The 72,089-nt window shown below is 38.2% G+C and overlaps 2 protein-coding genes across 3 annotated transcripts; both read left to right on the forward strand.

The window, feature by feature from the left end:
- The first annotated feature begins 8,788 nt into the window (after nt 1-8,788).
- On the forward strand, nt 8,789-41,370 carry trpa1b (transient receptor potential cation channel, subfamily A, member 1b). The gene is made up of 27 exons (XM_065295031.1): nt 8,789-8,907; nt 9,130-9,292; nt 10,460-10,635; nt 10,961-11,068; nt 11,177-11,285; nt 13,756-13,901; nt 17,315-17,451; nt 19,119-19,167; nt 19,356-19,455; nt 19,670-19,770; nt 19,917-20,086; nt 22,149-22,313; nt 23,679-23,793; nt 23,912-24,078; nt 24,179-24,272; nt 24,350-24,409; nt 24,492-24,590; nt 32,837-32,907; nt 33,025-33,178; nt 34,622-34,711; nt 35,049-35,218; nt 36,280-36,409; nt 36,506-36,688; nt 36,783-36,851; nt 37,355-37,450; nt 37,567-37,685; nt 40,522-41,370. Exons 1-27 carry the CDS (start codon nt 8,812-8,814, stop codon nt 40,715-40,717), a joined length of 3,333 nt encoding a protein of 1,110 aa, XP_065151103.1. The 5' UTR covers nt 8,789-8,811; the 3' UTR covers nt 40,718-41,370.
- A 9,043-nt stretch (nt 41,371-50,413) lies between these two features.
- Nucleotides 50,414-52,148, forward strand: msc (musculin (activated B-cell factor-1)). 2 transcript variants are annotated; one of them, XM_065295034.2, is made up of 3 exons: nt 50,414-50,525; nt 50,606-51,020; nt 51,535-52,148. In XM_065295034.2, exons 2-3 carry the CDS (start codon nt 50,631-50,633, stop codon nt 51,616-51,618), a joined length of 474 nt encoding a protein of 157 aa, XP_065151106.1. In that variant the 5' UTR covers nt 50,414-50,525; nt 50,606-50,630; the 3' UTR covers nt 51,619-52,148. The 2 variants fall into 2 exon arrangements, with proteins under 2 accessions (XP_065151106.1, XP_065151104.1); XM_065295032.2 differs by having other exon boundaries at nt 50,420-51,020.
- The last annotated feature ends 19,941 nt before the right edge of the window (nt 52,149-72,089 follow it).

The raw sequence follows: 72,089 nt of genomic DNA on the forward strand, positions 1-72,089 counted from the left end.
GTCGATTTGCATTATATAATATCAGAAAGATATGCCCATTTCTTGCCGAGCATGTTGCACAACTCCTGATCCAGGCCCTGCATGGTATATCAAACCATTCAACTGGTTCAGAATGCAGCAGCTCGGCTCATCTTCCAGGAGCCCAAAAGGGGTCATGTAATGCCGCTCTTCTTCTCTCTCCACTTGAAGCGTGTGTCAGGTATAAGTCACTACTGCTCACATACAGAACTTGCATTGGTATACTTTCACTATTTCCTGCATTCCTACACCCCATCCAGAACGTTACGTTTAGCAAATGAGCCTCGCCTTGTCATACTTTCACAAATGGGCACTATATTGTGTTCCTGCTCATTTTCCGGTAACACTTTTATTAGACTGACATGACACCTTCATAATCATGACAAGACTTGTGTCATGAACATGAAGGAGATTTTATTCACATTTATGACAACTGTCATTAAGTGTCATTTTTTTACAATTATGTCATTTTTAATGCAAAGATGACATTGTTTGAGATGTCTTTGGTATGACAACTTGACATTAGCCAATACAACATAACTTCTGTCATAAACATGACATAGCAGAATAATTATCAAACTTAAGAAACTACCTAGCTTTATGGGTAAGCATTACATTAAACTGTCATTTAAATGACATTAAGTGTTATACTCTGTCAAATTGTTTTATTAAAGCATCATGAATATTTTTTTTCTTGACCTCAACTACAGTGGGACAAATTGAAATTATTCACTAAAAGCAGTCACTTAGTCATTAAAATATCAATAAGTGTTAATACTATGTCAAATTATTTGAAATACCTTAACAAAATGCAATAGACACATCAACTTTATTTATATACCCAATGCATAAAAATCTGACAAATAAAAAAATGTTCTTCCTCGCACAGAGAGTTTTGAAATTTTCTGACATAGAAGAAAAAATGAACAAAACATTTAGTCAATTTAATGTAATTAACTGTTTTTGTGCGATATGTTTTTTTTCACAAAGTGTTTTTCAGTGATATGGACCCAACGCTGCATGACTCAACCCATTACCATACTGTTTTCATTTAATTTTAGGTGAATCGGTCTCCAAATGCACTAAAATACAATTTTATCCATTTTAATTATTATTATTATTATTGAATGATTGATTTTATTTCTCTAACACCTGCAGGAAACATAAAAAACACTATGAAGAATATTCATGACGCTGTTATAAACTATTTGACAGACTATTAATACTAAATGACATTTTAATGACAAATTCAATTTGTATCACTCGTAAAAAGTGGTCAGTTGTGTTGTCTTGGTAATGTCAAGTAATGTCATAACAAAGACATCTCAAACAATGACTTTGCATAAAAAATAAATATCTGAACAAATTAGTTGTCATAAACGAGCATTAAATCTCCTTCATGTTAACAGCACGTGTCATGTCATTGTTATGAAGGTGTCGTGTCAGTCTTATGAACACCCCTTCAAGTAAAGTGCTACCCAATTTCCTTTACTACTCCTGGTGGAATGATCCACCTTATGCAATCCGGTCAGCCACATCTCTTGCAACATTCAAAAAACAACTAAATACTCATCTCTTTCAATAATACTTGACAAATTGATATTGACTGCAGACACACCTCTTCTCCCTACTGAAAAATCCAACTAAGAACAGCATAAGCTGGTGAGCTGGTTTTAGCTGGTCTCCCAGCTTGGTTTTAGCTGGTATTGCTGGTGTAGCAAGCTGATCTAGCTGTGTTTTGGTCACTTTTTATGCTGGACTCATGCTTGGAAGACCAGCGGACCAACCAGCTTGACCAGCTTTTCCAGGCTGGGAAAACCAGCTTAGACCAGCTACCTCCACATTAAACCAGCTACCAGCTTATGCTGGTCTTTGCTGGATTTTTCAGAAGGGCTGTCTTAAAAAAACTTTAGTAAGCTTTTTCTCTCTCAACAGAATAGTAAAAACTTGTAACTCAGTATAAGCACTTCTTATATAATTTTCTCTGCTTTATTGTTTCCTAAGTCGCTTTGAATAAAAGCGTCTTCTAAATGCCTAAGGGGCTGTACACACAGAGACGCGTATCACTGTATACGTATACATTTTTTATCCTATTGGCGTTTCGTCCACACGGATCCGGCGTGAAACCGCTATTTTTTGAAACCGGGTCCTAAAGTGGATAAATCTGAAATCGACACCCTTGCGGTTTTGTGTGTACAGCCAATCCGTATATTTTGTGAAGCGAAAACGTTATCGCATCACGTGTCGGTAGCGTCACATGTAACAGCAACAACAATAATGGCGGACTACATGATTGTGTTCGTGCTACAGAAGCTACTAAGCCTACTAGCTTTATTACAGCAAAATCTATTGCTTCTATGCAATTCTGGTGAGCAACAAGCGATAATGGACAACACCATACGCCACATGCTCTTTGATCCACCGTGGAAGACAACCAGGAGAAAGACTCAGTTCTTGCTCTTGAAGTTGTTGCGTTCGCCATCTCTTCTTCTTCTTGGTTCGTATACAGCGCGCAAGGTTATGCGCATGCTTAAAGTCTTCTTCTCCGTGTATAGTGTATCTGTGGGAGAATTACAGCGCCCCATACTGGTCTGGCATATATACTACACCGCTTTCAGTCTGTTTCAGTGGTTTCGTGTGTGCGCAGATATTTCATGAGACGACGCCATCTTTACGGATAATTTTTTTAGAACGAGGAAAAAAAAGATCGGATAGGGAATGCACCGGCTTCGTGTGGACAAAGCCTAAATGTAAAATGTAAATGTTAGTCACTCTCACAGTTGTGGCAAAATGGGCCTAATAAATCATTTTTGCAGTTACTAAGGTATTCTGTAGATGTGGAGGAGTTTGTCCATGACAATCTCTGCATTAGAGGAAAGATTACATCTCATTTTTCTTTGAATTGCATTACATCACTTCTCTTGCTCCAGTGCTGTAGAAGGCACTCAAGAATATGCATGTCAGTAAAGACAACTGTGTACATTTCTAACAGCACCAGAAAAAGTTTTGTTATGTACTGCGGATAACATTGACCATTTTGGGGTTGAACGAAGTTAACCCACTTCTTTAAAATACATTGTTGTATTTATTGACCTGCAGCATAATGCCATTTTTTGGAAGAGGACAGCCTCATTTTTGGTTGAAAAATAGTCATAGTGTAAAAAATAGTCAGACTTACAATAATTAGGAAACAATAAAGCGGAGAAAATTATACAAGAAATGCTTATACCGAGTTTTCACTATTCTGAAAAAATACCTGTCTCTACAATATTAAGTATAAACACACTATTGATCATAATAAATCAAACCGCGTACTACGTCAAAGTACTGACATATTTTTGTGCAATTATATTTTGTACAGCTGTTAAGATACAATTATAAATAAAAATGGCATTTTAAATATTTTAATGAAGTTTTATTTATTATCTAATGTAATTGTGTGTGTGTGATTTTGTTGTTGTTTTTAACTGAAGGGGTTGATGGCACTACAATACAAATCTGCTTAGGGCACCCATTTGGTCAGCAACGTCCTTTTTATGGTGTCTTTTATGATTTTATTTGCTCAGTGGCGTGAATACAGGTGCAATTAAAATCTCTGAGGATATTACTGAAATATGACCATGAGAAGGCAAACATTTAGTAATGATTTCACACGTGCAAACATGTGTTTCCACACAACTGAAAAGCAGATCCAGTACACATCAGTGTAGATAACAGCCTCATGTAAACACATACAGTCTGCACACCGTAACATATAGGAGGGTGTTTTGTTCAACTATAGAGACTTTACATTTATATAACTAATAAATATCTTTTCAAATGGCTTTTATGTATATTTAAGTAATTTGCAATATTTGTAATCTTAAAATATGAAATCCACTACAATAAAAAAAATATATATACATACATACATACATACATATATATGCATATACATAATTATTGTGTGAAAATATTTAAAACGTATTTTCACCATCATCAGTTTCTGTCCTAAATCAAATCTGATGACACATTGGAATTTGTTGATGTAAAAAATGACAGAAATCTCCAAATCATTTGACAGTCTGGACAAAAACATCTACTATAAAAGCATAATGTATTTGCGTTGTTTGACATTGTTAGTATAAATAAACAAAGAGTGCAAAACATGTGCTTTAAAGAATTTTTTTTTACAGGACCAGAAACGTGAGTATTATTGACTCTGTTAGGTTCATTTGAATCCATCAAAGAATGACAAACATTTGAATGGACATGAAGTGGAACGGAAATCAGCACAATCTGTTTGTTCTCATCTGACATTGCAAAAAGCACAAACACGATGAGTATGCCTTTTTGTTTAGCTTACTCTTTTAACTCTTATAAGTAGGAACAGCTTGCTAAAACTTTTTAAAAAAATTTATCTCCACTTGAGGGTATTTTTTGAAGCAATGAAAGTTTTAGATAAAGTTTTTAGATAAACTGCCAAGAGACACATCCTTATGATCATTAGTGGCTTTCCGCCCAACGCTGAGGCTTGTGACCAAGTTTTTGATGCATTATGCAAAACCTTCATGAAGTTACAGTAGCCTACTGTACATAAAATGTAGGTGTAGAGAATATAAGAAGTAAACATGTTACATTCACAATAAGAACATATTCCATATCCCCACTGATAGGGCATAATCTCTAGTTAATGATGTATTTCATCAAATAATCCTTTAATTACAGACCATGTTTTCCCAAATGAATATAATCCACATGATCAAAGTCCTGGGGAGTCCAGCTGAGTCCAGTATAATTTGATCTTGTAGCAAAGCACAACGTTGTGACAAAATATCAAGGGACGCGTAAACTTCATCAGATCATGGGTTACTAGGTTAGTTGTTGGGGACAAAGTCGGGACAATATCTGAGGGAAAGCCTTTAAAAATATAATTAATATTGAGGGAAACTCTTTTGACTTGAGTTTGACAATGCCAAACGTATATGGTGAGGACAATTGATGTTGTAAAAGGCAAGGCATGACAAGGCAAGTTTATTTAATAGCATATTTCATAAACAGAGATAATTAAAGTGCTTTACATACTGTAGCTATAAATAATTTCAAAGAAAGGAAAAATCAACAAGAAAGAATAAAGGTACATACAAATAACAGTAAAATAATTATTGATATATTTAAAATAACAATAAAAAACAAATATATAAGCAATGTATGGGTTTAAAAGGGTTAATGAAATGTTTACTAATAAAGTTACCTGATTGCCCTATTTACACTATGAGAATGTGTACATATTTTACAAATTGCCTAATTTGCATTAATTCATACAAAACATTCGTATTTTTTTACGATTTGCCTTGACCCCTTGGGCTGAGGTAAGGGGTTAGGGCCGGGGCTAGTGGTTAGGTTTTGTTGTTGTTCTTTTCATGAGAATCGTACTTTTTGCACAATTAACTTTGTATGAATTCATACACTGTAAAAAAGCTTTGCTGCCTTAAATTTTTTGTTAAATCAACTCAGATTTACAAGTCATGTCAACAAAGATGAGTTGTCACAACTTATAAAATAAAAATTTAAGTTGACTTTTCTCAACTATATGTTATAACAACTCACCTGTAGTTATAACAACTCATCTCTAGTCAAGATAAATAATAGTAAGTTGAAATGACTTGTAAATCCAAGTTGATTCAACAAAAAATTTTAAGGCAGCAAAGTGTTTTTTACAGTGTACGAATTAGCCAACATGTAAAATATGTATGAATTCTCGTGAGATCAGACTGGTTGCCTTAAAATTTTGAGTTAATTTAAACCTAAAAATAGTTTAGTTTACAAACCACAAATTTTAAACTCAAACTTTTTTAGTCTACTAATATTTTAAAGTTGAATGAACTCAACATTTTAATGCAACCAACTTACTTTTTAAAGTAAGCAACAAATCTTAATTAACCAAATCTATTTTTTAAAGTAGCAACAAAAATAAACGTATTTTACAGAATTATCAATTACACATTGTTTTAGGCTATCAGTAGCATATTTTACCAAACTCTCACTTTTGAAATCCTTGAAACTTTCATTATTCATTATTTAGATGATGAAAAACAAATATTTATATATAGACTAACATTTAGAGAAACACAGATCAATGTAAAAGTGCCATTTTCTTTTTTTCCAATTCTGGGAAGCAATACATTTAAAACCACAGGCAATTTCCAAGAGAGTACTCCACATTAACTCCCACCATAAGCATTTTGAGAACAAAAATCTCTAGTCAAATTAGCATGGCCTTAAATGATTACATCAGAGGAAATTACCTCTGTGTAAGAGCCACTGTAACTGGATCCCCAACCAACACAGTATATAACTCGCTTCATATTGAGAGAGAGAGCAAGACCACACTGCACAGCTGCTCCACAGACACATCATCTAGGTAAGAGGTGCTTTCTGCTCTTTATGGCTTTAATACACCTGATTATTTCAATCTGTAGTTATTGTACAAGGCATGAAAGTAGATTATGTTTATTTAAAATTACAATATGCAACATTATGTATGCAATTGAAAGTGTAAGCTTTTGTATGCTTTCACTACTGTATTGTGAATAAATTACTGTACAGCTGCATAATTTCGATTGGAAGTACATCTCAGTTAAATTTATGTCAGCTAGTTATGTAATTTGGTGTCTTAAAATGTATGGTTTTAGTTCTGTATCCTATAAATTTTTAAAAGGATTATTCGACTGTTGAAGTAAGTACTATACATGGCTTAATGAAATTCACTTAGACGCTAATTAGATTAAAGATAACCGGTACATTGAGATGAACTACAATCTTTCTTTGCTACAGTACGAGTTATTAATAGTAAGAATACAATCTAAAAATGATAGCATAACAACAAAAACAAAAGAAAACCGATTTGCATTTCTACACACCTGTGTGTTGGGCCATATTCCAAGAGCAAACAGCTGCATGTACAGCAGCCCGTGTGTGTGTATCTAATTTAACACTACTGTTTGCGCTCTGCTTGGCAACCATCTTTAGTGCTTTACTTGAAAATGAAAAGACTTCCTGTTTTCCTGTGTCTGTGTCAATTACACATGCTGAAACCTATCAATTAACCACTTTTATCTGACAGAGGATATGATGCATTTACTTTGAAAATGAGATTTTATTTAACAAATTAAACGTACAATATTTCCAGGAATAGTCTCATATAAATAATGCAAACTGCACTGTCTTGTTTATTTCAAAAGCACAGCTCTTATCAGAGCATGGATGTTAGTCAGATCTTGTTGATGAAAGCTTTAGTAACTTGAAACCTCAGTTTAATGGATGAAATAGTTTGATAGTTCAGACACTTTGTCCGGTGTATTACACCGCAAAATTACTGTCAGGAGTGACTAAATATCTCTGATCTGTTTATACTAAATGTTGTGAATAGGCAAAGTTGTCAAATGTCACCCACAATATATACAGTACAGTAGCTGATAAACCAAAGGGTGTCTTTAAACTTTATTGGAAATTATTTATTCAATATTTATTACATGACACATGTCTTGGCTTAAAATGTTTTTTTTTTTTCGATGAAAGTTTGCATTATTTACAAAAAAGCTAATAAAATATAGCAAATCAATGTTTTGTGTGCATATCTGTATATTTACACATGTAGTAAGTAGGCGTGTAATAAGCGGGATAAATTACATCCAGCCGGTTGTTATCTCAAATAAAACTCTTCGGGATGATACAGTACAAGTGCTGATCTTCTCTTAGGATTTATTCTGTCATAACAAACAGCTCAGGCTGTATATTATCCCTTACTTATGCTAGTATTATGCTGGACAAAAATGTGGATATTCAAACTAATGCAAAATCTGGGAAAAATTATTCAAATTTTCTAAGTGATTCAGCCCACAATTAAAATAACTTTTTGTAAATGGAAATATTCACTGAAATGGCCTAAACATTTCAGGCAATGTGCACAAAAAGTTACAAAAAGTTTGTCACTGGGACGGTACCTTTTCAAAAAGTACACTAAAAGGTGCATATTGGTACCATAAAGGTACATACTAGTACCTCAAAGGTACATATCTGTACCAAAATGGTACATATTAGAGCCGTTTTATAATGTACCGACCCAGTGGCAACGTCTGTACCTTTATTTCTGAGAGTGTGCCACAATAATTTTTTTTACATTTTTTAAATATAATTTTCTTTTTAGACATAAAAGCATACAGTAAAGTCTGCAAAGACTAAGGGCCAGATTTACTAATAGCTTAAAAAATCTTAAATAATTTTTAGGAGCCAATCATGAGCGACACGCATTCATTGGGAATTAAAGGATTGATGACAAAGTGCTTTGTTGCATTACATTACACTGCCCTGCTTTTTTAAATGTCAGCATGAGACACTCAGAAGCAAAATCTAAGTGCAAAAAGACATTTATGCTCAACATCACGTGCTCTTTTCTTTCCTGTAGCTCTCGTAAATATTTGCAAATGAGAGGCGTAAATGTCGGAGACATGGAAAACAGGCAAAAGCAATGAAGTCTGTTATAAATGTTTCAAGGATCTGCCAGCTGTGCTGGCATTTTTAATGTATTCAGTACTTATTTAGTTGAACAGTTTTGTTTAACTTTGAATGCATTTTGCAGACATTTATCTTGCTTTGGTTTATTTTCAGATTAACCATGAACAGCACACAAACAGCAGCTCCTACTAGAAAGCACAACGAATGTGACCAAGCATACAGTACATCCGATCTGATCTGATCGTAATTGTATTGAATTCAATTATCTTTACAGAATATCCTCATCTAGCTCACCAAATGCAGTTAGGAAAAGAACTTGTGAGGCAAAACAGCATCTACAAGTGTGTGATCAGTGACGATGACACGATTCTGGATTCTGCAGATGTGTTTGAGGTGCGTGCGTGATTTTGTTTGGTTAATTCTGTGTTGTTTCTCCTCTGTGATGTTAGAGGATGTGGGGAAGATGAAGCGCAAACATTTAAAGAGATTATACAATTAGCATGTGCACGTGGTTTACTGTTCTTTCCAGTACAATGACCAGAAAATTATGAGGGTCAGGTTATACATGTGCTTTCCTTCCTACTCTTATGCTTTCATAATCTGTTCTTCTCCCAGTTGGCTTTTAAAGGGAATGCTTCAGCCATTGACCGCCTGAGTCGGAAAACTCCGGAAAACTTGAGTAGCAGGGACGAGGATGGAGCTAGCCCATTGCACTATGCTTCAGCCGGCGGAAACCTGGAGATAATTCGGCTCATTGTTTCTATTGTGGGTCCTGAGGGTGAGGTTTACTGTTTCGAGATTTAGTGCATGCCTGTGTGAACTGTATCGAATGATGTCTGAACCATTATAACAACTTTTTTCAAGTCTGTTTATTAATTGCAGTCTATAAGAATAGATCTGTGGCCAATTGCATTAACAGCCGTTAAGTTAAACACTGTTTTAAGTACTAACCTGACCAACAACCAGTTAGTTGGGGCTAATAGGTTTTATTTTTCAAATCTACCACATAATAAAGTTAAGATTTGAAGAAAAAAATGAAGACTAGCTTGCAGTCTAAGCAGCTTACATTATGTAACCAGACACTGTTTTCGTGCCATTTTTCTTAGGATGCTTACTTACTTCGTTTGCAATTCAGACCACATTGGCTTAATGTCTCATTATGTTTTAATGATCAGAAAACAATCTCATAATCTCCTCAGGGATTGGACTCTTATGTCCCCAGGCTGCTTATTATGAACGCAGTACTTCTAATTATGGCAGCGCTATTTACACTAAGTGCAAACAGCATTAGATACTATTTACATTAAGTGCCACTATTTACGCTTTTGCCACATGCATTAAAAACTTACGCCTGAAGTCAGTTATAGGATGTTACATGTCATCCTGAGCTTTAAATCCATGGTGGAAGAAAGTAGTCTTGCACAAAAGAGGCTTTGAAAGAGACTCCACTAGTGTGATTTTTTTGTTCACACATTTGTGCCGTCAAACTGTTGTATAAACGCAATATCGCTCTAGCTGTCATGCGATCGTATATAACACAATAATGCTTTAATACGATATTACAATTAATCAGTTTGCCTCACCCTGATTTTATGCGCATTTTGAAGAAATGAGTGATGGAAATGCTTGAGGTGGTTTTTGACTTATGCGAAAAAAGTAAAAGCGAATAATGGGAGATGGAAATGCATTTGCTGAATAAATACTGATGTAGTGAACATTAAACCCAAGTGATTGATCTTCTAGCTGTATCAGCTGATGTTGTCTTTACCATTTATGGGACTTGACGTCGTCGAGCTGATGCTTTTTGGAACGACGGTGTCCCCAAAGCGTCAGCTCTCTGACGCAGCATCTCGTTCCCCTCTCATGGAACAGAGGTTACATACGTAACCTGAGACGTTCTTCATCTGAATGAAGGAAACCAAAAAAATATTTTTTTGCCTTGTAGAGCTGAATGCACAGGATGGACAGGGCAGAACTGCTTTGCACTGGGCTGTGGAGCAGAATCAGGAGCAAAGCTGCGCGTTACTGCTGGACCTGGGTGCCAACCCCAACATCCTTAGCAATGCCCTCATGGCTCCTCTGCACCTGGCTATCACAAAAAAGCTCGATCATCTGGTAGAGGTCAGTTGGATGCACTCTTTATACTCTTTTTATAAGAATAAAACTCACCTTTTTGACGTTCCCAACCATGTTCTGGTTAGGAGCTTCAACAGTTTGCATAGGTCATGTTTAGTGTTTGAATTAGGTATAGGGTTTGATCTATATATAGTTTGATATTCTAGCCCAACTTGGCTAAATCATGTTGTGACTGTATTAATTGTATAATAGCATCGTTTCTTGGATGAAATATGCTTGCGAGGGAGAGAGGCCGAAGCATTAAATTGATTGTGAAAGCTTATACTCATACTACGAAGATATTGATGATTTCTGTTGGTTTCTGGCACAGCTCCTTTTGACCTGTGACAAGACAGATGCCAATTTGGAAGGGGATCTAGGTAACACACCCGCGATGCTGGCATGCTCCAGCAATAACTGCCAAGCCCTCCAAGCTCTAGTAAGTACAGATGAGTTTCAGGACAATACAAATCAAGCACTGGCATGCAAACCAAACATGCAAAACAATACTGTATGGACTAAAAGGGGTTGTATTTTTTCCTTGCAGTTTAAACATGGTGCACAAATGTGTCGTCAGAACAAACTGGGTCACTACGTCATCCATACAGTTGCTTTCGCAGGTGCCAAAGAGGCTATGGAACTGGCTTTGAAAATTGGTACGTTTTCGACATTGCAAATCTACTCTTTCCTGTAGGCATGCTTTTGCAATTTATGGGTGGTCTTCCACATGTTCCAGACATAAATATTTGTGAAGACGTTTGGCTTGGAGACAAATAACACAATTTTGGTTTATGTTACAGTCATACATTTGGCAGATCGATGGATTTTAAATGCAAAGTAGTTAAATAGTCAAAACTGATTAAAGATAATGTCAAACATCACTGACAACCTTAAGCATTTAATTTCATTGTGCTTTCAGTGTAACTGAGGAGTGACAGATCATGTCTGCCTCATTCATCTGTGTAACATTATGCTCATTTTTGGTGCAGATCTGTTAAATTATTTAAAAATACATTACCTTTTTGTATGTACCCTTTTTGCATCCCAATCTATTTGAGTTCAAGGTCCCCTATTGTCTAAAACAATATTTAAGGGTACCCATTCACAATTTTAACCCGATAAAATATTCGAGAGCTACCATTAACAAACACTAAAGAAATATCAAAATTTTTTAAGTGTTTTGTATAATTATTTTGACTTTTTTGAGATGTCAAATAACCATATATACTGATATCTGCACTAAATGGCAGTGCTGTGGTTGGATAGTGCAGATTAAGGGGCGGTATTATCCCCTTCTGACATCACAAGAGGAACCAGATTTCAATGACCTATTTTTGCTAATTCTTGCAGAGAGTGGTTTACCAAAACTAAGTTACTGGGTTGATCTTTTTCACATTTTTTAGGTTGATAAAATCTCTGGGGACCCAATTATAGCACTAAAACATGGAAAAAATCAGATTTTCATGACAAGACCCTTTTAAGTTATCTAAAGAGGCCCTTATAATTTGTTGAGGTTCCATTGGTCCCTGGCACCCTTGTGTAATGACATTTAGACATTTAGTCTCATTGTTCTCTTAAAGGATAATTCCGGTATTTAACACTTTGAGTCTCATTTCTGGTTTGTTTTGGATGAACTACAGTGATGGACAAACTATTCAATATTTTGACAATGGGTCGTGTCTTGACTTTTTGACTCGTTTAGAAGCGTCTCTTGACTGCTTCAGAATGGAAGTCAATGACCATGCACAAACATGTCATTAAAACAACACTTAACGTTCATTTTCAAAACTGTGCTACTCCCCGAGTGGTTTGTGGTGTTCGTTGATGATTAAAAACAAATATATTTGCGCAATGTATGATTTCAATCCGTGTTATTTGCTATAGTGGAACTTTTTTCAGATACCTCACAACCGCGTATATACTTCCGCTCTATAGCTGTGTCCCAATTCAGGGGCTGCGACCTTGTAAGGACGTATTTTAAGACCGATTGCGTCACAGCAGCGCGACTTCAGGCTGGTAAGGCCGTCCCAATTCGAAGGATGCTTAGAATGAAGCCTCAAAATGCGTCCTCATTTCTCCGCGATGTTAAGGATAGAACGAATGGATCCTTAACAGCCGAGGATATCCCAAGATTCATTGCGCGCCTGCAACGGCGGCTGGATATTCTAAAATAAACAATTAAAACCTTCATTAAATAAAAGTGTGTATTTATCAAAAAAAGTTTGTCACTGTTTTAGTATTATAAGTTATGTTTTGTGTTAATATTATTATTTTTATGATGCATATATTTCTAAGGTTGATTAATTAAATTTAATATACTGTTGAATAGTTTAATCTACATCAACGTATCATATTTTATAAACTAAATTAATATTTTTCTGATTTCATATTTATTTTAATAAGTCAGAAACGTTTCCGCTATGTCCTGCTAACAGGCGCAGCAGGTGACGCCAATTATGGGTCATCCCAAGGTTAGACCGTCTCATTTCAGTTCTCTTCGCGGATTTCTGAGGCTGCCACCTTGAAAGACCGAGTGCTCATATTTAAGGTCGCATGCTTATAAGGTCGCAGCCCCTGAATTGGGACACAGCTTATATTTGAGTCTGAAGCGTTAGCACACTCCCGACCACTTGATGGCGACAAACACTTTGCCATACAAGGAATTTTACTAAATGCCAAATGAAACATGTCAGAAACTGTATTTCGCTACACAACTTGTTTTTAATCATCAACGAACACCACGAACCACTCAGTGAGTAGCACAGTTTTGAAAATGAACGTTAAGTGTTGTTTTAATGACATGTTTGTGCATGGTCATTGACTTCCATTCTGAAGCAGTCAAGAGACGCTTCTAAACGAGTCAAAAAGTCAAGACACGACCCATTGTCAAAATATTGAATAGTTTGTCCATCACTGTAGTTCATCCAAAACAAACCAGAAATGAGACTCAAAGTGTTAAATACAGGAATTATCCTTTAATAAACATAACATTTTATGTATACTCTTGTATTCATGTGCATGAAAAGAATTAGGCTACACTCAACTTGATGTTTAAACCATTTGTCATTTACAAAAATAAACAATGAAAAATGTATTTATTACCCTCACTTTTTAATTCAACTCCAGGAGAAGAGATGGGAATTTCCACCCTAGTGCACATTAACTATTTGGACAAAACCAAAAGCAGCCCCCTTCATCTGGCTGTGCGTGGTGGGAACATAGAGGTAATCAAACTTTGCATCGCGAAAGGAGCCAGAGTGGATCAGCAACAGGTAAATTCTCTTTTGGTAGGTATAGAAATATGCTTTGAATATGAAGACTTTACATCCATTTATAAAAGTGATTGCCAAACTCAGAAGACTCAAGCACAGCGTTTCACCTCTAAACAGAAAATAACCTTTTAGAAAAAGCATTGGGCATTTAATAACTCTTTCACCGCCAGCGTTTTTAAAAAAAGTTGCCAGCCAGCGCCAGCGTTTTTCATGATTTTCACCAAAGTTTAATGCCTTCCAGAAAATGTTCTTCTTTAAATATATAAACATACAATATACCAAATGAAAGAACAGACCCTCTGTTTCAAACAAAAAAAAAACGTTTCTTCCTACCTCCAGTGGTTCTTTTGTAATCAGCTTTTGAATATGGGTAGGTTTCTGCAAAAACACCACATTTTGAGCAAAAAGCTGAGATAATTCCATTTTTGTGACGGACTTTTCATAGAGATCCCATTCAGAGCGATCTTTAAAACAGACACGGACATGCAGCTGCTTGCCATAGGGCAATACTTCCGGTTTTAAAAAGTTGCGGAAGGGCGCCACCTGGTGGATAATAGCGGTATTGCGGAAAGACGGAAAATCCCGTCATTGGCGGGGAAGCGTTTTCTCTTAATTGACGAGATATCTCGTCAATGGCGGGGAAAGAGGTAACAGCTAACAACCTGAACTGAATGACAACCTCTGAGAACTATTACAAAATTAATCATGACCATATCTAATTTACTCAATGAGGGTGACATTCATCCAAATGGACATTTATGCAAAACACAAATCCCAAAAATGCCATCTGCAGACTGCTGAATAATCTGGATTCAGTCAGATTTGTTAAATAGATTTTTTGTGCCTGTCGCTGGGTGTGGAAATGTTTACTTTATTTAATCTAAGCAATGCACAGTGCATTATAAAGTATGCTGTTACCTTATAATAGAGTAGTAAATGTCTTCAGGACACTTAACATAATATGACACAGGTCAAGTACAGGTCGAGTTATTTAACACTTCTGGTTCATTTGGAGCTCAAAGGTGTCATGACTGGATACAAGAGTGAGGACGCAATTGCAGAGTTTGTATAAATAAATAACATTTAATAAATAAACCAGAAACAAAACACGAGAATTAAAACATGGCAGGTAAGTAACACACAGGAACAGCTACACGTAAACTGGAACAGACATGGTAGAAACGACAATGATCCGGCGATGAGTGTGACACAAACACACAGGTATAAATACACAAAGACTACTGACACAAAGGTGGAATGAATGAGGTGATAATTAACAAATGTCCAGGTGATGACAATATGGAACAGACATAAAACATGACACGGATCACAGTGACAAAAGGGTTTTCTGGTTTCTGGTGACCCCATCCACTCCCATAGTAACCAGAGAACAAACCCCAAACAACATAAAATATACGTTTTAGCCCTGAAGAACAAAGAAAGACATTGTGGGTGAGTAAATGATGACAATGTTTTAATATTTGGATGAACTGTCAGTTTTACCACGCAATAGTTTGCTTTAACATATTATTCGCAGTCTGAATATTGTACCATTTGATACAATTAAATATACACTGTGAGACCTTAGTTTCAATTTTATATAAAGTAAATTAAAGTAGAGCAGCCATACATTTAGCTATATACACTCACCTAAAGGATTATTAGGAACACCTGTTCAATTTCTCATTAATGCAATTATCTAATCAACCAATTACATGGCAGTTGCTTCAATGCATTTAGGGGTGTGGTCCTGGGTTGCGTCTGAAACCGCATACTATATAGTAGGTACTGAATAAGATGAAGTACCTACTTACTTGCTGTTAAAACAGTAGGTACTGTATAGTATGAATCCTTGTAGTATGAATGAGATTCGAACGTACTACATCCGCCATGTTGCTACATCACGTGTCATACGTCGTCATCACGTCATGTCATTCCAGCGCGAAAACAGCCGCATGATCTTCTTCTTCGTTGGATAACTCCTCTGCCAGGGCATCATGGGATAGTGAAGTGTCCATTGCATGGTTGTTGGTGCCAGACGGGCCCGGTCTGAGTATTTCATAGACTGCTCAGTTACTGGGATTTTCACGCACAACCATTTCTAGGGTTTACAAAGAATGGTGTGAAAAGGGAAAAACATTCAGTATGCAGCAGTCCTGTGGGTGAAAATGCCTTGTTGATGCTAGAGGTCAGAGGAGAATGGGCCGACTGATTCAAGCTGATAGAAGAGCAACTCTGACTGAAATAACCACTCGTAACAACCGAGGTATGCAGCAAAGCATTTGTGAATCCACAACACGCACAACCTTGAGGCGGATGGCCTACAACAGCAGAAGACCCCACCGGGTACCACTCATCTCCACTACAAATAGTAAAGAGACTACAATTTGCACGAGCTCAGCAAAATTGGACAGTTAAAGACTGGAAAAATGTTGCCTGGTCTGATGAGTCTCGATTTCTGTTGAGACATTCAGATGGTAGAGTCAGAATTTGGCGTAAACAGAATGAGAACATGGATCCATCATGCCTTGTTACCACTGTGCAGGCTGCTGGTGATGGTGTAATGGTGTGGGGGATGTTTTCTTGGCACACTTTAGGCCCTGTAGTGCCAATTGGGCATCGTTTAAATGCCATGGCCTACCTGAGCATTGTTTCTGACCATGTCCATCCCTTTATAACCACCATGTACCCATGCTCTGATGGCTACTTCCAGCAGGATAATGCACCATGTCACAAAGCTCAAATCATTTCAAATTGGTTTCTTGAACATGACAATGAGTTCACTGTACTAAAATGGCCCCAACAGTCACCAGATCTCAACCCAATAGAGCATCTTTGGGATGTGGTGGATCGGGAGCTTCGTGCCTTGGATGTGCATCCCACAAATCTCCATCAACTGCAAGATGCTATCCTATCAATATGGGCCAACATTTCTAAAGAATGCTATCAGCACCTTGTTGAATCAATGCCACGTAGAATTAAGGCAGATCTGAAGGCGAAAGGGGGTCAAACATAGTATTAGTATGGTGTTCCTTATAATCCTTTAGGTGAGTGTATCACTACTTATAAACACCTGATATCCTGATTGACTTCTGATCCTGCTGTAACCCCAATACCACAAAGAGACAAGCACTCGCAGTCAGACTCCCCTATCAGCAGCAGGGTTAATGCATTCAGTAATAGCTTCAGATAGTTAAATTGATACAAATCGCAGCCACTTACATCTATAAATAAGCTTGGCTCTGTGTCTATTGCCACATGCAGCAAATCAGGATTTCCTTTCATTAATGGCTTTTGTTACTAGAGAGATTGCGCCCCTTTTGCATTACCTTACCCTGTCTCTTCTGCTTATATCAGGCTAATAGCTGGTTTCAATCTCAATGTCTCTGTGTGTGTTTGTTATCATTTCTCAGTGTGACAAATCCACCGCCCTCCACTTCGCCTGCACTCAGGGTGCCATCGAGGCCGTCAAAGTCATGCTTTCGTCCTATAACAGAGTGGAAGACATCATCAACATCAGAGACGGAGCCAACCAGACGCCCTTACATAGGTCAGTGTGACGCCTGCTGCTTCCGAGTAGATTTTTAAAATGACCACAACAGACAATGAGGTTTCCTGACAATAAAATATTTACTGGAAGAGTCATTTGTAAGAGCTCTCTGTGTAGAGGAGCATAAGAAGATCATATAGAAACATACTTGTGGTGTTAAAGTGTCCTGCTTAGTCCCTTAAGGATGTCATGAGGCTTACTTTGCAATTTGTGTCAACTTTACCATAGTATTTCATCACATGGGTCTTCAGCAGAGGGTCTGTGGTGGTATTACCGGGGGTCATCCAAATATTGTTTGAATATTGCTTTTTTTTGGAAACATTACACAAATTTACTCACCCCAATGTCATCCAAGATGTTTATGTCTTTCTTTGTTCAGTCTAGAAGAAATAATTTTTTGAGGAAAACATTCCAGGATTTTTCTCCATAAAGTGGACTTTAGTGGACCTCAACAGTTAACAGTTTAAAAATAGCAGTTTCAATGCAACTAAGGGCTCTCGATCCCAACCGAGGAATAAGACTCTTATCTAGGGAAACGATCATCATTCCACTAAAGGGGTCGACTTAAAGGGACACAAGGCAGCATTTTTATGTTAATAAATCATCTTCGTAAGTCGGTATATGGTTAAATGACTCATTACATGACGAATGAAGACTCTCTCGCCCACCCCTACCGTCAGTAGGAAGAATACCCCACTTGCAAGTTCGCTGTATCCGACCCGGTGTCCTTCAGTCTCGTATAGTCTTAGATATAGAACGCATTTACTCCCAGACACTAGGGGGAGCTAGTAGAGAAATAATACTCAGACTTGCCTTGTGTGCCTTTAAGGTCCACTATATGGAGAAAATACTCTAATACTAATACTAATACTCTAATGCTTATACTCTGTCATATAGTTTTATAACAATGTCATGAATATTTTTCTTGACCTCAAGTACAGTGGTACAAATATAATTTGTAATGAAGATGTCATTAAATGTTTATAGTTTTATAACAACGTAATGAATATTCTTCAGTTCTTAATGGTTTTTTGTTTCCTCCAGGTGTTTAAAATCCAATTATTAAATAATAATAATAAAAATTGCTTTTTAATTATATTATAAAAATTATATTTTTTGCATTTGGAGACCGAATCACCTAAAATAAAAATAGAAACTGTACAATAATGGGTTAAATTAAAAATGTCATGCAGTATGCAAAAAATATATTATTTTAAATGTCTTTGTCACATAACCGTCATTACAAAGTATGTGTTATAAATAATAATAAATATAACTTTAATTTGATAAATGAAGAGTTTCGTTGCAAAACGAGATAAATCAATTTTTTTTACATTTTTGTCAAAACATGTTTATAACTATGTTATCATGTTATTATTTTGTTTTATGGTGTTACTTGGCTGTATTTTTAAGTTATGAAGGTTTAAATCAAAATAAACCAACTGTAGTTGAATTGATATTAATTGGAATGCACAACCAAAAATTGTGATTTCTGAACAATTAAAAAAAATGTAAAAATTTGCAACGAAACTCTTGAAATATACTGGGGGTCCCTGCTTCTCGTTTCTATCCATTAAGGGGCCCTTGGCCCGTAAAACGGTTAAAGACCTCTGTTTTATTAGCATTGTAACTGATCAACAATGTCTTTGGCTTTATTTTGTCTTCAGGGCAACGTTGTTTGATCATGTCGAATTGGCCGAATATCTGGTTTCAAAGGTAAAGGCGTTTTAAAGGGTGTCTCTGTTTTAAAAAAAAAATACTGTGAATGGGTAAACCATCCAAAATCGAGCCTTGTTACTATTGTATGTCCATTTTGTTGATAACAAAAATATTATACCATCATTTTATCATCGAATCCTTTGATACAGCGACTAATTCACTGTCATTTGTTTGATTTGGAAAAGGGAGCAGAAATTAACTGCACTGACTGCAAGGGAATGTCGCCTCTGCTGCAGGCAGCCAGCTGCGGTGCTTGGAAAACAGTGGCATTTTTACTGTCAAAAGGTATCGCACTATATCATTATGATTTCAAAAGACGACATAAGACCTCTATTAGAGAACTGATGTCTTTGTTCAAAATCAAAGCCTTCTAATAATTAATTACATTTCTTGAATTTGCCATTTGACTCTTATCACAGCTAAAAAAAATAACATCTCGAACCAATTTAAGCTGGTTTAACCAAAGCATATTTAACCATTCTTTCTTGTATTTGTAAAGGTGCAGATTTCAAAATCAAAGATAAAGCAGGCCGCAACTTTCTGCACTTCGCCACTCTTCAACCCAAAGGGCTGAAAAATCTGCCTGATACTGTCTTACAGGTGTGAACATATAAAAATCAAGTTCTTGTTAGTCTTCCAGTGAAGTCCAAGTGACCCTGTGTTTTGCCAGATTATATAATGTTACATACAGTTTTAAACTTGTTTATGTACTGTATATAGTTTTAAGAGCCCATTGCCTTCTCTAGAGTAATGCTGTAAGAGAAATGCTGCCGGATGAAGATGTCGAGGGCTGCACTCCTCTGCACTACGCCTGCAAACTTGGCATCCACGACTCAGTCAAAAACATGCTGTGTCTTAATATTTCTTTGGGCCAAAAGTCACGGGAAAAGAAATCGGCCCTTCACTTTGCAGCAGAGTAAGAACTTTTGTTGCATAGTCAATGTTCAATATCAACATGCATTCTGTGCGTATATTCTCATGACTCATTATGTAAGCAATATTATTTTTGTAGTAGTTTGAGAGCAATTACATTTGGCAGATTCGTTTATCCTAGCAACCCAGACAGCAGACAACTCCTGGCCGGATCTGCACCGGATCCACACCAAAGCTGCTGACTTCAGCACGGATCCAGTGCGGATCCGGCCCGCAGTCGTTTGTAGTGAATTCCGGCTATGCATTTATTAACTGTTTCCCCGCTATTGGCATGTCTCTGAACAGGTTCACGCCCACTTTTGGGGGAAAACAAACTAGACCCATAGACATCCATACAAAATAGCGGAACAAAGCAACGCTCGTACACAAACTACAGGTGTAAATAACTTAAGAAATCATTATTTGTCCACCATGCCTGTCATAGAGCGCGAAAGATACATCAACAGATTTAATTTGGTCAATATAAAAACATGTCCCTTTCATTCTCCCAGCATCAAATTTGTGTAACAACGCAACCCAGGGATTGCCGGAAATATCGCTAAGCCAGTTAATTGTATGGTTGGACGGAAAAGTGCACTAAGTACTCTAAATATAAAGATATAATATATAAATACGAAATAACTTTCAAATACGAAGTAAATTCATTTATTGGCTTCCCTGTTGACTCATGAGGTACAAGTAAATGTCCGGGTAAGACACCTCTGGCCACTGGACAGCGTTGTTCCACAAATTTGATGCTGGGAGAATGAATGGTAATTTTTTTTAAATTGACCAAATTAAATCTGTTGATGTATCTTTTGCGCTCTATGGCAGGCAGGGTGGACAGATACTTGACATGATTAATCTGAGTCATTTCTTAAATTGCCTGTTGGCTGTGTGTAACACAGTCTCACCCCATGTCGTCAATATTTGACGACACTTGACCATTCGTCATATGTTGACGCGAAGGGTATACCTTTCGCGTCATTTTTTGACGAACTTGGGACTTCAATACTATTACGTCCGTTGCATTCTCTTTCCTATTTTCTTACAATTTTCGCATCGGTTTAGGGTTAGATTACGCAAAATTAAACAGTGTACGCGAAATTAAACAGTTGTCACCTGGCGTTGGGGTTAGAGTTAGGTTTGGGTAGGAATGTCATTATGTAAATCTAACCCTAAACCGACGCGGAAATGGTAAGAAAATAGGAAAGAGAATGCAACGGACATAATAGTATTGAAGTCCCCAGTTCGTCAAAAAATGACGCGAAAGGTATACCCTTCGCGTCAACATATGACGAATGGTCAAGTGTCGTCAAATATTGACGACATGGGGTGAGACTGGGTTGCTGTGTACGAACGTTGCTTTGTTTCGCTATCTTGTATGGAAGTCTATGGGAAGTCTTGTTTGTTTTCCCCCAAAAAGCGGCGGTGAAGAAATTGACACTCAAGTTCCCGGATGTGCCAGTAGTCTGTATTAAGAGAAAACATTTGCATAAAAAAGTGTTCCTGACGATTTTTATGTTAATCTGCAATACTGCGATTATCCACTAGATGGCACTTACCCAATTTATAAAAAACTGAGGCCAAAACGTTATTAACTAATTTTAAACTCTGTGTATGTTTTGATAATCATTCTGAATCTGATCTCTTACAAAATTCCTTCACAAAATGCTATTATTTTAGTTTTTTTGCTAACAAAATCGTATTTTAAAGAAAATACTCATATTTAAGAGTTTATAAGCAGATAAAAAATATAGAAAGGATGAAATGTTTGTAAATTTTTGGTTAGAAAGCAGAAGGTCTGTTTTTTCATTTGATATATTTGTATTTGTATTGTTTATATATTTTTAAAAGAAAAATTTCCTAGAAGGCATTTTGTGAAACTTTTGTGAAAATTACAAAAAAATGCTGGCAGGCAACTTTTCAAAAAATGGCTGGTGTGAAATCAGTTAAGCTATAAGACAGCCTGCATTTAAATAAAAATGAAAAAAAAAACTTTTGTTTTCCAAACCTTCAAAATCAATCATTAAAAATTTTTCCCATTTTCCCATTTTTTTTTTCAGATATGGGCGTATAAACACATGTCAAAGGCTGCTGGAGACCCTCACAGACTCCAAAATGCTGAATGAAGCAGATGACAAGGGTCTGACCCCCCTCCATCTTGCTTCAAAGGGAGGACACGCTCAGGTTGTGGATCTGCTGCTCAGGAGGGGAGCTCTCTTCCAAAGGTCAGACGGGAAAAGCGATCGGGTGATTCTCCCAAAAGTAGACTTATTAGGTGTCATGAAGCATTTTGAGTAAATGCAAAGCAAGAGTATCAAAATAAGAAGCATACATTTACAAACATTTCTTCACGTAATACAAGCCAATTTTGTTGGTTTTTCCACATTTAAGGGGAACATTTTCATTACCGCAACGTGCATGTCCATGACTGGATTTGGGTTCTTTGACATGGAAATATTTATTATTAAAAAATTAAAAAAATGTAAAGCTTTAAGTGCATGTTATACTATAAACATTTAAAGTAAAGAAACATGTAATAATAAGACAATAATAAGGAATATAAATGTGTCCAAGACCAATTTTCTCATCCTCCGCAACATTTTGTCATAGTACCTAGCATAGACTGTAAAAAAAGATGGATGACGCCTGTTCGCTCTCTTCCATTGGTGAAAAGTGAAGCCGCCAGTGTCCCGATATGGCGCTGACATCTTGGGTCTTGAGTCTGCGCAGTAGCGTTTTCGGGACCAGTCATGCGCAGTAGTGAGCAGGAAGTGAAGCCGCGAAATCAAGACCCCGCCCTCGCTCTCGCAGAATGCGCATATCACACGATATCACAGCTGTCAATCATGACGTGACACCACCGTTTTTATATCATTAATTAACTAACTAAACACAAACTTATTTTAAAAACAAACATTTGAATGCACATCAGCGTGATGATAACTACAGTAAATGACAGAAACCAGCTTCGGAAAAAAGATAATTGAAGTGTAATTAAATTTTTTATTTGGTCTCAAGTCCCATTGAATAACATGGGGAGGCGGGGTTTATGACCTATACTGGGACCAGTCACTGGGGGGCGATCGAGACGTTTTGGCTTCACTTTGCAGGGCTTGTGCGGCACGCTTGGTACCTAGATAACTTTTTAGTTCTCGTTACTGAAACATGAGTTTGTAAATGCATATATTTTAATGTAATATCATGTTGCAGTAATGATAATTTTTGATAATGATTATCTAAAAAATTCAAATAATTCTATAGAAAATATTTTTTTAATTCTCTAAAAATAATGTTTATAGTAAGTTCAGACCTTAATCTTATATGTGAAAAAAAAATGGTTTCAAGGGCTTTTTAAAAAAATCTGATGCTGGACACCTTCTTGTGAGAATCAGGGTTACCTTTTACAAAACAGGATTTGTTTGAAAATGCAAAAAAAATGCACACTTTACTTTAAGATAACAGTTTCGTTGTATGGTTTGCTTCACAGTATTATGTTGCAATCTCAAAACCTATGATGATGTAAACTAACAGGGAATGTACAATATGTTCATATGTGGTGTGTTCATTGTGACGTATGTTTTAATCTCTAGCGATTATAAAGGCTGGTCTTGTTTACATCACGCCGCAGCTGAGGGATACACACAGACAATGAAAATTCTTCTAGCAGCCAACCTTAAACTGGTGGATATGACGAATGAAGAAGGGGTAGGTTATAAAAATCCTAAATCGCTGTGGGCTAAAGAACAGAAGATGTATGAGGCAAACAATCGGTGGGAAGAAAATAACAAAATTCCCCCAAAAACCTTAACATATCCTTTAACAGGACACAGCCTTGCACGTTGCTGCCAAAGCAGGTCATGTAGGGGCAGTCAAGATGTTATTGGACAGAGGAGCTGAAATCACCCTCAACAACGCAGACAGCTCTTTCTTGCATGAGGCTGTACGCAATGAGAGAAAAGATGTAGTGAATGCCACCATTGAACATGAGAGGTAAGGAAACATCATTCCTGTTGCATGCTTTGAGCTTTTGGTCCCCCTACTACTTTAAAATTACTTTAACTGGTTTTTCTATAACTATATTTCATTTCAGGTGTTCTGAGGCTATGCTGACATTTAATACAGGAACACAAGTATCCCGCTGTGTTGTAATAGACATTGTGGAGTTTCTCCCAGAGTCTTTCAAGGTCTGTCTATTTAACACATTAAAATCTGTCGACTACTGATAAGATCCTGTGAACTGAAGCCCCTTTCCTCTGTACAGCATCTTCTGGATCTGTGCACGAAGGAATCAGACCATGATGCCAACAGTCCAGACTACCATGTAAGCCATTCACTAAAGTTAAACTTTAATAATACCGTAGAAGCTATATTAAAGTCTAACCTTCTTTGAATGCTATTGGCAGATGACGTATGATTTCCGGTGGCTTCAGGCACCCTTACAGTGGAAGAAGGTTGCTGAAACAGATAAAACTATGAAATTCCTTCCACTTGAAGCTCTGAATGTAAGCTCCTGCAATCCTCCTAAAGCTGCTGAAAATGCATGATCACTTCTCTTTGGCCTTCTGGTTGTCTTTCATAGGAGATTTATTTAAAAGCACTGACATGTAGGTTAAGCATAATATTTATGTGCGCTTTGTAATGGATGCCAGTGGCAACTCAGGTTAAAATGATGGGTGTCAGTAGTTTATCACTGTCAAAGGATGCTTGTACATTGGCTTTTAAAAACAGCGGTGCTGATAAATAGTCAACAGCCTATTTCCATACAGCTTACTGCTTATACCAGCATTCTGATGAGTGTGAAGTATGGCTTTTTATAAGAGTTGTGCCAACTTTTCACTTTAAATTCCACAAACTTTATTAACATTCTTAGTAAAGCCTGTATGGTAATGTAATTAAGTGGGCTATTGACACAAAATTTCCACCAGATGTAGCCATCAATCCAAAAATTGAATTCATACAAAGAAATTAGTTAATTATTTAAGTATACAAGTTGAGTCATAATAAATAAAGTGAAATGACACAGAGCATAAGTATTGAACACATACTTTGTAGAAAAGCCTTTGTTGGTGATTGATGCTTCTAGACGCCTCTTGTATGGAGAGACCAGTCGTCTGCATTGCTCAGGAGTCATTCTGGCCCATTCTTCCACACAAATGATCTTTAAATCTTGAAGGTTCCTTGGGCCTCTTTTATGAACTTTGATCTTCAGTTCTTTCCATAGATTTTCTATGGGATTCAAGTCAGGTGATTGACTGGGCCACTGATTTTCTTTCTTTGAAACCACTTCATTGTTTCCTTGGCCTTGTGTTTGGGATCATTGTCTTGCTGAAATATCCACCCTCTATTCATTTTCAGCTTTCTGGTAGATGGCAGTAGATTTTTATCCAGAATGTCCCAGTACATTTCTCCATTCATCCTGCCTTCAATAATATGAAGTCTGCCAGTACCCCTTGCTGAAAAGCACCCCCAAACCATGATGCTTCCACCCCCAAATTTAACTGTTGATATGGTGTTCTTGGGGGGTGCTAGTTCTTCTCCAAACATGGTGTGTGGAATGACTGCCAAAAAGTTCAATTTTGCTTTCATCTGACCATACTATAGTCTGCGAATAATCCACAGGCTTCTCCAAATGCACTTCGCAAACTTTAACCGAGCCTCAACATGCTTTTGGTTTAACAATGGAGTCTTGCTTGGTGAGCGTGCATGGATGCCAGGGCGGTTCAGTGCATGGCTTATAGTTTTCTTTGAAACAACAGTACCTGCTGATGCAAGGTCTTCCTGAAGTTCTTCCCAAGTGGTTCTTGGCTCTTGGAAAACTCTCCTGATTATTCTTTGGACTCCTCAAACAGGGATCTTATGTGGAGCACCTGATTGTGGCTGGTTTATGGTGTAGTGATGCTCTTTCCATTTCCGGATAATGGCTCCCACAGTGCTCACAGGAACATTCAGCAATCTGGAAATGCGCCTATAACCATTCCCATCAAAATGCTTTTCAACGATAGGATTACGAAGATCTTGAGAGAGTTCGTCTCGGTTACTATCGTAACCTCGGTTCCCTGAGAAACGGGAACGAGACATTGCGTCAGTAGCTGACGCTATGGGAGAGGTCCTCCTCTCTTCCGATTCTGAAGCTTTTTTATAGAACAACGCCAGTGTACTGGCTAATGCCTGTCATGACGACGTATAGAGGCGTGGCTTTCGCCGCTATATAACGACCGTCTCTAAGGCATATCGACAGATCATTTCGACTGAACAACAGAAGAGCTGATCTGAGCAGTGACACGGCAGCTTACGCAATGTCTCGTTCCCGTTTCTCAGGGAACCGAGGTTACGATAGTAACCGAGACGTTCCCTTTCGAGAACGGTCTCTCGACATTGCGTCAGTAGCTGACGCTATGGGAGACTGTATAGAACCGCGCCGTGAGAACAGCAAAGAGCAGCCCCAGTGGAGTTTACTCAAACCCATGCACCACAGCGCTTAGCAGTAGCACATAACACAGTCCTAGCCCAGTCGGCGTAAGCCCAGTCGGCGTGAAAAAGACTGGATGCCTCTAGGGACCCAATCAGAAACTCGCCCTGACCCAGGGCAGAGTACATACAGACACAGCCAGCATAAAGATCTTATCGCTGCACTACCCAGGGCAGCAGATAAGCACAATGCAACAAAAGACCAAACGGTCAGGCTTAGCACAACGCAAGCTATAGCAAGCATACCTGCATTCGGCATCTGCTGGCGTAGCATAAGATGCACATCAGGATAGCTAGTGCGAAAGAAACGAAGATGAAGTGAATACAGCTCCATACCTCGACATCAGCAGTAACACAGTAGTACTGGCAACATGCGGTACACACTGTGAATACACATTAACCACGCGACTGCTGACACACACCACAACCTGAGACCGGAGGCGACGTGTCGCCCTCCCTCAGCACCCAATCAAGCAGCTGACTGCAAGATGGGGCGAGAGTAACTCACCGAGAGAGCTCGGAAAGCCCCAGCAAATGCATCCACATCCAAAGCAATATCCTCTATTTACAAAGAGTCTGCTCCAAACACTGCCGCTGTGGCACAAAGAGCTGCTCAGACTGCCGTGTCGGGGTCGAGCACTCAGATGAACATATAAAGCCTAGCCGGGCATAGCTCATTTAGAGCCATAATAGAAGGCAGATTTTAACCGGCTGCGCTCTAACAGCGCTGCGGTTGGATTGAGGCACCTAATCCCTAACTGGTAAACATAAGGGGAGCGAGGTGACCGCTTCACTCACTTAATTCTAATACCCGATGGTGCCCAGCCACTGCGTGCCCAGAGGCATTGTGCAAAACGCCACAGGAGCAGTGGCAAAACCCTCGAGGTAGATAGCCTGTATCGCGGCCAACTACCCGCTGTTGTAAAGGTAGAACACTCGACACGGAACACCGTACCGGGTCATATGCATTCACTTCACACCCTTATGTGTACAGCATAAGAGGGGTGCTGAGTAGAAAGGGCTCGCGACTCTCGTATGCGTCTCAAAGCACAACACGACCGAGTCTAAACCATCACATAACACCCCCACAAACAGAGTGTACAGCGTGCTGGAGTGCCCTTACAGAACCGCAGCTGATTCGGTCAGCCCGGGGACCTGAATAACTGATCCTCTCACCAGTTCCGCGCTTACCGGCAGCAGAACCCAACTGGGGCACACAACTGCTGGCGCTTGGCCAAGCATAATGTGTTCCCTACGGGAGTGCAACTGGAAGAAGCACAAAGAGGTATTCTCTCCTTGTTGTGCACAGATCCAGTAAGCCCGAACCAAACTCAAATCAGCTTACACCCTCAGCCACATCCGTGCCGCATCTGTGGCGGGCGGGACATGAGATACCAAATGGGGAGCAGATAGGCGAGCGGCTCCCAACACCTGACCACTTAACAGTGTCAAAGGGGGGTCAGGGCAACATGAGGCATACTAGGGGCGTCTGCCGCCAGCACAATAGTGCCCCGGGTGGAACAGCTCAGAGCAAACACACAACTAGTGCGCGCTCCTGAGAGAGACGGGTTCGCATCGAGCCCGAGTCCGAACCACAACCAAGCACACAACATATAGCTGGCGTGCAGACTGTCCTCCTATGCCCACACACACAGAGAAAACCACTCAAGAAAAAGAGTGCTCCTGCAGCCGGTCGGCAATATCTAGGAGTATGAAGCACAGCTGCCCACTCTTAAATGAGAAAGCGCCGCAGCCAGTGAACATGTGCGTCCAAACAATACCATCATGAAGCACCACCATAAGTGCACTAAACCGTGTACTTAGGGCTTCGATCCCAACGGAACCATCGCCCTAGGCCGAGATAGTAGCAGCTATACAAGCCGCTCTAACCCACTAGTCAGGCACGTACTCCGATGCACAGTCACAATTGCTGGACCAGGTACCGGCGCACTGCACCGAAATTGTGACGTGACCACGCCAACTTGGGTGGTCTGACGTCAAATTAACACAGAATCCCGAAAAAAGTAAAAGGATTCAGCCAAAGCCATACGGCTAGGAAAAAAGGGGGTAAACACTGCCGAATGATCGGAGTGTTGGGCCCCATAAGAACATGTCTAGCAATGGCTCGCCGCACGCATGCGGGTGCCCATTACATGCTGTCCGCTATATAAGAACCCACCGCTAAACACACGCATGTGGGGTGGGTCAGGGATGCTACGAACCCATGGCAGACTGAGCGAGGCATGTATGTGCCTGTAGCTACGGCTGAACCACAGAGGTTTATATGTCGGGCACGACCAGTCAAACCTGCCACGGCACACCACTTGGGAAGGCTGGATGCAGGATACAAACGTGGAAAGATTAGATTCCACGCATATAGGGACACTTAGCAACAGCTTGCCGCGCACACGCAGGGTGCCAGTTGCACACTGTGTTTGGGAAACTATGCTGCTGTGTAACGCAGGAGTGTGGGCAGAACGTCACCGTAGTGCAGGGACGTTATGAACTCCTGAACTGCACTGCACAGTGCGCAACGCGGACGTGCATGAACAATGTAGCGGAGCGATCCGCTATTGGGCACAGGATATGTGCTGTAGATACACAGAACTGTAGAAAGAGCCAGGGTCTGCAGCCGCTCGCTGTTGGACACAGCTGGATACAGAACTCAGCGGAAAGAGAGACATATTCTCATATACTGAAACACAAAGTAATGGCCAGTTACATACTGTGGAAAACCAAGTGGGTCTGCAGCAGCTCGGCGCTTGGACTGAGCTGTGCGCAAAACCCGAGCAGAAAGGAGTGACATCTCCTTATGCACTGAATACGTAGTAACGGCTCGCCGCGCGTGCGCCGGGTGCCAGTTACATACTGCGTGCTGTGAACTTGGATTACTTAACTGAAAAGCACAGAGCGTAGCACCGCTGTGTATTAACAGAGAAGTGAGCGAACACTGTTGCACACAGGCTTACGTGTATTGACACACATAGCCCGTGCATAAATGAGTGTAATCTTCTTATGCACTGAAACACATTTAAAGGGCTCGCCGCGCGTGCGCCGGGAGCCCGTTTCATATTGTGTGCTGTGAACTTGAATTACTTAACTGAAATGCACAGAGCGTAGCACCGCTGTGTATTAACAGAGAAGTGAGTGAACACTGTTGCGCACAGGCTTACGTGTATTGATATACAGAGCCCATGCACAAATGAGTGTAATCTCCTTATGCACTGAAACACATATAAACGGCTCGCCGCGCATGCGCCGGGAGCCCGTTACATATTGTGTGCTGTGAACTAGCCGTGAGGAATGCAGGGCAGAACGTCACCGGCTGTACAGTGACGCTGTGAACTCCCAAATTGTACTGCACAGTGCACAACGTGGACGTGCATGACAAAGTAGCGGAGTAATCTTCCGTAGGGCGTATGCATACGTGTTTAGGTACAGTGTAAAACCATAACCACAAATAATCATGGCTATGACACCATTGTTTCAAACACCCATGGGTAGTATAGTAATTATGGCTTGGTGATATTAATCAATACACCATAAGACCATGAATACACTTTACTACAATTTCATAGGGGTAGGGTCTGCAGCCGTACGCTGCTTGACGGGACAGACCCAGCACTCGGAAAAAGGAGAGACATCTCCTTTAACACAGAAACACTTGCAACAGTTGGCACGCGCACGCAGGGTGCCAGTAACGCATGTTTTTGCGGGGTGACCGCTGTATATCACAGGCGCGTGAGGTAAAATATCGCCGAATTACGGGGACATTGTGTACTTCACCTACTTCATGCATTCTGCACCGACGTGCAATACATGGCAGCAACCCGCTGCTGCACAGCTGGGGCATAACGCTTTAAAAATATGCATCCGTATCAGCTCGTACTAACTAGACAGAGCGAGGAGAGAGAATATCTCTCTCCTCGATGCAAGACTACATAACAGTTACCCCCTTCGTTATGTAGCCCGTGTGACGGGCATATTTGCGAGTAGGGTTTAATGTTATGTATTAAACATCGGAAAGGATCGCTACGCTGGGCGAGGGATCCCACTCGATATAATTTGCCTTTTTTCTCTCCGTAGCGCGTGTGTAACGGGCACAACGAGAGCGAGGCCGGGCGCTATGCGCTGTGTTTGTCCGCAGGGGGTTATAAGTCGTATATATTATACATATTGGTTCCCCACGTACACATAGTGAACTGAATAAATGCTGCTTGAATCTACGACGGTCCGCTGTGTTTCAGCGGCCATCAGACGCAACACATCAGAGCCCAACAGCCAACACGAATTCCCGTCGTCACCCGGAACAGCCAGGGGGACGCGAAGAATTCCAGAGCATTGCTGCTGCATGAACCACACACGCTGAGGGCAATGTTCACTCTCTATTCACGCTGTTTCGTAGCTGATAGCCAAGTTGCAAGCAGACCCCTCACCGTATTACGTCACGCTCGACGGCATACGTAGCCTGAGCGCGCGCAAGGAAAGCATGTGCTTCGCAAGGCAAACCGCTATAAACAGGCTCATTTTTGTCCGAAACCCGTGAGAATCGGCCAAAGTGCGCTTTATTGTACAAGCAAGACACCAAAAAATGATGCTTACTCTAGTAAATAACAGTGAATAGCAGCGCTTGTACAGGCAAAACGACTTGTGAAAGGGTTTTGCAATGTACAAGGGGGCGCGCGCGCCGTGCTCGTCCACGACAGGCCCCGCTGAAATGAGGTCTGTCATGTCCGAGCAGCGACCGTAGCGCGCAGGGAAGCGGCCAAAGCACGCTGTGTTAACATAATACCGAGAAACCCCGGGATTTAGTTTATTGTGAATGTATTGTGCACACTGTGGCATATTCCGCACTGCATATGTGGGGAAGGGATGCTTATGCACGTCGCCGCCCCGCTTCCATAGCCTCGGCTCGGGGGAAGCTTATAGGGCGGGGTGTCTCGCACTGCTCGGTCTGCCCTTCACTGTCTGCAGCTCGTGTGTGACGAGCACATTCAAGAGCGGACTGAGAGCTGTGTGCTGAGACGGGTCGTCGACGCACCAGAGGTTTGGGGGCACTTGGTGTTCTCTCCAGGTTGGCTGCGACCCACCAGCGGCATGCTGGCGGCGGTGGTCCGCGGCCGAGAACACAGTCACGTGCGAAAACCTCCGGCGATTCTCTTCGCTTACCTGTTTTCTCGAGGAGCGAAGCAATATTTCCGCGTAAATGTCAGCCGGAACGCGTATAAGGGACGCGCCTACGTCCGTTACGGGTGCGATATTCAACGGCGACGCTTCAGTATCACGAAGTGAAGAGAAATGATCTGTCGATATGCCTTAGAGACGGTCGTTATATAGCGGCGAAAGCCACGCCTCTATACGTCGTCATGACAGGCATTAGCCAGTACACTGGCGTTGTTCTATAAAAAAGCTTCAGAATCGGAAGAGAGGAGGACCTCTCCCATAGCGTCAGCTACTGACGCAATGTCGAGAGACCGTTCTCGAAAGGGAACTTTGCGTTTACCCATCATAAAGTCTTTCCTGTGTGCCTCCTGGGTAATGAGTAGCCTTTATAGGCCATCAATTAGGACTAAAGCAGCTGATATCAATTATTACTGATGGGGAAAGGCTTTCTCTCTCAATACTGACAGATTTCAGGTGATCTCCTGGCTTTCAATGCCATTTTGCACCTTGTTCTCTTCATGTGTTCAATACTTATTCCCTGTGTCATTTCACTTTATTTATTATGACTCAACTTGTATACTTAAATGTTCTGATTTCTTTGTATAAATTCAATATTTGGCTTGATAACTACATCTGGTGGAAATTTTGTGGCAATAGCCCACTTAGAAATCACCTTACTGATAAAATACTTATTTTCCCCACTGTATGTGTTCGGTGTGTCATGTAAACTTATGCGCGTCATGCGTCATGTCAAAATACGAGCCTGCTGCAGACTATTCAAAGGAGTTCATGATGAAAGAGACACTCGCTTTGCCACACAGCGACCATACACAAACTAAGTTGCTTGTCAGATTTCCCTGCAAGCAGCCGTATTTCTTAAAAAAAAGGTGTTTTTTTAAAAAATAAGCCCAAAGTTGTGTATTATTAGCAAATTTGGCAACTATGATGTGTACTGAATCTAGGCATTGCGCCAGCACTCCCATGTGACGACTTGCCCCGGTCTCCTTATTAAATACATTGCATTCTTAAATATATTCTTAAACACTTTTACAAAGTCTTGATTAATTGCTTTCTAAAATGGTGTGAAAATGATTCATCACGATTCTTGTCCCCGTAGGCCATGGTGCAGTACAACCGACTGGAGCTTCTGACTCACCCCGTGAGCCAAAAATACCTGGAGATGAAGTGGTACGTTAAAGAAGCCACTGCATATTACTCTGTGCATCTATTGAAACTGTAGAGTCGGTGGAGATCACTTTAAACAGTTAAACTGGCTGAAATTGTGTTATGTATTTATTTTGACAGGAAGGCGTATGGAAGCAAGGTTCATTTGCTCAACCTGGCTATATACCTATTTGGCTTGTTGCCCCTCACGTACCTCATTCTTAATCTGAGACCGAGCCAGAAGGTTTCAACCAATGCCACCACTATCACCATGGTGCATGTATCTTTCAGCAAGGTAGATAATGTCTATTTAAATAATGTGAGGACGAGATGTGTTCAAAGGGCACAAGAATTTAAGGGAACACAATTTAAAGAGCTCAGATGCAAAAGATGCTAAACGCCACTTCCTTAAAAAATGAGATAAATATATAAAACAAATGCTCTCGGGACGTATTATACATTCATCAAATACTTTCGCTTTAAATCTGCTTAATATTGGCCTTAAATTGCACTATGAAAAATCATATTACCCTTTATTAAGACACTGTAAATATTTGTTGGTATGCATTTGGTGTTGGACAGTTTACCCAGCAGCTGTCTTCTAAAGGTGATACTACACTTAAATAGTGCCAAAATGCATGTCAGATGTTACTTTAAGCACACTGATGCTGTCATATAGACGGTTTCAGCAGTAACAACATAAACAAGCGGCTGTCGCGGTCCGCACGTAACTTCCGGTAAACTCCGCTAATGATAAATAACCACAAAGTACTTAAAATGTAGTTTATTTATATAACAAGCAAAAAAAAAAAAAAAAACATAGATTACCTAGGAATCCAAAACATTTGTTATTTTCAACGAGACATTTGTTCAAGAGATCAGTATAGCAACTTGTCATACCATAAAAAAAACGAAACCGGAAGTAACGTTCGGATCCAGACGTGTATCACGTGCGTCCGATGAAACCGTCTATATGCCAATATCCGTCTCAGGTTGTATTTGTCACTATGTTGTGCCGGCCGGGTCACACTGACCCATAGTTCTTGTTTCAATGTTGGCCTGATCTGTATTGCATTGACAGGTTAATTATACACGCTATCATTCAAAATGGCCTTCATGATCGTCCTCATGCATTCACCTGGTTATAACCTTGCACTTACGCCATTATTTAATTTAGTGAGTGTCATTATAAACTGAGTAACGTTCGTTAGATTCCCGTTCATCCATTACTTCAAGGTTATAAAGTCCATAAACTGAAGAACAGTATGACTAATCATGTATGAATATTACTATTTATCTTTCCAACAGTGACATGGCGTCGGTGCCGACATTAATGTTATTAGATTTTGCGTTTGAGGAATGAACAAACCATTTATCAGTTTAATAAAAAAGAAAATATATGAAGAGCTCAGATGCAAAACTCTTGAAGTGCATATGACATGTTTTTTTTTGTAAATGAGCATTTTTTATTAGATTCTTCATGGATTTTGGCAACGAATCGGTATTTCTGAATGGCCTGAGGCTTTGTTTTAAAACTTTGTCTTACACGCACCCACCTCTATGGGAATTACTGTCATTAACTAATACTAAAATTCAGTTAGAAGTATACAGTGGGTTGCTACTTTGTTACTTACTTTTGAATACTGTATGTGATACTATATGTCAGTGTATATTAACTCTCCCTCTCTCTCTCTCTCTCTGTCTCTCTCTCTCTCTCTCTCTCCCTTTCTTCCTCCAGCAAAAATATTTAACCTCAGTATGTATAATCATGGTGCTTGTCATGAACCTGTATGCCATTTGCAAAGAGCTGGTGCAGTTGGCTCAGCAGGTAAAATTCATGTCATCACTACCCATGATGCATCACAAAAAACATTCAGGGACTCTCGGTGGAGTGCAATCAAAGCTCACCAATCATAAATGACATAATGCACATTTCATCTACCTGCAATGGATTAAAGATGCACTGATCTTTGCCTCTAAGGATTTATTTATGCTATACATGCAGCTCCGTATGCCTTACAGCCCAGTAATTTACTTATCAAAACATCACTCAGTTTTTGCATGCATTGTTCTGTGCTTTTGCCGCTGGGTAGGGTATTCAAATTGCGCTATGTTTGGAATCTGAAGGTGACTTGATTTAACCCCTTCTGTCTTTCACATTGAAGCGAATAAATTACTTCACGGACTATTCTAACCCTGCTGACTGGACTTCCGCCATAAGCTCTTTGGTCTTTGTTATTCCCATGTGCTTCACTGTACAAAATCCATGGCAATGGGAAGCTGGAGCCGTGGCTATTCTGACCTCATGGGTCAGCTTTCTACTCTACTTCCAAAGGTACATTTTGTAGCCTTTTGGCTTTCAGTTATCTCCTGTTAGTGAATACATATTAAGAGTCTTTCTTTTGAGGGGGAATTAACATAACAGTTGTTCCACTTTTGAGCGTAATTTTGCATTTATGTAAAAACAAGCAGACTCCTAGCATTTTTAAGAACTCTTTCTGGGGTTTGTATTGCAGTGCTGTATGGTCCCAGTAAAGTTTGTCAGATCATGGTATAGTGGTGTGTTAGAACCAACGCTATCTCATTTTACGAGGTGGCTAATTCGTATTAATTTGTACGACCACATTCATATGTTTTTGTGTACAGTTTGCTTTCTCCCCTTTGACATCGGGGTTAGGGGCAAATGTTAAGAGCTGGAAAATGAGCATATTTTAAAAAACGTGGAGTGTCCCTTTAAGATATGTACGAATTCTGCATGTTGCATGATGGTGAATTGGACTGTATTGCAGATTTTCCTGCATAATTATTGTAGAAATTCCTTGAAATTACAATTAATTTAAACTTTCTTGACTAGTAAGGAGTTGCTAAAAAATTATAAAAATAAAGTTGAAATAACTTATTTAGCTAATTCGACTTAATTTTTTATAATTTATAGCAAGAAAAATATCTAAAAATTCATAAATCGAAACCTGCGTGCACACCACCAGCGACTAGCAATGGCGGATTGTCGTGATCCCATTCATTTTAATGGAAGCTTGTCGATTTCTGGTGACACAAACGACAGCGACTGTCGGTGACAGGAAGTGGGCATGTCCAGCTACACGACGTTAAGTTAAGAACAGTTTAACTTTATTCAAAAGACGAGCGATTTCGGGAGCAACAACCAATGAGAAAGAAGCAGTGGAATTCGCATCATTCGTTTTTCGTCATTTATTGAGAGGACAGTTACTTGTTGGTTTATAGTTGTTACTAGAACAACCGGAATTAATAACTACCTCATTGAAAGAGATCAGCAACAACAGTGACAAGTCGCCGGTGGTGTGCACGCAACTGACTGATTCTGAACACAGAAGACGTATCCAACTTAATTCACTGTTTGATCTCTTTCCACCCCAGGTTTGAGCGAATAGGAATTTATGTGGTCATGTTTGGCGGGATCATTAGGACCCTGGTGTGCACCTTGGTTCTCTTTATGTTCCTCCTGCTGGCATTCGGCTTGTCCTTCTACGCTTTGATGCTTCACCGCGTACGTCCAAAAGATCATATCAACTCAGCACGACAGACGCATCAAGCCCTGGCAAATCATTACGGTTCGATAATGATGTTTCTTTTCTTTCAACAGGATGAGTTTAGCTCCTTCAGCCTGTCTCTTGCCCAGACGTTTGTAATGACAGTGGGAGAACTGAACTACCAGAGCACATTTCTGGATGCTTATAAAAACGAGAATATGGCGTTTCCTGGGACCACCTATTTAGTCTTTGTGCTTTTTGTTCTTCTGATGCCGATTCTCCTCATGAACCTAATGGTAGGACTGGAACACCGAAAGGCAGCCATTATTGTTAATGATAGCCGCAGTTTGTTGGGAAGTATTAAGCTTTTTTGTCTCAATCATACTGCAGATTGGTTTGGCGGTGGGAGACATTGCGGAGGTACAGAGAAATGCAGAATTAAAAAGGATAGCCATGCAGGTGAGCAGATTGCTTTGCTTTGATCGCCTCTAATTGATGTATGTTTTCAGTGATATTTCGCTGAATTCTTTTCCAATAATCTATGAAGATGAAAGACCTAATGTTAGTTTCCAAATTTTGCGGGCGCACTGCTAAAGAAACATAAAGTTAACTTGCTTAATCAGAGTTTACTGTTAAGGGAGTGTCTTGCGTGTATTTGCGTCTCTTTTATCATAAACAGTTTTGACGCGTGTGCAGCAGGCACTTATTTTGACAAAACACGTGATGCACACAGGATCTCTCAAAGTGCAGAACACATATTTTGGAAAAAGAAACCACACACACGACACTCCGAACACTTATTTTGAATTAATAAGTGGATGAGCGGTCACGAGCCGCCACTGACACAAAACAATGTGTAAAAAATGAAAACATTAGAGTTTAGAATTCACACAATGAGAACGACATAAAATATTGTGCTGTATTCTGTAAAGGACAACACTAATTCAAGATACTCAATACAGATTGAACTTCACACAACCCTAGAAGAGAAGCTGCCATACTGGTTCCTAAAGCGAGTGGACAAACCCACCATCACTATCTATCCCAATCAATGCAAGGTTTGTCTGTAAAAAATATAAAAATTATCTGCCTATTTGTAATACTTGCACATCATTCTGTACATGAATATACACATGAAATTTAAATAAATATTAATTGACGACCAATTGTACAGAAAGTCTTGATGCAGGCCTTGGTCGATGGCGAAATCCAAAACACAGTTCGCACCCGTTTGAACCTTCACTCAGGTCAGAGAGGACCTCTGGAGAGAGAGCTGCACAAACAGAAGAACAGGTGAAACCTCCACTGATGTTTTGGTTTTACTCAGCTAGATTTCAAAATTGAGCTTTGGGGAAACTTGTGTAGTTTACTGTATAGGCTACTTAGTAAAACAGTAACAATAAATAAGTAGCCTACAGATACTCTTAAAGGGATAGTTCGGCCAAAAATGATATTAAACCCATGATTTACTCACCCCCAGGCCGTTCGAGATGCATATGTCCATCATTTTTTCAGATGAACACATTTTCCGTTATTTTAGAAAAAACTCAAATGTGAAGTTATGGGGTCCACGTCCTTCAAGTCCAAAAATTTGCGTCCATCCTTCACAAAATAAATCCAAACGGCTCCACGATGATAAACAAAGGTCTTCTGAGGGTAATCTGCGCTGTTTCGTTGTAGAAATATCCACATTTAAAACTTTATAAACGAAAATAACTTGCTTCCGGTAATGCCGCTTGATGAGCTTACGCAGCTTACAGAGGTTACTCTGCTGCTGCTCTGTGCCCCCGCCCTCCGAATTTGTCATACGTCACTAAGAAAAGTGCGTACACTGCGCTAATACTCTCTCCTGAATATAGAGGAGTCTAGGATGGCGGCGCGACCGGAAGCTAGTTATTTTCGTTTATAAAGTTTTAAATAGATATTTCTACAACAACACCATGCGGATTACCCTCAGAAGGCCTTTGTTTATCATCCTGGAGCTGTTTGGATTCTTTGGGGAAGGATAAATGCACTTTTTTTGTACTTGAAGGACGTGGACCCCGTAACTTTACTGTTTAGCAGCTGAAAGATATAAGACATTTTCTAAAATAACTAAAAATGTGTTAGTCTGAAAAACAATGGACACATGCATCTCGGACGGCTTCGGGGTGAGTAAATCTTGGGTTTAATATCATTTTTGGCTGAACTATCCCTTTAAAAATAAAGGTGCTTCATGATGCCATAGAAGAAGCTTTTTTGTCTAAACTGTTCTTTTAAGCACATTTAACATATGAAGCACCTTTCTCTTTCACAAAAGATTATTTAAGGTGAAAAAATCCTTTAGATTTGTATCAAAGTAAGAAATGTATGAAAGAAATGATTCTTTGAAGAACTAAAGACTAAAAAAGCTTTGAAGTATCTTTATGAGTGTAGGTGAGAATGAGGATGGTGTACTTTATTTAGACTTGTGGTTGAGCGGCCTCTAGTGTTCATTGACAATAATACACTATTAACAGTAATATTATACTGTAACTATACATATACAGCCCTGGAAAAAATGAGACCACTCCAAAACTATTTTCAGTTTTTCCAAATTGACTATTTATAGGGTATATGTTTATGTAAAATGCTTATTTTTGTTTCAACTAATGAATATTTCTCTTACATTCCAAATAAAAAATATTGTTTATATTTGCAGAAAAGGAAACATGCTGGTCAAAATAACAAAAACAATGCAACGTTTTCAGACCTTAAATACTGCAAAGAAAAAAATTCTTATTCACTTTTAAACAACACAATACTAATGTTTTATGTATAAAGTTAAAAAAATTATTTGTTGTTATAACCCTGATTTTAGGGTTTTTTAACACAGCATGATTTTATGGCAAGTCGTGTTATATTCACAAAAAATTTGATTAATTAATTTTTGTCTATGGCACGAAAGTCAGCTTTTTTCGTGCCTTGAGCACAAATGTCTTTTTTGTGTCACTCAGCACGAATTTCTATAAATAGTTTTTCATATATGTGGCACGACTTTCTTTATCGTGTCATTTCATGTATTGTTTTATAATTTTTTTCTAAGTTTAAATCATTGGCGCTTGGAGTTGGGGTTAGATTTGGGGTTTGGGTTAGGATGTACTTTTAATATATAGTTTTTTTTACATTTTTCTTCTGCTTTTAAAACTATTCTCACGTGGAGTTAGGGTTAGAGTTGGGATTTGGGTTAGGATGTCTTAAAATGTGATCCCAACCCAAGCGATAATTGTAAAAAAAAGGGAAAAACAATCTGAAAACAATACATAAAATGACATGAAAAAAAGTCGTGCCACGGACACGAGAAACTAATTATAGAAATTTGTGCGAGTGACACGAAAAAGACATTCGTGCTCAAGGCACAAAAAAGCTGAAATTCGTGCCATGGACACACAGAAAATGTTCACTTTTTCTACTGTAGGAATACCATTAAAATACAGAAAATTTTACCTTTTTCTATTGTAGGCATACCATTAAAATACAGAAAATGTTCACTTTTTCTACTGTAGGCATACTATTAAAATACAAAAAAAGTTTACTTTTCTGCATACCATTAAAATACAAAATTTTTTCACTTTTTCTACTGTAGGCATACCATTAAAACACAGAAAATATTTTGTTTTTTTTTACAGTATAAATGGCATTAAAACACAGTTTTTTCTATGCTTATTACTACAGATACAGAAAGTGTTTGTTTTTTTTACTGTGAAAACACTGTGTATTAAATAAAAAAAGCAATTATTTATTTACGGTAAAAAGTCTGTGTAATGAGCTGCCAGTACTTTTTCCGGTTTTTTACGGAATTTTTTTTTTTACAGTGCATGAATAAATTAATCACATTTCTCGTCACTATAACACGACTTTACGTGAGAGCAGTCTGTTTTAAAACCACATCTTACATGTGTTCCGGCATGCTCTTAGTATTTTACATTGCTGTTAGGTTACTTTGTCACTCCTGAGGAGTGAATTTTTCTGCAGTGGTCTCAATTTTTTTTCAGAGCTGTAGATGGAATCAATTCATACTTAAAAATATTTCAATGAACAATCATTATGGTCTACAAAAAGTTATTGAGATCTCTGGTATGCGCCACATTCATTCTTTTTGTGTCTGAAGGTTAAAAGAAATGGCCAGTGTGTTGGATAAGCAGCATGATCTGCTGAAGTTGATCATACAGAAGATGGAAATCACATCTGAGGCCGATGAATATGACGGCCCTCAGAACCCTCGAGCCCTAAGATATCCATCGTCATCCTCATGCCCGAAGTCAAAGTGGGTACCCCTGATGCAAGCTCTTCGGTTGAAGAAGTGACATCAGAGACAATGATGTCATGCTGTACCAAGGACATCTTTATGTATAAAACAAAAATCATGCAGGAGCATTTTTTATGATCTTTGTATGTTTAGCAGGGTTTTTTCTACTGTTTGATTTCAGTATATCTGTGTGGTTAAGTGCATTTGTGTAGGTCACAATGTAGTTTAATGATAAGACCACTGGGGTCATTTGTTGTATTATATGTAATGCTTGTAATGTGCGTAAGTTACATTTGATGTTTCATATATAGCTTCAGTACTAAAGAAGATGTAGCATGTAGGATTAAAGCATTTGGGAGCCATGTAAAGCATCACACATACAGATTTATTAGTAGTACAGTTAGCATGTGTATTTCATCTGACCCTGTAGGGGAGCACTATAATCCCCCATTTCTGGGGGTCTGTTTCAACTCTCGTTTGAATATCTCTACCACTCCATGATGACATTCCCATAAATGCACTGTTACATAAAACCATCATGTTGATCAGATTGTCCACGGTGATGTCACAGCCTTTAACAAACATAAGTCGTGTTGAAAATAAATGCCAGAATGCTGTAAAAATCTTTTTGATGATTTTGCATGCACATCATGAGATGTAGTAAATTTAATGATGAGGATCACTATAAACAGATGGGATGGATTTGCTTCAGTCTTGGTCACTTTTATGCATTACTAAAATGGATCTATTGCAACTGAGTATGTTTTCTTGACCTGTGATGCTAGTGGAAAACCAATCAAGCAAATGCTTGAGAAAAAAAGCATAAAAAACTATGTCACAGCATAAAGTGTGCAGGCCACCCAGAGTTAAGTCATAATTCTCGGATATTATAGCCTGATCAGCTGTTCTCAGAAGCAGGTTTTGGTGACAAATGCCTTTGAGAGAGACAGAGAGAGAGAAAAATTAACGACAATTCGCATCTGTCATGTGCTCAATGCCTTATAGGAGTTTATTGGGCACAAATACATCACTTCCTCCTCTTAGGGGTATAGGCGGCACTACATTTCTCACAGGCGGTGCCTGGCTCTCATCGAGACTGATCTTAGTCACAGAGTGTTTACATTCACACGGCACTCTTAAGAAATAAAGGTGCTATACAGGGTTATTTGCAACAATACCATAAAAGAAGCATTTCCCCAAAGAACCTTTTATTCAATGGACCATACTGCAAAGGAATTTTTTTTTTGTGCAACAGCAGGTATCTATAAAAGTTATGGGTGCTTTATTAAACCATACAGCCTGACAGAGAACATTTAATAGGAACATTAAAGATCCCATATTTCAAAGTTTTCTAGAGTTGTATTTTAGGTTATGATGTCCTTAAGAATATATATTTGCAGTTTAAGTACCAAAAACAATCTCTATATATCTTTTACAGCTCCTCTTCATGGGCTGTGCTACGAACAGGTCGTTTTAGCCTGTAATAAGTAATATTCACGAGCCTCTCTTCTGATAGGCCTGTTGTTTTATGAGTGATATACCAGTGGCGGCCGCTGACTTCTTTTTTCGAGGTCGCTCGATGCAAAGTTCGTCACAACATGTATGTATGTAGCCCGTCGTGTGTGGTTCCTTTTTTCAAAATATGTGGGCGTCGAGAGATCCTGTGTGCATTACGTGTCTTGTCAAAATAAGTGCCTGCTGCACACGCGTCAAAAGGGTTTATGATAAAAGAGACGCTCGCGTTTGCCAGATACTCGCATAATCTCATGCGTAATCAGACTTTAGTGTTAAGGGAGTGTCTTGCGTGTATTTTGTGAACGTGAGCATCTCTTTTATCAGCGTCTCTTTTATCATAAACCCTTTAGACGCGTGTGCAGCAGGCACTTATTTTGACTCCAAACACGACCCGCCACTGTAAAAAACACAGTTAGTAAACCAAGATACTAGGGCTGTGAATCTTTGGGTAGACAGCGAATCGATTCGATTCACGATTCAAAGGTTTCCAATTCGATTAAAAAAAAATGATTCGATTCGATTAACAATGAAATTTGATACAATTCGATTATTAACGATTCTGTTCTGTAAATTTTAGTATACATCTGCATCTGAGCAAATAAAAAAAATATTTGAGAAATTCATGACCATTTAATAGATTTTCGATAACTTGATTCAGGACTTCAGTTTAATAGCTTAACTTCTTAGGACTCAAAATACATTAAAGCAAGTCAACCAAGAAAAATAATACTACTTCTACATATTTAATGCACCATAAGCTTTTATTGTAAACATTGCATACATTTCCTGAACATATATTATGGATGCACCGAATCCAGATTTTTTGGGTTCTGCCGAATCTTAAACAGTGGATTTGGTATTCGGCCGAACCCAAAAAATCTGGATTCAGAAACCGAATCCTATTCGCATCCTTATTCCATTAACACAGTAAAACACATTAATGAAGTAAACAACGTCCACAGCAGTGTATTTTTCATTTTATTTAATTTTAACTGTAAAAAAAAAGGATAGGCAACATTATGCCAGGATGACAAGTGGGAAAAACTATTTTGACAATTACCATAAGCCTATGCATAATGAAAGCGATGCAGTGTGACACGCTCGCGTCCGTGTATTGTGAACCGCCCCTAATCTCCACGCCAGCACCCGATGTGTATAATATATATATATATATATCTTTTAATTATCAATCGTATTCGTTATATAATCACGATTCATTTGATTTTTAAATATAAAATTGAAACAAACGATTCACGATTCAAAAATCCAGGTTTGAATATCGATGCATCGGCAGGATTTGTAATCGATGCATCGACAAAACGAATGAATCATTACACCCCTACAAGATACAGAAAGACTAAGAGAACTCAACCTCACCGGTTCGTAGTAGTAAGATGCGTGTTACAATCGCATGCGATTTATAGTGCAGCACTATTTAAAATGTGTGAAAAGTTTTATTACGGGTTGTGGATTTGAGGTCTGACCCAATAAAGTAGGGACAGAACATCTTTGATGATTCTTGGAGAAACCGCAATTGAACTGTGCCACATTGACGAAGCAGTCGCTTGTGAAATGTTTAGAACAGATGGCTAAAGTCGAACTAATTGTTGTGGAATAAATGAACATTAAAGGAATAGTTCACACAAAAATTAAAATAATGCCATTAATGACTCTCATGTTGTTCAAAACCCATAAGACCTTGGTTCATCTTTGGAACACATTTTAAGATGTTTTATATTGAGTCCGAGAGCTTGTTCTAAATCTAGATACGGTATACAGTCCATGTCCAGACAGGTAATAAAAACATCATCAAAGTAGTCCATGTGACATCAGTGGGTCAGTTAGAATGTGTTTAAGCATTGAATATACATTTTGGTCCAAAAAAAAAATAAAAAATATGACTTTATTCAGCATTGTCTTCTGTTCCGCATCTGTTGTAAAGCGCAAGAGCGAGACTAAAGTCATGTGACTGCAGTGACCTTAGTGGTCATTAATGCACTGTTAAAACATGCAGCATAAAACTAAAACAACTTGATTTTGCAAGTCAATTCAACCTACTATTTTAAGTTTTGACCTTTGAATGGTTGAACTAGTTAAAGTAGCATAAAAATATATGTTGATTTGACAAAAATGCTGCCTTTTTTACAGTGTTATAATTTAATTAGGAAATAATCATTTCTTTTCATGAAGTTCACCCCATCACTGTTCTCAAAATCATGCTGCCAATGAACAGAAAAAAGGACCGTCCCCTCCTGAACCTCTCACATCAGGCAATTAAATCCTCTAGATTCAAGGCAACGGGGGCTTCACTAAAAAGGCGTATATTGATTTTCCTAATGGGCGTTTTGATGCTGTTACATGCCATTTGTTTTACACTGCAGCTGTGAGAGCGTGGTGACCATGGGAACACATAAGGGCTGATGTCATAGTCCAGCACCTGTCCTGCTTACTCATTCACACAAACACACACAGAGAGAGAGAGAGAGAGAGAGACAGTGTCCACACTATAACCCTTAACTCGCTTACCGACAGACAACTGCACATTTCTCATGTTAGCTCTGTCCTACAGCAATTTAGTGCCACCGCTGTTCCCATGTAATTAGTCATTATGTGGAAGAATGGAAATGTTATGCTTATGACTAGCTGACAGTATAGCACGCATGAGCTCTTTTTATTCAAGTCAAGATTTTAGATAAAGATTTGCAAAGTGTATATAGATTTCATACGTAGTTACAAAAAATCTTAAAAAGGTATTTTTCAGTGCTATTGCTTGTAGCCCCTTTAAGCCTTTAATTGTATAAAAATGTAAATATTTAAACAAAATCTGCAAAAATGGCTTCTAAAATTGTCTTAGAGAAATTATAGGGGATCACCCCACAGTCTGAAACTGATTTAAAGTCATCAATTGTCATTAATGTTACTAAAAGTGAAGATTTTAAAAAATATATTCCAGCTTAACGAGACTCTAACTCCAGTATATCCCCCTGATTAGTTTATTTTTACTTTTTTTTGTGAAGAATACAAAACATATGAAAGATGATAAATATTAGCTAGACTTGTTCAAAGTGACAGATGTGCACTAATATTTTCACATAAACGTTCAGATCTGCTACTGTATGTGAAAGCATGTGAATATGCCCTTGGATTAAGATACTTGTCCTATGAGGAAAATAAACGTCCATAATATATACAATCAGGGGGGGTTAAAAAAAGACAATTTTCATAGCTCTTATGGTTATGAGGGCAGCAGGTAAAACTCATGCTGTTATATCTTGAATTAAACAGCAGTATTAATAATGACAGTTTTTATGTCTGATAAAAACAAAAGTGGTCAACGGAGGGGTATTCTTTCAAAAAGTACACCGTTGTATCTAAAAAGTGCGTGTTAGTACGTTAACGAAACATAGTTTAAAAAGGCAGTGACAGCTTTTGCACCTTTATTCTGACAGTGTTTGGCTTAGTGTTGTAAAAATGCCAAATATTTTATTAATCAAATTCAGTAAGTTACGTGTGAACTTTTACTTCACATTAAATTAAATCACTGGAAAAGTATTAATCATTCAATTTCTACTGAACAATGAATATAAACTGTTTATTGTCGTCTGTTTCAAAGTTGGCAAACAGCCTCTGCCAAAATGGGGCATGCAAGTCAGCTGTGCTTTTGGATAATTGTTGGCTGAGGATGACCATTGTAATATTAAATCTTAATTTCACGCTCATTAGAGTGAAATGAAGACTCATAGATATCAAGTTTACAATGAATATGGTGAGATGCTGAGAAAAATTCAACTGTGGGATATCAGTTCGATCAGTATTTACAGGTGCTGGTCATATAATTATATCATCAACAAGTTGATTTATTTCTCTAATTCCATTCAAAAAGTGAAACTTATATATTATATTCATTCATTACACACAGACTGATATATCAAATGTTTATTTCTTTTAATTTTGATGATTATAACTGACAACTATAAGGAAAATGCCAAATTCAGTATATCAGAAAATTAGAATATTACTTAAGACCAATACAAAAAAGATTTTTTAGAAATCTTGAAAAGTATAAACATGAAAAGTATTCGCAAGTACAGCAATCAATAGTTAGTTGTAATAATTATAATAATAAATTGCATTTTTATAGCGCTTTTCTTGAACTCAAAGTCGCTTTACAAGGCACATAGGAGAAAAAATAAAAATAAAAGGGGGGAGGCTATGGATAGGCAGAGGCGAAGAGATGGGTTTTGAGGCGAGACTGGAAGATGGTAAGGGACTCAGAGGTGCGGATCACAAGGTGAAGGGAGTTCCAGAGCCTTGGGGCTGCCCTCGAGAAAGCGCTGTCCCTAAAACTGCAGAGTTTGGACTTGGGGATGGAGAGGAGACCGGCTGAGGTGGATCTTAGGGACCGTGAGGTTTGATAGGGGGAGAGGAGATCAGTGAGGTATGATGGGGCCAGGTGGTGGATGGCTTTGTAAGTAAGAACCAAAATTTTGTATTTGATCCGGTGAGAAATGGGAAGTTGTGGCTCCTTTTGCCTGAACTACTGCTGCAATGCGGCGTGGCCTGGAGTTGATCAGTCTGTGGCACTGCTCAGGTGTTGTGAGAGCCCAGGTTGCTCTTATAGTGGCCTTCAGCTCTTCTGCATTGTTGGGTCTGGCATATTGCATCTTTCTCTTCACAATACCCCATAGATTTTCTATGGGGTTAAGGTCAGGTGAGTTTGCTGGCCAATTAAGAACAGGAATACCATGGTCCTTAAACCAGGTGCTGGTAGCTTTGGCACTGTGTGCAGGTGCCAAGTCCTGTTGGAAAATGAAATCTGCATCTCCATAAAGTTGGTCAGCAGCAGGAAGCATGAAGTGCTTTAAAACTTCCTGGTGTACGGCTGTGTTGACCTTGGACCTCAGAAAACACAGTAGACCAACACCAGCAGATGGCATGGCTCCCCAAACCATCATTGACCGTGGAACCTCAAGCAATGTGGATTGTGTGCCTCTACAGATTCTGGGACCTTGATTTCCAAAGGAAATGCAAAATTCACTTTCATCAAAGAACATAACTTTTTGAACGCGAGACGCTTCTGACGTTGTCTGTTGTTCAAGAGTGGCTTGACACAAGGAATGCGACAGCTGAAACTAGGGGTGTCAACAATAATCGATTCGGCAATGCATCGCAATGCGCACATGCACGATTCAGCATCGATGCAGCAAATGCCATAATCGATTATGTCACTGTTTATTTTCTGGAGATGACCATGATAGACGGGTAAATAAAAACGCACCCTTTTCCATGGAAAGTGGACATATGGGCACATTTCGGATTCTATGAAGTTAATGGGGAACAAGACTTACGCTGTGTGTAAAATTCTCATCTCGGGCAGGGCTCGCAAAATCGCTAGCCCGACGTCTCGTTTCTATTGTGAATTCCTGTCGGGGTACCAAAATGTATCTCCACCCTGCCTGTCGGGCTATCTTGGGGAGGAAATAATATTTTAATGTTTTTGCTTTGTCTCAGATTTAGTTAGGTAATTATAGTGTATGTATTTCGGTGTCCTCTTGTCAGTCATTATCCTCACGTACCAAGTGAAACTGTCAGGAAATGAAGTGAAAGCATAAATAAACTCATCCTCTAATGTGCACGTCTGATATATGCGCGCGACCCTCTGCACGCGCTTCTACGGGCTAGGTTCTTCACGAGCACCTGCTTGCGCGAACTCAAGTCATTTAATAAAATAACGTCATTTCATTTTTACCTCATAGACTAACATTGTTTTATCGTATTTTTTTTCTTTCTTCAGTTAGTAACTTAAATATGCGAGAAGGAAAATATGTTTGAGTGATTTACGTCTAGGCTATTGAGAGTAAGATGTTACAAGCTGATAGGTGACTAAACAGCAGTGGTAAGATATGTTTACCTAAAGCGAATAGAATGTGTGTTTGTCATTTCGTTTTACCTCAGAGTCTAACATAAGGGGAACATAAAGGGAATTATGTTTATTCCTTTTTAATAAATATCTGCTTTAAGTCTTCTATATTGTGTTAAAGTCACTGGTTGTTTATATATTTGATAAAATACCATGTTATCTAAATACAATGTGTGATGTGTTGAGGTATTTTTTTATAAAAAATAACCTGCGTTATAATACATTCATATAATATTTCAGTAATATAACAATCAAATTATTCTAACGTTAGGGGAACGTTAAAATAACCTAAAAATAACATTAGGGGAATGTTTATTTTCTTAAAGAAAACATTCCTGGCTAACCAAAAACCTTGGAAAATAGGGGAACGTTTTGGGAACCAAATTGTTAGCTGGGGATGGACAGGAATATTTGGCTTACATGGAAATCCAGAATTTATCAATATTCTACATTAAACAGTGTATTTTTTTTATTCTGGCTACTTATATTCATTTCGGGCTACCAAAAATTAAAGAGTGTCTGCCCGAAGGGCTACCAGGGATTTTAAAATTTTGCGAGCCCTGGTCAGCTTTCGTTTTTGTTGAGAATAGTTGCACTTGAGTTTACTACTTGACTTATTAAAAATTTGCCTTGTTGTGTACAGTAGAATTCTGATGCATCACAATGCATCGTAGAATCGAATTGAATTGAATGTCTTTTTGTCTTGCATACGTCTGTGCGTAGTAATACGTCTCCAGCTGCAGTTTACTCTTTGTGAATCTCCCCCACATTTTTGAATTGGTTTTGTTTCACAATCCTCTCCAGGGTGCAGTTATCTCATTTGCTAGTACACTTTTTTCTACCACATCTTTTCCTTCCCTTCGCCTTTCTAGTAATGTGCATGGACACAGAGCTCTGTGAACAGCCAGCCTCTTTTGCAATGACCTTTTGTGTTTTGCCCTCTTTGTGCAAGGGTCAGTGGTTGTCTTTTGGACAACTGTCAAGTGAGCAGTCTTCCCCACGATTAGCCTACAGCACCAGGTTTCTTCAATATTGAACTTTTTCACAGTATTCCAATTTTCTGAGATACTGAATTTGGGATTTTCTGTATAGTTGTCAGTTATAATCATCAAAATTAAAAGAAATAAACATTTGAAATATATCAGTCTGTGTGTAATGAATGAATATAATGTAAAAGTTTCCCTTTTTAAATGGAATTAGTGTAATAAATCAACTTTTTCAGGATATTCTGATTATATGATCAGCACATGTATGTATAGCCACATATTAGATGCCTATGTATTTCTATGCATTTACAGCATGCATGGTGTGACCTTATAAAGATTAGGCTATGGCTGTGCTAACAAATTATAAAATATATATATATTTATATAAATAAAAATGAACATAAAATAAACATAAAAAATTACAAGAAATGTGTTTTCAGTTTTCTGCATTTTATGGCCTACTCCCAAGAATGAATGGGCCTTATACGTAGATCAATTGACTTAAAAAGTTTCCCGTAACAGCTGAACTGACATCTGCCGAGCATAATTAAATAAAATCACTTCACATTTCCAAGAATGCATGTTTAATAATCTGTCATGCACCTTGCATGTTTGTATATAATAAGGGAGTTAAATGAGAACATAATGTGATCTTGTTGAGGAATGTCAACATGTGTATTTTTCCCCTCCACCAACAGGGTCTCAGTCACTGCCCCCCATCCCACCATTCTTGCAGATGTAATGTGAAGTACTGACAGCTGTGGCCAATGTGCATGACCCGTGTGTGAGAGAGTTCTAACCGAGCCGAAACTTAATATCTCTGTGAAATGGCCAGTGGATTAAGAGCGTTTGATAGGCCTTTCAGACATTTCTATCTGGTTAATTCATGTGGGAGAAAAATCGTTGCATTAGGTGTTTAGTGATCGCTGAATTAAGATCTAAAAGACTTTATATTTTATTATTTATGCTTGCAAAGTTAAGCTTTTTTAATGGCTCTCTATGCAAGTTCACTATGTAGTTTCCCATCAAAGTTATTGATATTGAACTATAGGATTTGAAGCGGAAGTATTTGATGAACGTATATTACGTGCCGAAAGCATTGGCATCCTCTCGCTCTTAATTTTAAAGAGTGTGGGTTGTTTAAGTTTTGGTTACATTGGTGCAAATCTAAAAGGTTAATCTTGCTTACATGAGTTTATATGCAATCAGTGCCAGTTTGATGAAGAAAAGGGGAGGAGATTTTTCTGATCCAGAGTGACCCTGCCATGGCCAAAACTTAAATATGCTTGGTACACCAGAGGAAAAGCTCTGAAATGCTCAGTGAGGAGGAGCAGAAGAACTTAACAGGATTTTGCACTCGGTGATACTGAATGACCTTGAACTTCTGGTACTGAAATAATGATGTGCCACTTTTCTCTGTGAGCTTCTTCTACAAGAGATTTGAAGTAAGGCTGCACATGTTGGCAGGACGCTGAATTTTGTATGCTATTGCAGAACTGGACGTAAATACATTTTAAAATTCAAGCTTGTTTGAAACAGGTGCTGTCACGATGTCCACCGGTTCGGTGAGTGATCCTGAAGATCTCCAAGAGCTGTCAAACACTCGTTTTTTAGAAAACTCAGAAGATGAGTTCAGCATGGATGACAGTCTGAAAGGAAAAAGCAAAACAGTCTGTGACAAGAGCAACAAGCGACAAATGAAGACGGCAAAGGACAGCACAAAGTCTCAAAGAAACGCCGCGAATGCCAGAGAGAGGGCGCGGATGAGAGTTTTGAGCAAAGCTTTTTCACGACTGAAGACCAGCCTGCCATGGGTACCCGCAGATACTAAACTGTCAAAGCTGGACACGCTACGTCTGGCATCCAGCTATATATCTCACCTCAGACAGCTTTTACAAGAGGACAGATACGAGAACAACTTTGTGCATCCTGTAAACTTGGTATGAGTGAGTGTTGAGTTTATTTGAGGACTTACCTTTAAGGTTAAGCTTGTTGAGATTAAATGCTGATTTTGTTATTTTGTATGGCTTATAAAAGACATAATCATTAGTATAGTCATCCAACAGTATAGCTATAAAAATTACATCTCAAAAGTACCATTATATTATTTGAAGAATACCGTAGTACATAAATATGGTAAACCCATGGATTCCCAGTGACCACACACATACTGAAAAAATGCCTTCTGGATAAAAGCATCTTTGAAATGCATAAATGTAAATGTAAAGTATCATAGTATTGCTTTCTTATATGTACTATGCACACCAGAGGATTATAATATAATGAAAACTCAATACTACATGTAAACATAAATGAATGACACTTACTGTAAATGACAGATTACATGACACAATCAATTAATATCATTAATTCGATATGTATTAGTCATGTTTGTACAGTAAACAGTAAATGGCATTTATGTGTGGAACATCCTTTTTATTCTTTTATTCACAGACATGGCCTTTCGGGGTCTCAGCTCGATCAGAGGACACCAGAGACATTTCAGCAGCGATCAGACTATGTGGAGCTACAGCATAAACATCTGGCACCTCTCTGTCTTTTATCCTTCAGCCCTCTTTTTTACTGTCTCTGCCTATGCACTTACTTTGAACTTACATCAATGGACATTACACAGTAAAGACTGCATTTAGAGCGTACAGGTAGTAACAACAGCAATGATTTTAAAGTCTTCAAAGCCTGCCTATGAATATAGAATTGAAAACTGTGGAGAAAAAATATATGTATATCTTGTTATTTTGATCATTGTCATGTGATACAGTACTGTACGATGTTCTTTCTGTAGCAGTCAAAAGAAAATATTTGACTCTGGACCACAAAAGCAGACATAAGTAGCACGGGTATATTTGTAACAATAGCCAACAATACATTGTATGTGTCAAAAATATATATATTTTTATGCCCCAAATCATTATGATAAGTAAAAAATTATGTTCTATGAAGTTATTTTGTAAATTTTCTACTGTAAATATTAGGGGTGGCACGGTCCATGAAAAAAATCCGAACCGTTCGGTTCGCTTGTCTCGGTTCGTAGCGCGTGTGTGCCGCACGGTTCATGGCATGCGCAATGTAGTCTCATGCCCTGTATGTGACCTCAGGTAGCGTGTTTCCCTTTCGCGCGAAAGAAGAGGTGACTGGTTTGGAGTATAAGTACTGCAGGTTATGTTACGTGTAGAAATGGCAAGTGGGAGAGAAAAGGAAGTCTGCCCGCAGTTGGAGGATGCGCCAGCGTCGTATAAGTTTGGTGTGGAAACATATTTTTATTTCATGTTACCTGATGACAGCGGAAATAAAACAATAGATAGAACTGCAGTCTATGGGTTGAATGTGCTCGAACAGCCACAGGAGATCGCCTTCTCTCCGACCATTTATCTAATCTGAGGTACTGAAAGTTTTACGTCTTTTCGTATTCAGCGCTATTTTTAGCCTTTCATTGATAAAATTAAAGCGGCTGATTTCCGCGTAGTTTCATTTTGCTAGCGTGTGAAAGTTGCGCGATCTTATTTCAGAAATTTCCCCTCAAAGTAATCAGGACAGAAGTGGTCAAAAGTGGACAAAAGAGACTTAAAGAGATTTAAATATTACAGGTGCAAAGGTTATGTTTCTCTCTCGTCCACATATTCTCTCTGCAGTATTTAAGCAGCCTCTCAGTGATAAATCTAAGAGCTACACTGAAGTTGGCATTTTAATAAATGCAAGTTATCTTTGTGTGCTAAAAATGCACATAAAGTTTATGTAGATGGCAATACACATTCTCTTTTTTGCCAAATAAATGAAAAGCATGTTGAAATCATCAATGTCTTCCCTCTTGCTCTATCAAAATCTCATCTGGCTTTCCTCAGAGATGGTCCCAATAATGTGCTTAAAGTCAAATTCAGTTTGTGCATGATTACATGATATAACTTTTTTTTAATACTGTATCCTAAATTATGGATAATTAATACATTAATAAGATAATACATTTCTGGAGTGTTAAAAATTTAAAGAAAAAATAACAACAAGAACCGTACTGAACCGTGAACCGTGACCATAGAACCGTGATACGAACCGAACCGAGGGTTTTGTGAACCGTGCCACCCCTAGTAAATATATAAAAAATGTATTTATCATTAGTAATAAAAGGCAATTTTCTCAATATTTCGATTTTCTGCACCCTCCGATTCCACATTTTAAAAAGCCCCCATGGTCCGATTCACAATTTAACATTTCCTTTGGTGTGTAAGTGTATTCGTAAATGTTAACGATATGCAAAATGTACAAATCCCAACATTACCGACATTATCATAATTCCTCCCCCTTCGGACTAGCAGCCTGTAAGTTAACTCCTGTTAGCATTACATTGTGAGTGAAACTTTCAAACATGGTAAGGAGCGTCACATTTCCGGCTGACATCAGAGGTATTCAGGCCAAACACAACGTACAGATTAGCTGGCCAATCAGGGACACAGAGCTTTTCAAATCGATGAGTTTTGTATAAAATCGGTGCGTTTCAGGAATAGAGGGGGAAAAAATTACGGTTTGTGGAAAATAATGTTTTTTATTTTTTACCATAAACTACGCGAACACATTGTATTACACCAAATACACAAAATAACTTTGTTTTTTAGCAATGAAATAGGTGCCCTTTAAATAGTTGTATCTCGGACAAATCTTGTCCTATCCCAACAAACCATACATCAATTTGAAGCTTATTCATTCAGCTTACAGGAGATGTATAAATCTCAATTAAATAAATTTACCCATATGACTTGTTTTGTGGTCCAGGGTCACATATGATTAAAGAATTTTTATATTTATAATGTCTGACAAACAAGTCTAAAAAGAAAGAAAAAAAACATTGCATCACCATAAAGTTGTTATTGCTTTTGAAGTTCTTATCATCCTCCTATACCTATACCGATGGTATTTCGTCAGAACCCTTTTAAAAAGTACACCCTTGCCCTTAAAAAGCTCATATTAGTGCCTTAAATATATACATTGGTGTCAAATGTGTATATATATCTGGTACCAGATACATAGTAGGACCTTTTTAAAGGGTACAGATAAAACGTAGAACCATTTTTTAACCTTTTTTTTCAGACAGTGTCTCTTGTACCAAAAGTGTCTTTATTGTTAGTTTATTTATGATTGTGATTTTTGATTTTTTGTTTTATTATTTTATGATCATCAATGATTCATTGAATGATTTTCAACATGTTCTTAAACAGCATTGCTATTATTTAGGAATATTAAACTCTTCCTGTCTCAGATGACCGTCCGGTGCCAAACAGGGTTATTCGCTGCAATCTCAAGAATTTAAGGAGCTCAGATGCAAAAGCCGCTAAATGCCACCTTTTTTTTGTCAAAAATTAGAAAATGATATTATAGAATGCTTTTGGCACGTATAAGTTCATCAAATACTTCAGATCCGCTTAATCCTGGCCTCAGGCCATTTAGAAATACCGGTTTGATGGCAGAATCCATAAAGAGTCTGATAAAAAATGCTCACTTACTAGAAAACATGTCAGACGCACTTAGAGAGTTTTGCATCTGAGGTTCATACAATATTCATTTCATTCTTTCTTTTAATAGTCTGTGCAACAGAAAGGATCTGTGGAAGTTAAAGTTTTATGGAAACATAAAGCATTATGAAGAACATTTTATATTTACTAATTAACTTACTAATAATTCATTACTAGAACAAAATATACAACAAAATCAAGTTTACAGCCTTATACACTGTTTTTAAACAACTACACTGTTTTAAACTATAATGTGTCTTGATGTAGTTTTAAAGTAAACTGCATGTAAATTTTCATCCATGCCTTACATCTTTCCAATCACTAAACCCACAGATGCAATCTTACCTGGCTGATACTCAAACAGGCGACAAAACTTATTTATATGACTGCATACATAGTGCAGATAATCTAAAACACTGCATTTTTGTACCTTATTGCAAGAGATACAAAAGCCAAGTAAGACCCTATGCCCAAGATAAAGAGCATGTGCACGTTGCTAATGAGAATGTGTGTAGTCCTGAAGAGGAAACCCAGTTTTCATCACTACTGCAGAGGATTGCAGCTGTCGAGCTGTTAGTTTCCCAAGCAAACTAAACTAGTCCCTTGAGAAAGTCTCACAAGAGATGAAGCACTTTGTCATGCAAGGACACAAAACGGCTCTCACATTCTAACTTTTTTGACTTCAAGGCCCCCCATCATCCAGAACAACATTTGAATTCTTCCCAATAAAATATTCAAGATTTGGCATAACTATAATTGTTGTCAAAATAATCAAACACTAAGAAATATCACAATATTATAAAAGCTTATTTTAAATGTGGTTAAGAAACACTGTAATGGACTGCTGCTGAGTTTCAAGCTTTGTCTGACTGTTGAATGTTAATGAAGCAATTAATAAATGAGTATTGATACTATTTTTTAAAAATAATAACAATAGGAGAATATTAAGTGTAATATAGTTAATACACACACATAGTAATAAGACGTGTATATGCGTTTTATGTTCTACATCCTTTAAGATTTGATTCAACTAAATAAACAAATACTCTTTTAGACTCATCCAGATTAATTCAGGGCTAGGGATTAGTTATATTAGTACATTTAAGTAGTTTTAACAAACATACCTTACAATAAAACAATACTGGTGTGCATCTTGAGACAAAACAATGACACTGATCTATGTTAAAGGACAAGTTCGGTATTTTACACTTAAAGCTCTGTTTTCAGATTGTTTATGATGAAATAGAACAGTTTTGACTAAAATTTGGACATATGATGCTGGCCCGAGAATTTTTTTGGTGTTTGTTGTATCACCCCACCACCTCTACAATGGCTGCATAGGTGCACTGGAACAATCCTTCCTAAAATGCATTAAACTTTCATTTACAAAGACGTGAAACTCACCGAGTGGTCAGGGGTGTTCACTGATATGCTCACACAAAAATCGCTGCAAAAGACGCATTCCAACAGGTTTTATCGTAGTTTTGTCCAACTCCATTGATTTGTATTAGATGTCCTGTGAGGTACGATATTACTCCGCCGCCGGGAACTTTGTATTCTTGCAATTGGCAAAGGCGGATTAGCGCCACCAACTGGGCTGGAGTGTTTATTATTCAAGCTCTAAGCGGAAGAATATGCGGGTGTGAGGCGTTTGAAAAATAGGTCCACAAGTTTTCAACGAATGGTAAAACACCTGTTGGAAAGCATCTTTTGCAGCGATTTTTGTGTGAGCAGCATCATATGTGCAAATTTCAGTCAAACCCATTCTATTTCATCATAAACAATCTGAAAACAGGGCTTTATGTGTAAAATACCGAACGATCCTTTAAGAAGATGTTTTAAAATTAAGGCAGCTCAAACATGCCTTTTAGTCTGGGACTAGGATAAACCCTGTCCAGGAAACCGCCCCAATATCATGTCCTAGTGTCAGATTAAAATACTAATAAATACTTCCATCTAGTGGTGAAAGGCCAGATCTAGCAGATAATATGGATATTTTATTTTTTTATAAATGGCTAAATTACTTAAATCTGTAGACACTGTGACACTGCCAAGGTCAACATTCCTTCAGAATTTGAAAGGAAATGTGATATTTCCCATTTGCTTTGATTTATAACTGTGGATATAGCCATTAATAATAAAATAAGGAAATGGATGAAAAGAAAATAATAGATATATTAGGAATTTTTATACAGTTTAATTTGATTAGGGTCTGTACGAAGACATATCAAAGCAAACAATGTTTTAAAGAAACTAGTTTAAATAGCCTACTGTACAGTACGTCATCAGTTTTGTCCATAGCCAGCAGAGGTCAGTATTGGTTCACTATAAAACTCACCTTCCTTTGAACGATACTGTTTTGGTTATTCTTACTGAAAATTATTTTACACTGAAAATGCAATTATTTCAGTAAACTCTAAACTTAGCAAACTGTCTCTTTCTTATGTGGGTGTGTTTGTATCAAGAACAAAAAGTCAGATAGATTTAATTAAATTCTTGAAATAGTCCGTAAGTTTGGCCTTCCTCAGGTGGAACACATTTTCATTAATATGGAGCTGTGTTTTTGGGCATTAACCCATAAGGAAGTTCAGATTCTTGTGGACCAAAACACATTTCAGAGACAAAATGTCCATGAACAGGAAGGAATTGCAGTTCCAAAACTAACATCACAGTTCACAAAGGGGTTGCTTTGTAGTTTAACCAAAAGCACTAACTGCACACTTGCGGCGTGCCAAGATTCAGAGAGCAGAGTCTGAGGTTATGAAAGACTTTCTGAGATTATTTGTTATCTAATATTCATTCACTCAACAGCGACGAGGAAAGACTATGACTATTACTACGATTATCAGTTCACCATCTGTTTTGTTTTTCTGTTAGTCATTCAATCTCACATCTTGTTAGCCTTATCTTGGTACATTTGAAAAAGTTTTGCGTGAAAAAGCAGCATAATTTGTAAAACAAACATCTCACTAAACATTGATAGCCAGATCTACACCATATACAGTCACTCTCAACTTAGAGGTTATGATAACATTGAATGTTTACATTGGCATAGCAAGAACTTTGCCACACTCTTTGCCCATCTACCTTTGTAGATGACTTGATTTTCAGTGAGCCAAGTCACTGTGGTCAGTGCGGTCCACGGCAGATTTGTGTCATAAAGCACGAGAAACGTGAGAAAGTCCGGTGGCGCTCTGAAGGTCACTGTGAATATTACAGGGTGTGTGATCTGCTTGGTTGGAGACTTCCTGCTAGGCCGGGGGAAAGGGGGGTGGGGATGACACAGTTTTCCTTTAGACAGGTGATAGAGTTTCCACACAAGAGCAAGGCGCTCTGTCTCCCCGGAGAATGGAGCCTCTTTGTGGCTGGATGTGCTTGGAGAGGAAGGTCAAACTGGGAGAAGAGGAGGTGATGAGATTGAGCTTGGACAAGAAAACATTTCACCACAACTTCCTATCGATTCTTTTGCCTCACCGTCCTTGTTTTCCCTCCCTGATTGTCTTCCAGGTTTGTGGAGCGGTGATTATTTTTGTCCTGATTTTGTGACATTTTAGGACACTGATATTTTCTCGCGGGGCATTTCTCCGTTTTGCTGTTTACAAGAAAAGGGTGGGAACCACTGTCATTGTCGACCAAACAATGGGGTTTAGGTGAGCTCCCCAATGCCATTGTTCTTTACAACGGCACACATTTTTGTTGGTCTCCAGGGCTAAGGTGTGTTTCGGAAAAGTGTCATCTGTGAATATGTTCAGGTGTCAGTTGTCACAACATGAAGATGATACTGTACAAAATAAAACAACGTATGCACACAAACAGAACAAGTCGCCATGATGGAAAGTCCAACTTAGGTTTTGGAATATGGTAGCTGATTTTTGCTAGGTTGTTTCAAATCATAGTTAGGTAAAATATGGACAAAACCAAACGGTAGGTTAATTTAAACCCAGCAGATGGGTTTGTCCATATTTTACTCAACCATGGGTTGAAACAATGTTGCATATTGGGTTGAAACAAACTAGCAATGATTAATTTAAACCCAAACATTTTGTTTGTCCATATTTTACTCAACCATGGGATGAAACGTTATATATTGGATTGAAACAAGCATAAGTTATTATTAACCCCAAAAGTTAGTTTTGTCATTATTTCACTCAACCATGGGTTGAAACAACGTTGCATATTGGGTTGAAACAACCTAGCATAGGTCAAAAATGACTTTCTTACTTAGTATTTTTGTCTTGTTTTCAGTAGAAATATCTAAAAATTCTAAAATCAAGATGTATTTTCTTGATGAGCAAAATGACCTAAGAAAATAATACTAGTTTTTAGACACATAATATACAATTTAAGTGAATTTATGCTTAAAACAAGCAAAAATATCTGCCAATGGGGTGAGAAAATTTCACTTGAATTAAATGTTTAAGAAAAAAAATGTTTAAGAAAAAAGAAATCTTATTTCACAATTTTTTTTCTCACCCCATTGGAAGATAATTGTGCTTGTTTTAAGGACAATTTCACTTAAATTGTATATTATTTGTCTTAAAACTAGACTTATTTACTTAGGTCGTTTTTCTCATCAAGAAAAAACACCTTAATTTAAGATTTTTTTATATATTTCTATTGAAAACAAGACAAAAATACTAAGTAAGAAAGTAATTTTTTGCAGTGTATAAACCCAAAAGTTAGTTTTGTCAATATTTTACCAACCATTGGTTAAAACAACGTTGCATTTGGGTTGAAACAACTCAACATAGGGTTATTTAAACCCAAAAGTTAGTTTTGCCAAATTCTACCAACCATGGGTTGAAACAACGTTGCATAGAAGTTTGAAACAACCTAGCATAGGTCAATATAAACCTAAAAAGTTAGTTTTGTCAATATTCTACCAACCATGGGTTGAAACAATGTTGAATTTTGGGTTGAAACAACCTAGCATAGGTCAATATAAACCTAAAAAGTTAGTTTTGTCAATATTCTACCAACCATGGGTTGAAACAATGTTGAGTTTTGGGTTGAAACAACCTAGCATAGGTCAATATACACCTAAAAAGTTCGTTTTGTCAATATTCTACCAACCATGGGTTGAAACAATGTTGAATTTTGGGTTGAAACAACCTAGCATAGGTCAATATAAACCTAAAAAGTTAGTTTTGTCAATATTCTACCAACCATGGGTTGAAACAATGTTGAATTTTGGGTTGAAACAACTCAGCATAGGTTAATTTAAACCCAAATGTTGGATTTGTCAATATTTTATCAACCATGGGTTGAAACATCTTGCATATTGAGTTAAAATAACCTAACATAGGTTAATTTTAACCCAAAAATGGAATGTCAATATTTTAACTCAACCATGGGTTGAAACAATGTTGCATATTGAGTTGAAACAACCCAGAATAGGTCAATTTAAACCAAAAAATTGGATATGTCAATGTTTTACTCTACCGTGGGTTGAAACAACGTTGCATATTGTGTTGAAAGAACATAGCATAAGTTAATTTAAACCCAAAAGTTAGTTTTGTCAATATTCTACCAACCATAGGTTAAAACAATGTTGCATTTTGGTTTGAAACAACTCAGCATAGGTTCATTTAAACCCAAAAGTTAGTTTTGTCAATATTCTAAAAACCATTGGTTAAAACAATGTTGCACTTAGGTTAAAAAAATGCAACATAGGGAAATTTAAACCCAAATGTTGGATTTGTCAATATTTTACCAACTATTGGTTGAAACATGTTGCATATTGAGTTGAAACAACCCAGTATAGGTCAATTTAAACCAAAAAAATTGATATGTCAATATTTTACTCAACCATGGGTTGAACCAACGTTGCATATTGTGTAAAAACCACATAGCATAAGTTAATTTAAACCCAAAAGTTAGTTTTGTCAATATTCTACCAATCATAGGTTAAAACAATGTTGCATTTTGGTTTGAAACAACTCAGCATAGGTTCATTTAAACCCAAAAGTTAGTTTTGTCAATATTCTACCAACCATGGGTTGAAACAACGTTGCATTTTAAGTTGAAACTCAATATAGGTTAATTTAAACTCAAAAGTTGATTTTATTCATATTTTACCTAACCATGGGTTTGCAACAAACCAACATGTTTTAGAGTATATGTCTTATTTATTCTAGCTGCCTATTAGAGCATGGGTCTTATTTATTCAACCAGCTCAATCTGGATTTCCCAGCTGGGCCAGAACTTGGTCCAAGGTATTTTTTCTGTCTTTTATAAGGCACAGGTATGTCTGGGATGGGTGAGGTAAGTTATCAACCCTGACAGACTCCTGCTCTATGAAAGACGAACTGCAATGGAACAGTCATTTACTACATTCTCTCTCTGTTCTTTATGGGCCAGTTTCATTACAAATATCTCTATGGGCCGCTTGAAAAGCTTTCATGCAGTGAGCCATTTCCCCTCCAGACACAAACTTTCTCATCCATCAAGTGACGCTACAATGACGGCCACAGGTTGACAATGAGGATAATATTTTCAGCCACAATGGCTTTCGGTTCACTCCTTTTGGCAAGGTTCTGGCTACTATAAATACTCGTGGTTCCCATCGCTTTGGTTAACAGACACTGTTCAGAGCAAAGATGAGACCTTAGTGTGGCTTTAGGCTGGAGCTGTCAGCGCTCCACAGGGATTAGTAAGTCACAGTCCCTATATTATTCTCCAGGCTACAATGGGTACTCTGGCTTTTGTCTCAAACTCTGTTGTGAACTTCAGAGATGCAACAAAGGTGTGACACACCTGTGAATGCGGATTAAACTCTCTTTCCTCGCTCAGAGCTGTAGCCTTTGGCTGTGTCCACCACATCAAACAAAATAATCTTCCTGGCACCTTTTAAGTCACTGGTTACATTTTAGCCACTTAGTTACTTGAGTAACCCACAAAAGTGAAATATTACACTCATATATTAAAATTATACCCTTTTTAGTTCAGTCCATTGTCATCTGTGAAGATGTCCCTTTAAAAAATAATATTTCTATAAGGTTCTTCACAGAGATGCCATAGAAGAACCATTTAATCAAAGGTTCCTAGAAGAACCATTCTTTCTTTTCCTTTTCTTTTTAAGAGTGTAGTTTTGATAATGGTCAGATTGGATTAAAGTTTTTAAATGGCATGGATCTCCTCTGTGATTTATGAAATCACACGTCAATATAATAGATTCTAGTAAAACTACACAATTGTAATTTAAGCACAAAAGCAAATTTCCCATTCATTATTTTGACAAATGAGAAATGAGCTATGACTTCAAAAGACCAAATACTCTGTCACAGGTTCTGATGGAGATGTCTAAACAACTACGACGCTAATTCAACCTCGTGCTTTTCTCCGTGGCGAACTTTAATTGACCGCGTCTAAGAAATTTCACGGATATCAGGTAAAATGTGTAGTCCAAGAAGATTGTGTTTAACCAATGACTTACAATTACTCAATTTCTTTTCTTTGAATGGTCAAACAAATGGCACAGTTTTGAAGTTTCACCATTATACTTAGAAATGCTATGATTGTAAACTTCAAAACTTGATGAGTACAAAAGACTAAACAATAATTCCAATATTTAGGAACTATCCGGAGAAACCCTTGGCATGAATCACTGTTTGACGTTGCTGATATTGAAACACCACACCTGTAGATATCTGTAAATAATAGTGGGTTTCATAATAACTGGTACTTGCATTGAAAATCACTATAATTATTGCTCAAGTCTATTAGAATTGAATATATAAAAATATTTTTGAAATGGTTGACTTGGACCACGTAATGAATACTAAGCAGCCAGTGCAGAATACACAGGGGCATAGCCTTTCAAAGTGCATACTTGCACCTAAAGGCTTCATATACTGTAAGTACCTCACATAGATATATACACTAGATGTCACTTTGGGGTTTAAGAATGCGTCAAAACTGCCGCCATCTTGGAACAGGGGTCTTGTAATAGGAAGTAGCTAGGTAACGCTGCTATCTCTGCCTGTACTTTGAATTCATGGACGATGCCGGACTTTGGTGCTCCGTATGGATGTTAGGCCTACTATGCATTATAGTTAGAAAAAGTAGATTTTCATAATATCAAAACCTAAATTTTTTTGGGACTCATGTCTGACTGTTGGAACGAACAAAAAAAAGAAAACCTAGAAAATCGCATTCATGCCGATTTGATTTTATTTCCGTTACACCATTGCCTACAATGACGCTGATGCAGGGCTCCCCTGTTTCAAGATGGTGGCTCTATTTGACGCATTTGGTCCAGTGAACTGCCATAGCCAAGGCGACATCTAGTGTACATATCTATGAGTACCTCTGAGGTACATATTTGTTACCAAAGCGTGCATATTAGGTACCAGCAGGTACCAAATACATATATTTTTAGATTTATTAAAAGGTCCAGTCCCTACCGAGCCCCTAAAGTGACATTGGGCGAAACGTGCGATTGCGAAACTAAACGCGATAGTTTCACGAAACTAAACTTTATTTAATTTTTTCTCCATGTCCTCTTAGTCCCAGTGACAGCTAAGGACAATTTTTTTTACCATTTTTCTGACAGTGTAATTCTGAAATTCAGTTTAAATTGTTAAAAAATCATCTCAGGGTGAGACCTAAAGAAGCTTCTTGATAAAATGTCAATTTTACATTTCTGCTAATTCTTGACAAAGATGGACTACATTAAAGATGCTAAACTTGCATACACTGTAAAAAAAGGAAGCATTTTTGTCAAATCACATATATTATTATGTTAACAAATTAAGTTAAACAATTTCAACTTGTTTTTATAAGTTATGTCAACTTTTAACAGGTCATAACTTAAAATAGTAGGTTAAATTGACTTGCAAAACCAAGTTGTTTTATCTTCATGCTGCATTTTTTTACAATGTCGTTTTTTATGCTTTTTATGCTAAAATTGTGTTTTGTTTCATAGTTTTAATGTTTTCACTATTATTCAAAAATGTGGTGTAAAGTGAGAGTTATGTTTTTAAACACTTGAACAGCACTGTATCTAGAATTTATGCTTTTTCTACATTGCTTTGTTATCAATATCTTAAAGTTAAAACTGAGACTGGATATGTGGTCCATATTATTGAGGTCAGTCTTACCTCAGTGTAGACGGTCATTGTTTTCCATTATGCATATTCTGAGTCACCTGTGTATCCTTTACTTTAGCTCATTAACATTTGTGTGACATGCACCAGTTTACAGACCATCATCTTTTATTCACACATCCATGAATAACTCATCACTGGCTACACAGACTATAGACTATATATTTAACAAACTGCACGCGATGCATTGTAAGTCTGCGTCTATACTGTGTACATGTGGAGGGCCTAAGGGTGATGGTGTGACCCCATGTCCTTCTGGGGGTCTTTAGGGCATGGAAGAGTCACAATGGTAGTGCTGGTGGGACTGTTGACAGTGCAGCCAGTTAGCAACCACTGATGGATCTGCTACGTGCTTCTGAGACCAGGAGCCTCTTGGGCTGATAGTGTATCGAATGGCCTGTTAATTATACTGACTTCAAAAGAGCAGGGCTGATGTCTGAGTATGTCAGTGCGGGTGAGTGAGTGTTCTCATGACAGCATGCGTGAGAGCGTATCTGCGTGTGGGCAGGTATGAAGTCTGTCTGTCAATGTCGATGAGGTTATTGATGTGTCTGTGTGGTGTGATTTCTACCTGTGTGAGAATTAAGGAGATAGACAATGGGTCTGGTCGAATGACTTTTAGGAAAGAATGCTTGATTTTTTAATCTAAAGAACCTTAAGTGAAACAGAAAGGTTTTGCGAATATTCAAGTTTATTTATGGAACCATTCAGTCGAAAAATGTTTTTTCTATGGCATCGTGTAGCCTAACCTCTTTATTTTTAAAGTCCCTGTAGTCAATCGTTTTATTTATCTTTGAGCATCATAATAGCATATATAAAAGTTTTACCGTCACAGTAATTTTTTAAAAACTTTAAAACAGCTACACCTTTGGTCCATTGAACATCAACAAATGTGGGGTGCAGAGGTTTTGTAGCCAGCTCTACCACAAGGCTCTTGAAGGAAGTAGGGATCAGAGGGCAGTCCCAACGGAAGGCAGTCAAAGAACTTGCCACTGCAGCGGAACGGAGCAGCCACTGGCTGTGGCTGAAACGAAGGGACGCAACATGGACTGCCAAATGATCGCTTGGTACCACCATCGTGCGACACACACCCGGGTCTGATCAACCCGTGGTGGGCCAACCCCGGCAGAGGGTGTCTTGTGATAAGTGGCCGAAACACCCAATGAGGTCGGGCACACAACTGAAGATGTGTCGCACTGGTGGCACCATGAGTTCTGTGAAAATTCCACTCCACCCAAGATGACATCAATTTTGTGCTGAAAGTTAGGGATTTTAACAACCAATCCTAGTAAGAATCAACAAATTAGTCCTCGCCTCTACTTAATCGCACAGCTCGGACCATAGATATAAATATGCAAATCAGTCTATGCCTCCAATCTTTTGCACCACCTTGGACCATAGATATATATGTAAATAGCAACCCAGTCTCACGGCAAGTCGTGTTATAGTCACAAAATATTTGATTGATTTATTCGTGTTCAGGACCTGAAATTCAGCTTTTTTCTTGTCTTTTTCGTGTCACTCATTGCAATTTTGTTTACCATTGTATGTAGCCCGTCATGTGTGTGTCTCGTAATTTCAAAATATGTGTTTGGCGCGCCATGTAACCTTATGTGCATCACATGGGATGTCAAAATACGAGCATGCTGCAGGCGAGTCTAAAGGGTTTATGATAAAAGAGACGCTCGCGTTTGCCAGATACTCGCTTCATGTGTAATCAGAGTTTAGTGTTAAATTAGTGTCTTGTGAGATTTTGTAAACTCCGAACACGTCATTTGAATTCGCACCCCTCAGAAGATAAATCACCGGCCCCACTTAACTCAAACTACAAATTCTGGTCATTGTAAAAAATATTAGTTGACTTTGCTTAAAACATTTTAGAAAACACGTTGCATTAAAACAAAAAGTAAACAATTTCCATACTGTTACGTATCCTCTGGTATGTAAGGTTGTTTTGACGTACGTTGTTGCATGTGTACCAGAGGATATGTAGTAGAACAGTATGGAAATTGCTTACTTAATTGTTTAACGCAACAGGTTTCCTCAAATTTTTTAAGTAAAGTCAACTAATAATTTTTAGAGTGAATGTTTATTGCCAATGTTAATTTATGGTTTGTTGAGTTGGAAACCAAGGTGATTTGAAATCGTGCCAATGGTGTTGAATAATGAATTTCCACATGGTTTGTCTTAAAGTAGCTATATTAACAACACCATGTAGACATATAAACAACAACAAAAACCTGATTTTCGGCACAGGGGACTTTAATGGGGCACACACACCAAACCCGAGTTCAACGATTTGCGCGAGTAGATTACATACAAAGTCAATGCCAAGACGAGATCAGACGCGTCCTCGCGCGGGGCGATGCGAATGGCGCGATATGGGCGCAGCGTTTGCCGTGAAAACTTGCTATTTGCCTCAAACGCGTCTTCGCTCGAGTTGAATATTTTCAACTTGGGCGAAGACGCGTTTGAGGCAAATAGCGCGTGTTTTTGCATGACATGAAGTTTTATCCCGCGAGTAATCTAGTGCGAGTAACGCAATGCCCCGCACTTGGTGTGTACGTAGAATTAAAGTGTACCATTTCCAATTTTCCAGTTATTTATTTGCATGTATCATTCACTTTTCATTGATTAATGTTTGTGAACAATTTGATTGTTTAATTTTTAAATTATTTGATTGTTTTGATTTAATTTTCTTCTTTTTTTTCTTCTGGGAGATGTATTTGACACCACAGTAGAAAAATAATGTCACTCATCTTAGAAGTCTTACTTTATTGGTGAAATTAAATGCAAACTATATCAAATAAAGAAGAAAGTTCATACATTAACCTTAATTTTTATTCAAAATGTTATTAAGTATGTACAGTACCATCAGCTTTAATTTTTGAAAAATGATCTAAACTCAAAACAGCATTTTAAATCCTACACACTATTTGTGGTAAGAGAAGTAATCTGACCAAAGGAATTTGCTAACCACACAACATTATATTGTCCCTGCAGGGCTCTACCATACCTTTATCTAATAGATGGGGCCACTGGAATATATTGTCATATGTAGATTACATTGGGCTATTATTCACAGTGGAGCCCATCTGTGAGTCAGCCATGAATCATTGGTGACAACCAAAGTCATCCATCTTCATCAGTAAAACACCTGGAATAGGACAAATCAGTCAAATACACATCTTTTGTGTGAGAGGGGAAGGTGTATATTAGCTGTGTGTTTTAATCTGTGTCCTTTCAAATGGTGAGTGTGGGTGTGTATGTGTGATACTGAGAGTGTGTTTTAACAGTAGCCGTGGTGTTGTTTGCATGGCGTAATGCGTGTAACCGCGGTGTCAAGGGCAGGATAGACAGAGGCCCCTGACCTCCTCTCTGGCTTGGGACCTCAGGGGCTCTTAGGGGTCCTCAAGGGCCAACAGATCAAAGCTAAGGCTGGGGATGAGTGAGTAGAGATGAGGGCTGACTGTTTGCTCAGCAACTGGTGCAGAAAGAGGCAAACAACAAGGTCCAAGGCTTCCTCAGAACCTGCTCCGTGCTAATCCAGAGAAAACCAGCAAGGCCATGCATGACAAAGAGAGAGAGATTGCTTTAAGCCACAAGAACAGATTTTTCTTTAGCAGCTACTTCGTTGACAGGGTTTTCTGACATGAGGGCTTACATGTTAGCAGTTGATCAATACAGCTTTAATTCTTTGGATGATGCTTTGATCCTATTTATAATAAGTGATGTATATTTCTCACATTATACACAACAACTTGAATTTAATTAATAATATTAACAAATGAATGTTCTTTACAAGTGGAGTCTTGGTTCCTTGTCACTGTCACCTTGCTGGCTTGCTTTCTGGGAGACTGCTGACATTAGTTAGCGTTTTGTAAATTCAGTTAATATAGCTTTACTCGGCCCGGTTACAGTCTTACAGATGTCACTGTTTCATGTTTTTTGTTGCAAATACATGTTGCTATCATTTCTCTCTATACAATTGCTTTTATATAATTGTTTTCTTCTTTAATGGCCATTTTCATGTAAGATGTAAAGACATATGAAACTTGCTATTGATCATGTTAATTGACTACATATTTGATAATTAATGAAAAAGTTTTTACCGTTTCATTAGATTACAATCTATTTATGACGACAATAAAATTTGCAGTAATATATATTATATATATTTAATAATTTCCCTGGGTTTTTGTCTTGTTAAACTTTTTTGAAGCAATGAAGCATAGTGTGCCATATAAATAAATGGGTAACACTTTACAACAAGGTTATATTTGTTAACATAATGCAAACATGAACTAACAATAAACAATACTTCTACAGCATTTATTAATATTAGTTTATTTTAACTTCAGCATAACTAACACATTATTAAAATAAAAAGTTAATTAATTAGTTAATGCAACATGAAGTTGCGAACTAACTTGAACAATTGTACTGGCGTTAACAAACATTAATGTTAATGAACTTTATTGTTCATTGATTGTTCATGTTAGCTAATGTATTAACTAATGTTAACAAATACAACCTTATTAGGGGCCAAGCCCAAAGGGCTGTGGCACCAATTGTTTCTGTTAATATTATTATTATTCTCGTCCCATGGGAGTCTATGGCAGCCCTATGAACGTAAGTAGGATAATGATGAAATTTGTAGAGGTGGTCCTAAAAAATTTGGTCATGTGACCAAAATATAGCGCCACCAGCAGTTCAAAAATTCAATGTTCATAACTGGAGATTATTTTGATCTATGAAAATTCTACTTAGTACACATGATTTGCCATTCACAAATTTTCCCCCACTCGCAAATTTTGCCACTCGCATATTTTGACATTCGCAAATTTTCCCCCACTCGCCACTCACAAATTTTGCCAGTCGCATATTTTGCTACTCGCATATTTTCTGCCACTCGCATATTTTGCCACTCGCATTATTTGCCACTCGCATTATTTGCCACTCGCTAATTTTGCAACTCACATATTTTGCTACTTGCATATTTTGCCACTCGCATATTTTGGCACTCGCAAATTTTGCCACTCGCATATTTTGCCACTTGCATATTTTGCCAGTATGACCAGTAGCAAGTATGACAACTAGCGACATTTAGCATTAGCTTCCAAATGCTAAGCTAACTTCGTGTACAGTACTGTTTTATTACATTAATAAGTTGCTTCCCCCCATATTTGCTACTTGCATATTTTGCCACTTGCAAATTTTTGCCACTTGCATATTTTGCCACTTGCAAATTTTGTCACTCGCATATTTTCCCCCACTCGCCACTCGCATATTTTGCCACTCGCATATTTTCTCCCACTCGCATATTTTCCCCCACTCGCATATTTTGCCACTCGCATTATTTGCCACTCGCTAATTTTGCAACTCACATATTTTGCTACTTGCATATTTTGCCACTCGCATATTTTGGCACTCGCAAATTTTGCCATTTGCATATTTTGCCATTCACACATTTTTCCCCACTCGCATATTTTCCCCCACTCGCATATTTTGCCACTCGCATTATTTGCCACTCGCTAATTTTGCAACTCACATATTTTGCTACTTGCATATTTTGCCACTCGCATATTTTGGCACTCGCAAATTTTGCCATTTGCATATTTTGCCATTCACAAATTTTTCCCCACTCGCAAATTTTCCCACACTCGCCGCTCACAAATTTTGCAACCCGCAAATTTTGCCACTTGCATATTTTGCCACTCGAAAATTTTCCCCCACTCGCTGCTCGCAAATTTTGCAACTTGCATATTTCCCCCATTTACAAATTTTGCACTCACATATTTTGCCATTCGCAAATTTCCCCCACTCGCCACTAGCCAATTTTGCCACTCGCATATTTGCCACTCGCATATTTTGCCACTCGCATATTTTGCCATTTGCAAATTTAGCAACTCAAAAAAATTTTGATCACTTTTTTCACTTGCATATTTTGCCAATCGCATATTTTGCCACTTGCACATTTTGCCACTCAAAAATTTTACCCCCACTCGCCGCTCGCAAATTTTGCCACTTGCTAATTTCCCCCACCCGTATATTTTGGCAAAATATGCGAGTGCCAAAAATTGTGTGGCAAAATATGTGAGTGGCAAAACTTGTGAATGGCAAAATATGCGCATATTTTGCCTTTCGCAAATTTTGCCACTCGCATATTTTGCAAAAAATTTGCCCATATTTTGCTAAAAATTTGCCCATATTTTGCCATTCACTAATTTTGCCACTCGCATATTTTGACATTCGCAAATTTTCCCCCACTCGCCACTCACAAATTTTGCCACACGCAAATTTCCCCCATTCGCATATTTTGCCACTCGCAAATTTTGCCACTTGCACATTTTGCCACTTGCACATTTTGCCACTCAAAAAATGTCCCCCACTCGCCGCTTGCAAATTTTGCCACTCGCATATTTTGCTAAAAATATGTGCATATTTTGACATTTGCAAATTTTGCCACTCGCATATTTTGACATTCCCAAATTTCCCCCACTCGCCACTCACAAATTTTGCCACTCGCAAATTTTGCCACTCGCATATTTTGCCACTTGCACATTTTGCCACTCAAACCCCCCCTCGCAAATTTAGCCGCTCGCAAATTCCCCCCACTCGCATATTTTGCCACTCGCATATTTTACCACTCGCATATTTTGCTACTCGCAAAATACAGGCAAAATATGCGCGTGGAAAAATTTGCAAAAGACAAAATATTCACATTCTCAAATTTTGCCACGTGCACATTTTGCCACTCGAAAATTTTCCCCCACTCGCCGCTCGCAAATTTTGCAACTCGCAAATTTCCCCCATTCGCATATTTTGCCACTCGGATATTTTGCCACTGCACATTTTGCCACTTGAAAATTTTCCCCCACTCGCCGCTCCCAAATTTTGCCACTCGCATATTTAGCTAAAAATATGTGCATATTTTGCCATTCGCAAATTTTGCCACTCACATATTTTGACATTCGCAAATGTCCACCCACTCGCATATTTTGCTATTCACAAATTTTCCCCCACTCGCAAATTTTGCCACTCGCATATTTTGCTAAAAATATGCGCACATTTTGCCATTCGCACATTTTCCCCCACTCGCCACTTACAAATTTTGCAACTCGCAAATTTTGCTACTTGCAAGTTTTGCTACTTGCAAATTTTGCCACTTTTGCCATTTGCATATTTTGCCACTCGCAAATTTCCCCCATTTGCGAGTGTCTAAATATGCGAGTGCTAAAAATTGTGTGGCAAAATATGTGAGTGGCAAAACTTGTGAATGGCAAAATATGCGCATATTTTGCCTTTCGCAAATTTTGCCACTCGCATATTTTGCAAAAAATGTGCCCATATTTTGCTAAAAATTTGCCCATATTTTGCCATTCACTAATTTTGCCACTCGCATATTTTGACATTCGCAAATTTTCCCCCACTCGCCACTCACAAATTTTGCCACACGCAAATTTCCCCCATTCGCATATTTTGCCACTCGCAAATTTTGCCACTTGCACATTTTGCCACTTGCACATTTTGCCACTCAAAAAATGTCCCCTACTCGCCGCTTGCAAATTTTGCCACTCGCATATTTTGCTAAAAATATGTGCATATTTTGACATTTGCAAATTTTGCCACTCGCATATTTTGACATTCCCAAATTTCCCCCACTCGCCACTCACAAATTTTGCCACTCGCAAATTTTGCCACTCGCATATTTTGCCACTCGCATATTTTGCCACTCAAACCCCCCCTCGCAAATTTAGCCGCTCGCAAATTCCCCCCACTCGCATATTTTGCCACTCGCATATTTTACCACTCGCATATTTTGCTACTCGCAAAATACAGGCAAAATATGCGCGTGGAAAAATTTGCAAAAGACAAAATATTCGCATTCTCAAATTTTGCCACGTGCACATTTTGCCACTCGAAAATTTTCCCCCACTCACCGCTCGCAAATTTTGCAACTCGCAAATTTCCCCCATTCGCATATTTTGCCACTCGCATATTTTGCCACTGCACATTTTGCCACTTGAAAATTTTCCCCCACTCGCCGCTCCCAAATTTTGCCACTCGCATATTTAGCTAAAAATATGTGCATATTTTGCCATTCGCAAATTTTGCCACTCGCATATTTTGACATTCGCAAATGTCCACCCACTCGCATATTTTACTATTCACAAATTTTCCCCCACTTGCAAATTTTGCCACTCGCATATTTTGCTAAAAATATGCGCACATTTTGCCATTCGCACATTTTCCCCCACTCGCCACTTACAAATTTTGCAACTCGCAAATTTTGCTACTTGCAAGTTTGCTACTCGCAAATTTTGCCACTTTTGCCATTTGCATATTTTGCCACTCGCAAATTTCCCCCATTTGCGAGTGT

The sequence above is a fragment of the Paramisgurnus dabryanus genome, chromosome 22 (genome assembly GCF_030506205.2).
Source record: "Paramisgurnus dabryanus chromosome 22, PD_genome_1.1, whole genome shotgun sequence".
NCBI classification, from domain to species: Eukaryota; Metazoa; Chordata; class Actinopteri; order Cypriniformes; family Cobitidae; genus Paramisgurnus; species Paramisgurnus dabryanus.

Coding starts and splice junctions, on each gene's coding strand:
- msc (XM_065295034.2), top strand. CDS start 50,631: ATGTCCACCGGTTCGGTGAGTGATCCTGAAGATCTCCAAGAGCTGTCA. Junction 51,021..51,534: donor TTGTGCATCCTGTAAACTTG/GTATGAGTGAGT, acceptor TTTTATTCACAG/ACATGGCCTTTCGGGGTCTC.
- trpa1b (XM_065295031.1), top strand. CDS start 8,812: ATGCAGTTAGGAAAAGAACTTGTGAGGCAAAACAGCATCTACAAGTGT. Junction 19,771..19,916: donor TGCCTGATACTGTCTTACAG/GTGTGAACATAT, acceptor TGCCTTCTCTAG/AGTAATGCTGTAAGAGAAAT. Junction 34,712..35,048: donor TGGTGCAGTTGGCTCAGCAG/GTAAAATTCATG, acceptor TTCACATTGAAG/CGAATAAATTACTTCACGGA.